Source organism: Aythya fuligula, chromosome 17 (assembly GCF_009819795.1).
Source record: "Aythya fuligula isolate bAytFul2 chromosome 17, bAytFul2.pri, whole genome shotgun sequence".
Lineage (NCBI taxonomy): Eukaryota > Metazoa > Chordata > Aves > Anseriformes > Anatidae > Aythya > Aythya fuligula.
The window spans coordinates 10,202,275-10,274,363 of NC_045575.1; the positions used below are offsets into that span (position 1 = coordinate 10,202,275).

The following is a 72,089-nucleotide window of genomic DNA, read 5'->3' on the forward strand; positions in this document are numbered from 1 at the left end:
CCCTGTTGGCTGTTAAGTCAGCTTAGTTGCCTCTGTATAATTTTAATTTCATCTGTGTTCATAGTGAAGTAGTCTGATCTTTGCATGCCTGCAACACCAAGAGCATAGAAAGTACCAGGTCAGCTAGGAAGATAAGAGACTAGAGCAACTGTTCTGTTATTGGCGTAGCCCACTATTGGATGGGTAAGAAGAAAATCCTGTTACTTGCATGCTATTACATAGGAGTACTTGAGCTTTTTTCAGGTAAGAGTAGCTCTCACCGTGGATACAGGACTTGAGAAGTATTCTTGTCTCTATTTTCTTGTTCCTGCAGACTGTCTGTGCTTTCAAACATTTGCACTGTTTGGTGGGAGGGGGAAAGCTTTCTAAGTTTCTTCAGTGCTTCATTTCTCTCTCTTTCCTACGCTAGTTGACTGAACAGACAGGCTGCAGCATACCGCGTGGCTAACCAGCCTCTCAGCCAGTGTACCTCTTCAGTGTCTGCTCTATATAACAACCTCAGTCCTTTGCTTGTTTAGTGGTAAGTTAGACTTCTGTAACTACTCCTGCTGACATAAAAACGTGTCCTTATCAGTATTAAAGTAGTCTAAGAGCAGAACTGTTGCTTTAGGCACATTTCTTGCCACTGTGTTGGCTAATGAACCTTGAATGAAAGTAAGAATGGCCAGTGACTTTGAAGTAGGAGCTGTTAGCCAAGTGTTGTAGAACTGTAGTCTTTATTTATTTTGTATGTTAATCTGCACTTGTGACTCTGAGCAGAAAAGCTGCAACACAGCAGGTTTTATAAGCTGTGGCTTAACCAGTTTCTAGTATCTTAAAAGTCTTATTTAAACTGACTGGTTCTGCTCACAGCTCAGAAACCTGTTGTCATTGATCATTACATGCTATGCATATTGTATGTTCATTTATATGGATTATTCTAATAGTGCTTGAGTGTATTATCCTACATTACCATATTATATATATATATGTATGTATGTATTGCATGAGGTTTAATTTTTTTTGTATTGTCACTTTTGTATTCACACGGTGCCTCATGTATCTATTTGCATATTGCAAGAAATTGTTTCAAAGCAGTGATTGGAAACAAGTGGGGATAAGAATTCTTCACTGTGGGATCTGATGTTTCCGAAGTATTAATAAAGCATAGTGATTTGAAGTGTTGTTCGTTTCTTTTCTTCAATGTATTTATCATTTTAATCCTTCAAGTACCTGGATCCATTGCATTACCTTTGAGGGGGTTCCCTGTCATACTCACAAATGTCACTAAATCCTCCTTTCTTCCATAGGGTCTTTCTGTGAGGAGAGACCAGTGGAAATACTAGAAGGAAACAATCCTTGGGATTACAGAGCATGCTTACTTGAAAAGGTGGTGTTGCTAAAGCCATGTTAGAAAGCCTGTGTATCTTGAATTCATCGATCTGAGCTAAGTTTTCTTTCATCCTTCTTACCAGCTACCAACAATAATAATGCAGGGTAAGTTATGGGGTAATGATCAGAAAATCCCTGTTTCAGAAGAGGTGGTGAAAACTTGTTTACTTGTGTATTTGTTAAAGAAAGGGTCTGGAAGCACATAGGGTTAATTTACTACAGAGCATAGAGAAAGTTTTGAGAAGGATGGTAACTTTCAAAATATAATGATGGACTTGGAAGCTAAGCTGATCTGTGGTGGTTTCTGAAGTGCTGGTATTCATTTGCTCAAGAAAGGAAGCTGTAAAAACAGCACGACAGAGATAACAGTTAACAAAACACAAGGGCTAACAGACTTGAGAATCTGAGATAGGCAGCTTGTCTAAATGCTGTTGCGTTTATCCTAGGGAAGAAGAAAAAAAAAAAAAGTCTAGTAAAACCAGGATGCTGTGTCAGAGGGAAGCAGGTAAGGTATTTCTTGAAATACAAAAAATAAGGATCAGGATATTTGAACATCAGACCAGATCTCAGATCTCCTGAAAATACCTTCCTTTTCATGGTTCTAAATGTTGTTGCTTTTTAAATTTTAATTTAACTTTTTAAATAAGAATGCCGGGGTGAAAATTCACTTGTAATAATTTCTAAAGAAGTAGTAAATTCTCAGGAAAGTGTAAGTTGGAGATTTGCTTGACTAGCTTTAGAAGCAGTTTCGTAACAGGTGATTTTCTTAGCTTACCAGGGAACATAAGCAACAGTTAACTGCTGCTGTTCTTTCATGGGTATGCAAAGCAACTATGGGAATCGATCATCCGGGTAGATCCACAATCCAAAGGCAGCTACAGCTATTCTTTACTGATAACACAGAGCTGAACTAAATCACTCCAGTGTGTTGTAGGCATACTTGGTACTTCCTGTAGATCTGAGGCTTGTTCCAACTGCAGTTAGGTGGTATTTGAAGAGAAAAAAAGTGAACATGACTGTTGTTTCTCCTTGCTGGTGTCCAACATCGGCTTTTCTGTCTCCTTTTGATTAGTAGAAGGTGAAAGCCAGACATTGCTGAATCTTTTTGGCTGTGCAATCTTACTTATATTTTCTTCCTCATCTAGCAAATCTCCAATACCATGTGCCCAAAATGGGGCTCAGCCAACCTTCTGCTCTGTGATGTCAGTCATCCGTAGTTCTCTGAAGCTGGTGGATTTGAGCAAGAAGCAGTTAATTAGCCCATGGAAGCAAATATAAAACTTTGATTTAAAACTACATGAGGCTGGAGTTGGATGCTGTTGATAAGGTTCAGTGTGTCCAAACATACAGTTAATGACAGAAGCATTATCTGCCTCAATCGTTTGACAAGCAATAACAAATCTTCATGTCCCGTTTAACTGCCTCCTTTTAATGTATGTTTCTTTGCAGACAACGTGCAGTAAAATCTGATGCCGCTCATTTCCCAGGCTGTAGAAAGTAATGAAGTAACAGTGGTGATGAGGTAGATGTTTCTGCTTCAGCCTGAATTAGTGATTGTTGCAACACAAATGAAGACTATTTAATTCTCATAGAGCTGCTGCTCAGTTGGCCTTAGCTAGTGTTTGCTGTTTTCCTCCACGTTCTCTAGGAAACTTTACTGAGGGTTGTTAATCAATTCTTCAAGTCTGTCAGATTGGTGTGGGACAGGCATTTCCACACACCTGGGAAACAGTGAGCAGCAGTGCTTCATCGGAGACTGGAAGAACTTTAAGAAATACGGGTTTTCTTGTAGGAATGCAGGGGATTTCAGAGGTCTATACTCACTGGCGAGGGACAGACATGGCAATTTCTACATCTAGATCAAGATCATTATTCAACTAGCACTGATACAAATTACAGGCTTTCATGTTAATCGTTTTTTTTTCCTAAGAAATCAAGTGTAAGCTTGAATTTGCCATGCGGAAAGTCACTTGTAAATTGTGTAGAGACTGTAGAAGGTATTAACCACTTCTTTCAACATAGTGATAGTGCAGTTTTATATATATACAACCAATGTCTTATGGTGGACATCCCTTATATAATCTGTTTTTTCAATGTGTTAAGCTGTTCTTGAACTTTTCTGTTTTGGATATCTTACAAAATCTATTATCTTTTGCACTATAGCTAATTCCTGATGTTTTTGTTAGATGCCAATACTTTTTTATGCCAGTTAAAAAAAAAAAATAGTGTTTTGAAGTTTGGATTTGCCACATTCTTATGTTGTTATGTTGAGCTGTTTGGAAAGAATCTTAAGTTCTCATTAGAATGAGAAAATATTTAAATGTTTAAGTGGTGCAGCTGTTATCAAGCCTTGAGATATAAGTAGCTCTTGGAAGGAAATATTTTGAACATGCCTTGACAAATGTAAACCTGCTCACTTTATGCAAGAGTTCACCATATGCTTGAGGCAAATTATAAGGCAAAAACAAGTCCTTTGCATAGCCTAAAAGAAAAATTCTAGCTATGCTGTGGTGGGCCAGAGTAGCTATAGTACAGTACTTGAGTCTGCAGTTTGGTGATGTTCTGTCTTCTCTGAAAAAGATTGCACAAACAGTAGAGAAAGACTTGCTTTCCCACGTCATGTTCTAGGCTGTAAAGTAAGCATTCCAGGAGCCAGCTTGTGACCTTCTCCTACTCGACCTGACTTTTCTGTGTAGATCTACGTCTCTCAGTCCTTGCAAGTGACAGGGAATTGCTCCTACCTCGAGGTAAGGCAGGAGGGGCTCGCTATGGAAAAAGCCGGCTGCTCCGCTGGTGCCTGAATGCTTTCAGGTCTCTTTGTTTCTGCCCCTAGAGGGCTCCCTCCTTCCTTTGGCCAAAGCAAAACGAGGGCGATAGGAAAAGATACCCGATGTTGCCTTTACCACAAGCTGTTCCTAAGAGCCCTCTGTGTGCTGTGTCATTCCTGTAATATTTTTATCTTGCAGTTAACCACTGGAAAGCTGAGTCAGAAAAATTTATTTGCATGGTAATACCTTCTTTCCTACCCCATATCTTTTAAGAAGTTGCAATGATTCTGACACTAATACTGTGTTTTGTTTTCTTACTGGCTAAATTTCAGCTAGTTGGTTCAGGATGGGATGCAGCTTGTCCAACAACAGAGCTCTGATAACGGCCAACAGCAGGATACTGGAGCGAGTGCAAGAAGCCTTTTACATAGGAGGCAGGAGAGTGGTAATTCATAACGAGTGGGACTAAGATGTTACAGGTTAGAAGTAACTTTCCTTTTAGCACCTCTTAGAATAATAATAAAAATGTGAAGTCTTGTTTCTCTTCACATAAGATGTAAAATATATTTTTCTGTGTGTGTTTATCAGTGTACCCAAGAGACCTCACTTTTAGTCTAGAGCACAGCTCCTTTGCAGAATTAAATTCTGGTGTCAGTGTGGGGAAAGGAGGAAAAAAAAAAAAAAAAAAAAAACAACACCAAAACCAACAATGGAACAGAAGACACTTCAAGTTTTCTGTATAATTAATTATAGTCATTTAAAAATCTTGTGCGCAGTCTTTGCTTGAAGAAGTTCTAAGTTATAATTAAGCCAAGCTGCTAACGATGGATCTAATTGTTGGGTTACAGACAGGCGCAGGTAATGCGAGTTGGGCCACTGACATCAGATATTTCACCCAATTGCTTTCTGTTGATGCAGCTAATTCCACACAACTGTTCCAGCAGCTGGAATGATTGGCATGAGGTGAAGCCTGGATGCCTGTCAAGAGTTTTCCCTGGCAGACTTAACTGGCCAAATGTCATTGGTCTTTAAAGGTACTGTGTCCTTGGTATTGGCTCTGCAAAGATATCTGGGAGCAAAGCTGCTTTAGCAATGCTCCTCTGAAGTCCCCGATATCGAAGGACTTAAAATGGGAGAATGAATTAGATGCTGAAATGGCTCTGCAAACTCTCCCTTTTTTATTGTATCAGTCACGTGAAGTCGCATGTGTTTCTGAAGAAACATGGAGTTGCGGCAAAGGTCAAGTTCAACAGTGTAGTCAGATACTGCTGTGGCATTGGTAAGTCGGCTTTTAATAATAAAAAGAAATCCTTGCCTCCATCTTTCTGTCCCATCCTTCAATGGATTTTCACCTCCAAGATATAGAGAATGTCACATCATACATGGAAAGACCTTTCTTTTACTGCAGAACTACAGCTGTGTGCCTGTATTGGTAATTGACGAGAATACTGCGTAAACATCCAATGTGGACATCCACTATTAAGGTTACATTTAAAGCCTAAATACAGGGTGCTTGGAAGTTACCCGCTGAACCATTGAGACAACCTTCCTGCTATGCACTGTAGTGCATATTTATTAGGGTATTTTGGAGAAAGTGTTTCACATTCTTATTTTTCAGCTGACATTAAAACCTGTGAAAAATATTTTCATCTAAATTTATTTTCCCATTATGTTCTTTCTCACAACAATGTTTAAAAGGCTGTGTTTTTTTTGCCTTAATTGTGGCATCTCAATTTGTTTTGGTTTTGTCTGCTGTCTAAAGTAAAAGAATTATGGATCTGTATTCTTAATGTTAAACCCCTTTGTAACTGCTGGCTGTTACTTATTTAATCATTTATTTGATAGTGTTAGAAAGAAATTAGGAAACGGCTAGCTTCTGCAGGGTAAAAAAGGGAGGGTATCCAAGCAATTTAGTATCTTTTAAGTAGTTTAAGAAAAAGCTAATTAATAAATTGTAATCGAAATACTAATGCAAACCGTTCATTTCTTCCCCCTACTAATAATCACCTTTTGTAATGGGAAGATGCGTTGAAAAGGCCTGCCCTTACCCTCGGAAAACTGTCTTCTAATATTTTCTTGTTAATGAAATTTTAAGTCAATGAGCTGTTCCCAAATAGTAATAGGCCAAGCCAGGATGTGCATTAGCAGGCTAATGGCAGGCATCCTGCCTTGCTGAAGGCACTGCGGCTCACAGCAATCCTCTAGGAGTTGGCTGCACCACTTGGAGCACTTAATCCTGGCTCTGCTAAAGCACTTCTTGTCCTCCCATTGTCTCCTTTGGGAGACTGCTCCATTGACTAATAGATCTCACTGTCAGGATGTCTTTCCTCTTCTTCAGTCTTACTGATCTCAGTTCCAATGCATAGAACTGTAACTTCTTTGACTACTCTTTAATGAAATCTTAATAAAGACAAAAAGCCATCACATTTATATTCATATCAAAAATGGAAACTAATCTGGTTTTCAGTCTTCACTGTAATAAAACTTGTAGAACTAACTGTTCTACAGATTTTAGTTAAATGCTGCCTGCATACGTTTCAGGCTGATGGCAGCGGGATCTGGAAATCAGCTAGCATAAATCCACTCATAAATAAAAGTACTGGGATTTGGAATCTGTCAGTGACCGATGTGTGCCTGTGACATGTAGAAAAGCTGGCAGCTAATGAAATCAGAGCTGAGCTGCTCAGTACTCAAGGGAAGATTGTGAAGTTTGAACACGCTAGTTGAGATGTCACAGGGAAGCCAAGGGCTGGGGGTGTCGAACAATGACCACCGGGGTTGCATTTTGCAAGAAAAATGGTGTCAGTGTGACAGCAGCCTGCAAAGCTCTCTGGCTTGTGCAGTGTGAGCTGCTTGCAGTCATTGCTGGCTGCTGAGAGGGGCTGGTGTGCAGGAAGTAGCCGGGGAGAGGTTTTCACAAGGACCTGTTGTTTGGTTGCTCAGATTATATCAGTGTTCTGGCTATTGAGAGGGATTTGGCCTTTTTGCTTGCAGCTTTATTTATTTTTTGCCTGTTCTCAATTCTCTTTGTGAATACCAATATTCTGAGTCACCCAGAACGATTTCTGCCTTCATTAGAGATTCCTTCCAGCTCCCCTTCAACTGCCTGTAGGCTGCTGCCTGCCCCTGCCTCCCCCTGTGCACTTTGCTGCACAGATTTAGCTCTCAGTATTCCATCACTCATCCATTCGTGCAGCTCTGGCAGTTGAATACCTTCATCCATATTAAACTGGATTGTACCTTTGGTTCTTTGCACAACTTGCTTTCTCCACCTGACCCCTTCTGTACTGTCCCTGCTACTACTGATGTGTGTTTTCAAGCATTTGAGATGTGGAATATGGCCATAGTTTATCCCTGGCCTACAGCAGCTGTGCTTAGAGCCAATCAAGTGCAATGGTTAGACCAGGGACCTGGGCATCCAAACCCTGGAGTAAAACAGCATGTTTGCTTCTTTGATAAACTTTGGTGTTTAAATCGCCTACCATATCTACACCACGCAAACAGGATTGTGTTTCTGGAAACCTAAATTAAAAGATCCAGTATAAATTAGAAGCAATTGTATAGTTCTTTAATGGATATTCCACATGAGTTGCTGACCTCTGTGGTACTCAAAAGCTTGAGTATAAGAAATCTACAAATCAATAAGGAAAATAACCTGGAATGGAGGATGGGTCTCATTACAGCGCTAAGTGTCGATACAGTAGATGTCTTAATGCTAGTTAATGACTGTCCCTAATGGTATTCAAACAATGTACATTTGCTTTAGCTTTTTTCAAAGTCCAGATAAGCTGCTCTGAGCTCTCTTAATGATGCGAATTATTTAACGCTCATTTGTATGCAGTATGCTCCTGCTTTGAAAGTACTTCACAGAATTCAAGCCAAATTCAGCCTTGCAGCTCCACTGAAGTCAGTGCTTGTCTGTGCATCTTCTGGTAGTTTTTGCTTGAAGAGTTAACTTCTTGTTGCACTGATTTTATTTTATTTTTAAAGTTAGTATCTGCAAAGGGTTTTTAGTCACCCTTCTCCCCTCCCTGGTAGAGTAGCTGTAAGTACAAATGCTGTTCTGTTGATTCTCTCATCTCCCTCTTAAGCCCTGCAGAATGAGGACATGCTAAGCAGAAAATACTTTTCTGTATTCTTTCCTTTCCACTACTTTGCGCTTCCTAAGCACAGTTCTGCTGATATATGGCACTTCTAAAAAATCATCCTGCGAAGAATCTCTGCCTGCCATCAGATGTATGCAAGAAGCTGAGTTCCTGTCTGTGGCCCGTTTTTGGGTTAACACAACGTGAACTGATGGAGGCCAAGTCACGTACAATTCTGCAGGTTAGTTCTGCTCAGTATAGCAACGTAAGGATGCGCTTTCTTGTGGCTGATAGCAGTATGGTGTGGGAGCCTGAGCTGATATTTTGAATAAAAGTAGCTGCTGGAAGGTGGAACAGGTATTCTTAGTTCAGACATATATTTTCGTGTTTGACATTATAACTGCAATATTCTTTTAATGTAATTTTTAACTCAGCCCCACTATGTTTTTAGCATGCACATTAAAAGAAAAAAAAATCATCTGCAATCATATCATTCACTCCCCCTGGGTAATGGGTAGGGGTGTGATTTTGAGCTTACAGCACAGACCTACAACTCTACTGCCTGCACAGAGTAAGTAGGAGTAATGGAAAAGCATCCTTTCTAAATGTACGTGTCACTAGAATGGGCAGAGATGTTTCTTGTCAGCTGTTAAGATATTTGCTGGCAGCACAGGGATGAGTGTTGAGATGTGGGAATAATGGGTTCATTTCCAAGTTCTACAGCGGATGAATCTAGATGTCCTGCTGCCTTATTCTGTATAACGTTATCACAGTGTATGACTGCTTCCTCTCTCCCTGTCCTGTAGCACAGCTTCCAGCTCCTGGCCTGTGTTCATCTTGATCTCCACAGCATGGTTCCTTACCCCCCAGCTCCTCCCTCCTTGCTGCTTGCCCATCCCTTTTGGCCTGCATCTCTCTTCCCTCTCTCCTGCTGGGGATGGCTGTAATCCCCAGAGGAATGTGGCCCACAGGCCTCTGCAGGACCTGGGCGTGTGACTCCAGAGAGCCTGTGATGGGGAATGCAAAGCAGGAAAAAGCAATCTCGTGTCACCTGGCAGCACAGGGAGGGGAGAGCTGGGGATCTGCGGGCTGCTCAGTGTGCTTGGCTCTCCGGTTGTCCCATCAGACAGAAAAATAGAGGCTAGACTTTTCGGCTGCATGTGTTATTTCCCTATTCATTGTGTCTGGGTGATGTATTCTCTGCCTGTGGTTTTAATAAATGTCTTTCTAAGCTACTTTCTGCTTCAGTCCCCCTTGGGATAGCTCTTTCCAACTCAGCTGCATCAGTATGCTGAAGATGTTAAGTTGAACGTGTGGAACGGGAAAAAGGAGAACTTCCCATAGAGCATCTAAGGAAGCTTTAACTTTAATAATATCACTATGAAGCTGCTGTATGTTACAAACCTCACCTGAATTTTAAGTTGCACAAAGCTCTCTCAATCATATTAACTCCTCCTCCCTCTCCTTTTTTTTTTTTTTATGTATATGTCCACAGAGCACTCAAAAGCATTTGCAAGGAGAATCCCAAACTGCTGTTAGGACGCAAACTTGTGCTGGGTTCTAATAATACCTTGCAGGTAGGATGTTGCTGTGTTTTAGAGCATCCTGAACATTTCAACAGGGATATGGGGGGGGGGGGGGGGGGGAGAAATCATTGTTCTGTGTTTGGAAACTAAGCTTAGTTCCATGTAGTAAGCACCCATCTTAACCCTGCTAGAGCAGAACAACACCCCTTTTCTAGCAGAAACCAGAGTTGTTGTTAATTAATGTCTTGCTGAAAACTAAGTCTTTGCCATCTGTTCCGCCCCCTCACTACGAATGCCACTCTCATTATGTTGATTATGTAATTAAAAATGAAAATATATTTTGGTAGAGTGCTGCATAGGCATCTGTGCTGATTCTTCTGTTCCTATTCGCTGCCCCCTGCCCCCCAGCCCATACAAAAAGGAAAAGACAACAATTGTTTGGCTCGCCAGGAGCTTTATGCTGAAGCTGTGGCACTGGCTGCCAGACTGGTGCACGTCATGGGAGCAGCCACTTGAACCCTGCTGTGTTTGAGCTGCGAATCCTTCGGAAACCCTGGTTATTAGGTTCATGAGAAATCCGTGGCAGGAAGCTGCCCCTTAAACTGAAGCAGCTTTTAGTTCTTGTGATGGGTTAACTTGAATCCAGATCAAGAAAAGTGAAAAGAAAAGAGGCCTGGCTACTTTATAAGTGATAGCGTGACCTCTGAGATCAGCAAGGCTGCTCGTGTTACAAATATGGCCTGTGTCTATCTAAGGGTGGAGGAAGAGAAAAAGAGGAGGGGTAGCTTTCCTGTAAGTGGGTTAGAGCAATTACTGAGGTCTCTTACAGCAAATGAAGTTGTCAGTGTGAGTCACATTCCCTTTTTTTCCTCTCCCTGCCAAGTTTTAAGCAGTAACCAGACAGGGAGGAAAAAAAAGGGAAAAGTAACAATGGAGAAAAGTTGAACTGAAACAACCCTTCATTCAGGGTATTGTTTGACATTTTAGTTCTGATTGTACATAGAGATAAAGGGTCTATAAATATCCTGTCTGCTGAAATTCCTTATCACAACATCGCCTGTCAGCTGAACAAATAGGTTAGGTTCTCCGAATACTACCTAATTACGTATGTAAATACAAAATTACTGATTATATCCCTGCACCACGTGGAGTGAAGGCCTGATCACTGGAAGGGACATTAACCTTGTCTGTTTTACGGAGAGATGCCCCAGTCTCAGGAGAGCAAGCGCCATGTACAGCTGTTGCTGCTGAATTGGTGCAAGCTCCAAGACCAGACTAAACGAAGCAACAAGATATTTATCTGGCTAACGAGACTAGATGAAAGCATATTCTGATGCTTTTGAAAGTATCTTAGCATTTAGTTCTGTTTAACAAATGGCTGGAAGCTTTTCTACTCTGCTTTAGAGCTTTTAATGAAGCATTGTGATTCCCATTGTGGTTGATTGTTTGACACTTTTATTATTACTGGTATGCATAGCGTTTTTTAATGTTTGACAGCTGGAGAAAGAAGTATTTTGTGCATTCAAACTTTTAGTACAAAGCTGCTGTTTTCCATTCTGCCTTTGTCTTTTATTCTTGCTGATGCAAATCAACGAAAGACAGAACTGATGAAATTACGTTTGTTTACTTTTTACTTGATAATAAGACACAGCCAGCCTTTTATAAAAGACAGAAATAGGGGATGTGAATGTTTCTACAGTATTTCTAGAAAGGGTTTTTTTCTTACAATATAAAGGCATTTATTTGTTTTATATGTCTTGATTTATAAGATAATGTGCACTTCCTAATGCATGTGGAATAAGAATGGAGCAATGAATGACAGTTAGCAACGGATTCCATTTGGAAAGCTCATAGCTTGTTGTTTTTCTTAATTCAACAGTATAAATGATCATAGCACATCACAAGATAAACGCACCAAGATACCTCTGTCCTTCACAGTAGGACTGCCTCTGATCATTATTGCTTATTTGTATATAGCTATACAAAAAATCCACTCCATCAGCTTTGGCTTCATACACAGGTAATTGTTATTGGGTACTGGCTTTGATACATTGGTATGATATTGGAAAGAAACAATCACCGAGAGGCAGGGCTGCAGAAATTGGATACCCATGATTGTTTTGGTGAGTAATGCGCATGTCTTGTGGATTGTGTAATACTTTTTTTAAAAAAAAAAAAAATGCTTGTTCTGAGAAAGAAGGCTTGCATTTATCTATCTGGCTTGTGAGTGTGCATGCAAGCAAAAAGGTCCTGGATTTGGGAGTACATTTCTAGATGTCAGTAGCTGCAGCAGAAAGATTTTGGAAGGAGTAAAAGGCAGAAACAGGAGAGGAAGATAATGAATGGAAAGGAGGTAGCAAGAAAGGCACTATAAAACTGCTCTCATGATCACTGTTTCCTGCATTTTGGCCAGAAAGGACAAAAGGGCAACAAATGATGGCAAAGGCAACAGAGGTGTCTGAAGGCTTTCCAGTAGTGTAGCCAAATCTCCCTGTTCTGCAGACAAAACTAGACTGACAGAGTGATATCACATGGCAGCTGAGCCAGATCTAATGAATTGCTGGTATCAAAAAGGGCAGTTCTGCTCCCAGCCTTGCTGCTTTCTTTATACAGATCTGGTGCTTGTCTGGACCCTTTGAGTTTATGCAGCTCAATAAATGGTAAGAAAATGAATTCAGCAAAAATTAGTGAAGTACCAGCCCAGGAGGGAAGGAGGGTTAGACACTGTGAGAAGCAAAACTGGAACTGCAATGAGTGGGAGAAGCGTGGATGTCAGATTTTTGCTGCAGGTGTGGGGTGTTCAGGAGGATGCCTTGCTGCTACCCTACACCTAACTTCCCACTTCATCTCCTAGGTGGTGCCTCACTAAAAAGGGTATGAAATGAGCATGGACTGATCAAGAAAGATGCCTGGACAGGTGAAGGGAGGTAATCCAGCAGTGCCAGGCCACACGGCAGAGAAGGGAATGAATTGCTGCAGGACTGCAGGAGCCCAGGAGGGTGTTGTCATGGGTATGAGTAGTGGAAGAGGAATCAAGAAGGGAACAGGACGTGTTCAGAATGACTGCAGAATGCTGCTGCAACGAGCACTGAGAAAATGCTGGAATATGGGGCAATGGTCCCATCTTGCTTATCCAGCTCTCGAAGGCTTTTTCTCATGTATCCAGGTAGCAGGCCTGGAAAGGGGAGTCCTGTTTATTTCCATTATTTAGGTATACATTTCTCCAAATTGAGATTTGATAAGAGGACAGCTGCTGCATTTTTATTATTTGAGACAAGCGGCAGTAAAAGCTGTTCAGAGTTCACGATGGAAATGTATCCACATATTGGCATTTATCCAGCTGCACTTCACAAAGGTAAATGGGACGTGAGAGTGGTATGCTGCCCCCTTTTAATCCATTTTCTATAGAAGGGGGTACTTTGCTTCTCTACGGGAAAGGCCAACATAGCTACTGTGCTAATAAACGCTCGTTTCTCACTGCAGCATATGGGCTTCCCAGACTCATAAATCCAAGCAATTTGTAGTTGAATTACAATTAAATATCCACACACATTTCCATACCGTGGTCTGGTGCACAAGGCACAGGCCTAAGTGGCTGGACATCTGCTGTCTGCTTTCCCATACATAGTGTTTGGCAGAGCATATAATTGCTTAATCTTACCCTACCTCCATTACCTGTAAAATTGGACGTAGAGCATCATCCTACAGATGTTTTGGCATATTCTTCAAGAAGAGCAGCGTCTTCTTTCTTGCTCTTTTTTCTCCCCCCCCCCCTTTTTTTTTTTTTTAAAGCATCCCTTATTGTCAAATAATCAAAAATACTTTTCAGTGCTGTTGATCTTTCAGTCAAAGGATTTCCAGGGCAGGGGTTCAGTTTGGCTCTGTTAATGATGGTGGGAAATGAGACGTCGTATTAAAAAGCTGGTTGAGGTGCAGGACACTCAGAGATCCTCTCAACAATTTTGTGTCATTTGTACAAGACCCAGAGACTCAGTAATGCAATAAGATAAACGTGGTGCTTGATTACAATGGATGTATTGCACTTAAAAAGGCATTTTATTGTTAGGCTCTGCATATCTAAAGTAATAACCACTGTATGTCAGGCAAGACAATGGTAAAGTAAGCCAGATAATTTTCCCATTGTTAAAACTTTCAAAATCCAAAAAGCTATAAGTGTCTTAATTACATTCAATTTAGCTAGATCTAGTGCTGGTGGCTGGAGGGAACATCTTTCTGAGGTTCAGTCTTTCCTCTGGTCTAACTGATAACAGTGTAAGTGACAGGGTTTTAAATGTTACAGCTATTTAAAGAAGAATTATATGTAGTCATTACCCATCTAGAGTTTCCACGCAGCAGGGTTACTATATAAAACTGCAATTTAGTTGTTTTCATTTGTCCCAGAAAGCTTGAACAAAGATACACAGTCTGCCCTGAGCTCAACTAGCATCCTTCAGTGCTGAAGCTCCATGAGGCACAAGGGCTGTCTTCTGCACTGTTGTATAGTTACCTAACAAAATGCTTATTCCCTGTGGATTTGGTAGAAACTTTGAATTATGCCCCCCTTGACTCCAGCCCCATGTGCCTGTCTGCTTCAGATTAAGTTCTACCTATGATCACAAGAACATCCTAAATCAGTCTCAGTAGTTTGTATTTCCTTGCCAAAGATCATATCTGCTGTGGGTGCAAGTTGCACCATAAAGAGTGCTGGTGTTGAAAATTCTTCACTCTTCTGTTTCACAACTCTACCTTTTCAGGCTAGGTTAATTTATCTAGAAGAATTGAGACAAAGCTGTCAAGTGAGAAAGGCCACGCAGCAAGACAGCACTGTTCTGAGCATCTGCACAATTCAATTTGTATATTTGATTAGGTTCCTCAGCACTTGCAGATTATTGTTGGTAGAAGCAAATCCTACTTTTGCCATTTTTTTATAAGGCTCTGTGCTGCATCTCTGTGAATGTTCATTCTCTTATGTTCTTTACAAAAATGACAAATGCTGATAGTAAAAATTACATTTGCTCATTAAAACGTATCACTATTTATATATCACAGATATACATGTATATACGTGTGTGTGTGTGTGTGTGTATATATATATATGCATGCAGTGGTCCAATGACCTAATAAGAGATGTGGCATGGATTTCAGTGAGACATGAGCTCTGCCTTGAAATCTGCTTCTCACATGAGTAGTGAGAATATATATATGATATATATCATGAAAACCTTCTCTTGTTTATAATGACAGATGCCACAGGGGGTTGTATATTTGGAAATATGTATTTTTTTCTTAGTGTTTATTATTAAATGCTTGCAAGTTCTATGGTGTGGTAAAAACTCTCTCTCTGGATAAACAGGAAGCACTCAGAGGTATTGCATTAACCACGTAACGCAACACAGATTCCAACAGCCTGGCTCTTTTTTTCAACATGCTGTGACACCACTTCCTTCAGGAAATCTCGTCTGCAGAGCTCATTTCTGCTATAGATATGCAAAACTGCAAAAGAATTGGTTGTTTTAAAACTGCATGTTGATTTGCCAGTTTCAGACTGTGGAAACTGATGTCTAATTGATGTAACGTCTTTAAAAATATGCAATACAAACTCATTGGGCTCTTCGGTCAGTGGGTTGAACAAAGTGCAAGAAGTGACTGAACAAAGTGCAAGAAGTGACTGACACCATCCCTCCCACAGCACAGGTACAGCTTAGAGAGCAACGATGCAGATTTTCCCTGAAGGAACCCAAAATGTGTCTCAGCTGTAAATCTGGAAGTGCCTCTTCTGCAGTCCTGCCATGCAGTATCAGCAGGGCCTGGGTCTGCCCCGTACAGGAGGACCGGCAGTCCTGGTTCCAGTCAGGTCTTCTTATCTGCCAAGACTAGTAGCAGGAAAGCTAAGTATGTCTGTTTGTATGTGGAAACCTGTACTCAGAATAGCTGTGCCAAGGCAGTGTGATGTATCAGTTCAGGCTGAATTTTGAACCCCAGTGGCTTTTATGTGAAAATCTTAGAATGCCATAAGTGTACTGTTTCCTGCACCTTGTTTCTGTTCAGACAGTGCCCATCACTTAGACGAAGCGTAACAACAGCAGACAGTTGGAACTATACTTGTGCCACCACAAAATCATTAGATATGTGTTTGTGACAACAGCATCACTTTAAAGGAAGGCCTAGTAAGGTCTTGTTTGAGGGTTTAATATCATTTCCCAAACTGCTTCTCAGTGAAGGGACTTTTCTGTCTCCAAGTACTTCATTTGCACAAAGCCAGATGCAGTTGGGTGTAGATATCAGGACTGATGCTTTCTCCTCTGCCCTCAGCTATAAGCAAGAAATATTGAAAACAGAGTTGCTGCAACATCTAGACAACATAAAACCTCAGTGATCCTGTTTCTGCATTCTTTGACTTCTGCCTTTGTTGGAGGCATTGCTTGTCCTGCCAACAGCTGAACTGAGAACAAGTGGGGGAAACAGACTGCATATTTTAGTGTTTGTAAATCATGAGACTTCTGAGGTTTTCTAGTAATCTTGTCTCTTTTCTGTATTTTATTGTATTTGCCTAACAATCAATGATTTCAGAAATAGGTCAAGAGACTGATATTACACACTAGCTAAATCAAATTTGTAAAAACTTAAAAGCCTTTCAGTGCATAAAGCTTTGGCGCAAGAAAAACGTTAATGTAGCAGGATTTCAGCGACATCCTCACAAGTCACTCCAATATTCTATCTAAATATTGGCTGCCCATGTGTTTTGTTTTGCCAGTCCTGTAGAATAACTTTATCTTGTTCAGTTATTTTTTCATCTGTAGCTTGTTTACTGAATTTTAAGTCTTGGGCGAGATGAAGCAAGCTCATGAGGAGAAGTCGGTTTTCAAAAGATACAAGCTCCAGATAACTGAGGACAAGTAAAGCACACAGCAATATTGAAATCACTCAGTTTTATTGCAGCTGACTGAGACAGAGCGTGCTTTGAAGCTGGGAAATTTCCATTACTGAAGTGCAGGACAGTGCCTGGATACTGCTGCTACTGCAGTTGAGAAATAAAAGCAACTTAATTTTACTTAGCCGTAAAATGTCAGTATATTAGTTTAAATTGTTATAATTATATAATAAGCTTTTAAAGTTGCTGTAAAATGGATTCCTTCTAAAATATTTATAATATAGTTGTAAACTACTTGTACGAAACTAAAGAACACAAAAATGAGTTGAAATTGTACCTGAGCTTTCAAGCTGTATCGTATTTGTGAACAGCAAATCTAACAAGAACATGATAGATAATACATCCCCTACAGTGCTGACAGCGTGACAGTGACAGAATGATATCCAGTGCAAAATCAAGGCTGTTTCTGACAGAACAGTTCTGCGATTAATAATCCTTTGTGCTCCCCTTGTCACGTACAAAACAAACATAGCAATCTGTTTATTAATTTTAAGCCCATAAGGTATAAGCCACCATAAGTTTCCTGCAAATTCAGTCAGAATGCTAAATGGGGGAAAAAAGAAAATACCAGGGCAAAAAGAATTAAATTTGTTTTGTCATCAAGTTATCCAGCACTTTGGGCATGAAACTTTTAACTTCCCAACAGCATAAGATTACAGAGAGATTCTCATTTATGCTAAGGTCACTTCACACAGCCAAAGCAATGGCCAATATTTAAATGGAAATTAATCTGAAGGGATTTTGGCTGTATGTCACCAGTTAAATCAAGCCCAGGTAGATACTGCCTAGAAGTTATTAGCATCTGATGCTCTTTATGAATCTTAGGGTAGTTCCCAGTGGATCAGAGCTCATATCTAAGCAATTTAAGTTTGTGTCTCATACATCACCATGGTTCCTGAGTGCCTGAGAAGTTAAAATATATCTTTATGAAACATCTTACATGTCTTATTTCTCTTTTTTTTTTTTTTTTTTTCTCCCCCACACAGAGGCTTGAGGTCTCTTTAACTAGTGCTGGGAAAAATTGTTTTATATATGTAACACCTGTAATTTGTTTCAATGATGAGGGTGGCAGGTCAGGGTCATACTGAGGTACTCTGAAAGCAAATGCCATACTCCTGCAGCAAATGCTATAAAAGCTGCATCTTCAGTATCTCCACACAAATAATACAACTGTCACAGTGGTGATGATTTTAGGAGATGCAGCTTTAATTAAAAAATAAAAAAATAAAAAATGAACCCCCTTCCACCCCCAATAAAATATGACACTGTAGGGCAGTTGTGTGTTGTTTGTTCTTTGCCTAAACCTGATCATGCTGTTTCCAGGACTCATAGGGCCTTTCCTAGTATGACATTTGCTTTTCAAGAGACCTATTTACGGAACGCGAAGTTAACAGTTAAAGTAGATGTGTATAACTGTACAGAGAATTTGCGGACCCTGATTGTAGAATGAACTCATCCATGTGACTCCTGAACTTGATACGAAGATGGAGATGGTCCAAACCATGGCATATTTAAACTGACCTATTGTATGGCTTAGCTGTTTCCTAATATAGCTTTCAAACAGAAGGGACTGCATTTCTCTTTGGAGAAGCTCTTCTTAGCAGTGTTTTTGTTTCTGTTTGAGGCATGGAGACAGTTTTACCCCCTGCTTTTCATTATCTGCTGTAATTTTGTAGTATCACCTATCCCCACCAACATAACCCATTATTTTGATTGTCAAACTAATAATTTTCGTAAAACACATTTACATTCTTTTCAGAATTGAGGCTCTAATGTCACCTTGCTAAAGTGAAAGACCCAGACCCAACGTTGAAGTGCAGGTAATGGCAGTATATTTAAATAGGCTGAAAAGCAATTGATAACATTTCTACCCAGCCTGCCTGACTCGCTAACTGAAATATGTACGCTAAGTTCTGTCACAAGAGAAATTGTTGGCAAAGTACACCATAGCCTTTTGGTTGCCTATTTGGGTTTAGTTGGCTTGAACATATTTGAACACAGCATTCAAAGGTGCTGATGGTCTTTCCACAATTTCCTGGCCTGCCTGGCTGGTTTTCTTTTTGTTCTGATGCATCTTTGTGAAGGTAGAAAATAATGTAGATACACACCAGTTTTTAATTAAATTTTGCTATGACAGGTTGTGTTTAAACTAGATTCACTATAATCATTTGTTTTGCATTTGCTGATGACAGATTTATTTATGTAAGAAATCAGAACTGTAACCATAATTTCATTTTTGGAGTTGAGAACCTTTTAAATCTTACTTTACTTGTTTTCAGAAAATTTAAACATTTATTCACATTTACTGCTGTCTAAAATTTCTGAGAAAAATAATGCTGGGTTTCTAAAGTGCAGAACGCATCATGAAAAGGATGCAAGGAAAAATAAATGGAAAGCACTCTCCCCCTCAAATACACAACAAAAAAGCTGTGTAGCTCAATGTCTGTTAAATACATGGAGGAGTTTATTAGATTTTGTTGGCCATCCCTGACAGCTTTCACTCCATCAAACTGAAGCCCTGACCTGCGGGGCAGGGCTGCTTTAAGGGGAGACCTTGGGCTGCAGATGGCCAACCAGCTGCGCAATGAAACTGGTGAATTCCCTCGGCTTCTGGTCAAACAGAGCCTGATGCTTTGGGGGATGCTAATAAGTTGTAATTTGGAGAATGTACAGTATCTAGAACCAGCTACAGCAAATTGCAAGTGTTTGGTCAGGAGGTGATGCCTCAGGTGCCCTCTGGTAGCTGGGAGGAGGAGGGCGATGGCTGCACCCACAGGGGTGCCAGAAGGCAGAGAGGTGGGAGGTGGCAATGGGAGGAATGTCAGCAGAAAGGGACTGTGGTGTCAGAGCTGAGAGAAACGTTGAAAAAGAGGGCAAAGTACAAGCGGTGAGAACCTCAGAGGAGCTGGACCGTCAGCTAACAGCTGCTGGGCGAGCGCTGTCAGCGGGGAATGCAGAGCTGGTGCCTGGTTATGGGGCAAGGCAGCAGGGGGTGGGCGGGTGGGTCCGTGCTGGGCTCCTCAGGCAGGGTTTGGCCCTGGGGATGGTGCGTGTAGGTACAGGCACACCAAGAGGTGTCAAAGTATGTATTTGGGTGAATTTTGGAAGGAGTGGGAGAGAGCACAGCTCGAGCAGCACTGGTTAAATGAAGGAGCTGGGGGATTTCACATCGGGGCTGCTTTTTGGCTTAAAAATCACTGTAAGACGAGCTGGTTACGGAACTGCAGCGTGAAATCAGAGGAGTGAGCACCTCTGCGCGCAACTCTTGTCAACTCCCGGCCCAGGGGAAGGCTGCTGGGGGCGAGGCGAGCCGTGAGGGAGCAGACAGGCGGAGGTCGCGGCGCCTTCCCCGCCCTGCAAGGGCAGCCGGCAGCAGCGAGCGCAGCTCGGTGTGAGCACAGCGCTAAGCAGCGCCTGCACAGCCCCGAACCCAGGACAGGAGGCGCCGCGCTGAGCTCAGCCCCGCTGCCCCCGGGCCGGGCCGTGCCGGGCTCCATTTCCTGCCCTGCCGCCCCCTCACGCCTCTAATGGCGGCGGGCGGCCCGCAGCGCCGCCGCGCCCACCACGTGACCCGCCCGCCGCGCCCCCTCCCCAGCGGCTGCGGTTACCGCAGTCCTCGGCCCCGCCCCTCCGCCCCGCCCCGTCCCCACCCAACCCCGCCCCCATCGCCTCGAGTCCCCGCCCCCTCAGCGCGAGGCCCCGCCTCCCCTTCCCCCCCCACCCCCCCGCCCCGCTCGATGCGCGCGCGCGCGGCCGGCGGCGTCTCCTCAGAGCGGCCGCGGCGGGCACGGCGCTGACAGGGCCCGGGGCCCGGCGGGCGCTGCTGCGGAGCGGGCGACGCCTCTCGTCCTCCCGGCCGCCCTCCGCCTCCTCCCGCGCCTCCTCCCCCGCCGCCTCCCGTCCCCCCTCCCGCCTCTCTTCCTCCTCCTCCTCCTCCCGTCCCCCCCCCGCGCCCGGTGCCCGCGGTTCCCGGCGCGGACACAACATGGCGGCGGTGTCGGGGGCCGCGGCCGCGGGCGGCTCCGCCAACGCCGGGGGCCCGGAGATGGTGCGGGGCCAGGTGTTCGACGTGGGGCCGCGCTACACCAACCTCTCCTACATCGGCGAGGGGGCCTACGGCATGGTGTGGTGAGTGCCGGCGGCGCGGCCCGGCCCGGCGGGGCAGCGCCCGAGCCCTCCCCTCCCCTCCCCTCCCTTCCCTTCGCCTCCTTCCCTTCCCTTCCCTTCCTTTCCGTTCCCTTCCCGTCCCTCGCGGCCCGCCCTGGCTGCGGGGAGCGGCCCCGGGGCAGCCCCGCGGCCGTGCCCGGCCCCCCCCCGCCATCGCCCCGCCGCCTCCCCCCGCTCCCCGCCCGCCTCAGCGCGGCCGGGCCCGGCCCCAGCCCCAGCCCCGCGCTCCGGGGCTCGGCTCCGTGAGGAGGCCGTGGGGGTCCTGCACCTCGCCGTGTGCCCGCCCCCAAAAAAAAGCCTGAGCCCCCCCCCATAAAAAAAAAGGGGTCTGGGCGTGCTGCCCCTGTCGGGGCGCGGTGCGTGCTCCGCCCGGGCATTGTGTGCGGGCAGGTGGCACCGCGCCTCGGCCCCGCTGGGTGCCGGCAGGGCTGGTGCTGAGTCCCGCTAACGAGCAGCCGGGCGGTTGCTCCGGCTCACGGCAGCCTTAGGGAGCTAAAGGGATGAGCTGCCAAATTCTGAAGGACGGCAGTGAGATGGTGGCGGTGGTTTTTCCTTTTTTTTTTTTTTTTTTTTTTTTTTTTTTTTTTTTTAGTAGCCTAGATGTGCAGGGGTGAGCTGAGATGCTGCTGCAAGATAGCGTATCTACTGACTGGGTGATGCCTGGCGTGCGCGGTGATCTCGCCTCGGGTTCCTCGTTCCGTCCTCCTCAGTAGTTAAAGAAACTTAATTCTGCAATAACTGGAGGGATTCAGATGGAAAACTTTTTCTGATGTTGCTCTACCAACTTTGTTCCGACACTGCTGCTGTTCTTTCGGCACATTTTTTGAGGTGCTAAATGAGGTTTATGGGCCATGACTTCATGAAAGCTGTATCAGCATTAATTTCTCTCTCTGATGTTTAATCTTTTGTACACCAGTACACTTCTCAACAAAGGCTCTTCACAGCCTTCAGCTATATGTTGCAGATTTTTATAGCTATAGGTTTTTGTGTATAGTCGCCGAATTGTGCTGGCCTGTTGAGATGAAGTCATCCTGCCTTTCAGAATGGAAGCTTTCATCTAGGCCCGAGCTTAGCTGAGAGATAAGCCTCTGTTAGAAAGTTCTGAGACGTGGCCTTCACTTTTCTGCTGTGGGAACAACCTCCAAGGTATTAATCAAAAATGCTGTTAACTGGGTAAAAATAACTTTATTTTTGGTTTAGTGTTAGAAGTCACAACACCACATCCAGTCCAAAACTTGCGCTGATGAAGCTTGTGGTGCAAATGTTGTTATTGTGTGCTTTATCACCCGAGCTAGCACAACTAAGCCAGCGCAGATAACCTCGGCGCTAACTGCGCTGGTTTACACTTGCAGCCTGATTTAGGAAAGTACACGGGAGCTTTCAATATGTGTGCTGTGCACCGTCCCGTTCGTATCAACGGGGTGTTAGAAAGTGGTAACACACAGGCATCATGTGAAAGCTGAAGTATTTCACCACCGATCACAGATTGCAAGAAGCAGCACCACGGCGGTGGATGCCCTTTTTTGGCATCACTACGCTGGTGAGCAGATAGAGGGAAAACAGGGTCACTTTCTTCCCCTCCAAATCATATGTTGCTCTGGTACTGAAACCGTTTTTTCTCCCAAACTGCAGAAGGTTATCTGCTATTTAAAAACTTACTCCCATAAATCATGTCTGCTTTGGATGCTATATGTAGTTGCTTAAAAAAATACAAATCTCCAGTGTAATTGAAATACGCATTTGGCTCCTGCATTTTCTCCTCTTAAGATACTAATTGGAAATACGAAGCTTGTTATGCTGTGCTCTTGATTATTGATCTCTGCCTTGGGTGTGAAATGACAGGGAACAAAGTCTCAGTTTACGCTGTGTACTCGATAAGGAAAGTGTTGGATGCACATGTTCTAGCTAAATGCCATAGCAACTGTAACGTGCTGTAGTGCATAGCACACAAGCAACTATGATTAAGTAGCTTTACTTACAGATCAGCGGGGTATAGCTTGTGCAGATTAATGCTGCCTGTTTCTTACCTTGCTTTGATTGCTAATGCAGTGAGCATCTGCAGAAGCATCTCCCTTTGGGGTGGGGGGTGGTAGAGGGCAAGCTGTCAGGGTGCAGGTGGAGACATTTCCCGCTAGTGTAAAATCCATTTAAATCTGTACACTTAAGTGAAGGACAGCAAAGCAGGCCTTAATGGCTTTCTTTTAGACCTTCAGCTAATGCGTGTGACTGGGGAGATGCTCGTTACTTACAAGTGCATTGTGCTGTAAGGCACAGGGTGGAAAACAAGTGACTTAACTCTTCAAATCCTTCACTCTCTTTCTTGTTTTTCCTAATGTGCATATTTCTGGATTATTGAATTAGGGAGTTTATAACAAAAATATTTTAATTGTATTACTGCGAAAAGGGCAAATGAAGTATTCTTAGGATGCTGCTGTTACAGTCAGCCTTCCATTTTGATTTTGCAGTACTGAATAGTGTTTGACAAATACTGATCAAAACCTAAAATAACAGCACAGGAAACAGGGAAATGTTGACTGAATACACCGCACACGAGCATTCTCTTATCTTATTTGAAAACCCGTAAAGGTGTTCAAGGATTTCTCTCCATTTTCTCTATTGCATCGTCATTTTTAACCTAATTGGGTTTTCAGTTAGAGAATAAATAAAAAGCCTCAACAGAGCAATGTATTTACTGCTGTGCTGTGGTTGCACTGTGTCAGCAGAACAGCATATTACCAGGCAACCCCCCACCTTAGTGTCCTCCAGTGAAACTCTGCCAAAAATGTTCATCCTTTGGTGGAGGCTTGCATCTTACTCAGCACTTTTGCTGCTGGGCGTGAAGTGGTTAATTAGTGCACATCCATGCGAGCATCCCCTTCTGAACTGTTTTTTTTCGCTTTTGGTGTTTTTGCATGTGGAACTAGGGAATGAGCACAGTGCAAACCAAGCCTCAGCTGAAATCCTCAGCACTTTGTAGGACTGCAGGACATTCTTTGAGCAATTCTTTAGTCATACTGTCATGTTTGTTGCTCTAAATTAATTTATCCACATACATGCAAATGTGTTTGTTTTTTTTTTTCTTCTTTTCTTTTGCTTAAAAGTTACTTTCAGGGGTTTTGGTGTGAAGTTCTTGTGACGTTCCCTTTCTTCCAGTGGTAGGGGATTATCGACCTGAGAGTCAGCTAGAAATGACTTTCAGACTGAAAGTTTCAGAACGCGAACACAAACTGAAAGGTTTCTAAAGCTGCCATCTTCCTCCCCATTTTTTTCAAGGAGGCCTGTTAGCAGGCTGTATTTTAAACACATTGAAACAGTGATAAAAATGGGATTGGATTGAGCCTTGTACTTCCAGCGTATATTGTTCTTTGTCTGTTCGGTTGGTGCTATCTTGGCAAGATGACCACTTGATGGTTTAAAACAAGTCCTTTCTGGAAATAAATGGTTAATGGGAATGCAATAAGGATGTTCTGGTTTATGTTCTGGTTTTTGGAAGCCCTTTTTGTTATCAGGCTTATGTGAGCACAAAGTGTTATCGCTGCTGCAAATCCTGTACATAAATAATAAAAGTGAATGCAGACAGAAGAAAATTATCTTGAAGCTCAAATCTTGCCTTTTTCAACCTGAGTTTTACTGTGTTGTGAGATGTGTTTAATATTTTCTTTCAAGACTCCAAATTAGACGACAAGGTAGCATTTGCCATCCCTGACAAGGTAGCATTTGCCATCCCTCTGTGAGGGTCAGATTGGTGATTTGAGGGCGACTGCTTAGTGGCAAGGGGCAGCCTATAAATTCTTTTTCTGTTTATTAGTCCTTTGATCTGGAGAGGGTACACTGTAATGATGGAGCAAGGATGGCTTTGTGTCCTGTTTATAAGCACTTTCAGGGAGTGCAGGTTGCACATAGGTGTCGATACCTGTTAATTAGCGCGTTCTGGTCTGCTTGATAAGGCAGACAGAGCTGATACAAGTCCGCCAACCCTAATTCATCCTCGTTAGTGCAAGGATCAGAGTAGAGAATTAGGGAATGTAATTAGTGGCTGGTTATCAGGTTGTTCCCTCTGGGGAGAAGGCAGGTAAGCATTTCCCTTCAGTCACCCCAGCCTCCAGCGCTGGCTTAACCCAGAGACAAGGACAAGAAGGAGCACTGGAGCTGCTCTCCTTGCCCGCCCTGGTGGCACCACGGGCAGGCAGCGGGGCCAGGGCAGCAGCTGCTTGTTCTCTGCTCCTATCAGGGCTGTCGGGAAGGTTTATGGGGAGAGGCTGCAACTTCTCCTCTCTGCCCAAAGTAACGGGATACTGGCCTGAGTTGGGGAGTGCAGCTCAGGGACGCTTGCATTTCATAAATGAATTCACGTTTTCTTAACGTGGCGTGGTTCAGCCTGCAGAAGCAGATAACTTGTGGGTTTTTTAGCGTGATGTATTAAGGAAATAAGCCTTATGTGTTCGCAGTAGCTGCGTGTGGTTGCGTCAGTCTGTCTCCTGCACCCCTACATGTGGCTCTTAAACCTGCTGCCTGCCATCGAGTCTGACAGATGGTAGAGGTCTTCATCTTTCCAAGATGGAAAGGTTCTTCGTGTTTCTTAAACACTGGTATTTTGCTAGTGCTAAGAAATGCTACACGCTGCTCTGCTGGGGAAGAGACGAGGTCAGGAGGTCACACGTGAGAAGAGCCGTGCCAGATGCCCCGGTTTCAGAGATGGGTCTGTTGGTAGCTCTCATGGACAGAAACACGGCCCTGCAGGACAGCGGGGTGGCGGCCTGGTGGAAGGGCTGGTGCTGCCGGCCGAGGTGTGCAGCTCAGCCCAGCTGGAAACCAGTACTTGGCCAACACAGTGCTTTTTTTTAAAAATAATGCTTTGTCATAGCTTTCAGCTGTGATCTAGAAAGGAAATTAACTGATCAATTTGATGTTTAATAACATTTGGACATCTTGCTGAGGAATAGTTCACAGACTAGTGCAGGTTGGAGGGGACTTACTGATGTCGTTCAGTTCAACCTCCTGCTTAGAGTGGGGCCGACTTCAGAATCAGCTCAAGCTGCCCGCTCAGTATTTCCAAAATCTCCAGGGATGGGAATTCTGCAAGTTCTCTGGGCAACTCCCCGTGTTTAACCAACTGCCCGGTGAAACTTTTGCCCTTACAAACCTGAGAATTTCCCTTGCTGCACCTTGTGACTGTTCCTGCTTGTCCTTCTTGTCCTTTTTTACTTTCTAACCTCTGAGAAGACTCTGGATCAGTTTTTCTCTGCAGTTTCCCTCTGTGTAGCTTAAGACAGCCCGACAGCCCGCCACCTTCCCCCCCCTCTTTTTTTTTTTTTTTTTTTTTTTTTTTTGTCTTAAACCCAGTTTCCTCATTTTTCTCTTGTATGTCATGTCCTTCAGCCCCTTTGCATCCTAATGGTTTTCTGCTGGACTTGCTCCAGTACTGGGGGAGAGCGAAACGCAGTATTGCAGTTGTGGCCTCAGCAGCGACCGTGTTCCTTGACCCGACGGCTGCCTGCCCCACAGCAGCCCCGAACATAGTTAGCCTTGTGCTGAGCTGGAAGCTCATGCTGCTAACAGATGAAGCTGGATGTTGTCTTGCAAGAAAACACTTTTACTTGCACTTAAAGTGAAGTATTTCAGAAATTCTTCAAATAATATCTGAAAAAAAATTACTGGTTTTAATGATACTGCAGTTTAAATTTACCATGTTGCTCAAATGCAGCACATGGTGGCACGTGTGTATTTTAGAATTGTTTTCTTAGCGTGTTGCAAAATGAAATTAACAGTGCTGGTGAAATGGAGCAACACGTAGTTTGTTGTGGGTGATTTGTCTGTGTAAAAGCTAGATTCCCTTCATTGTTAGGTCAGTTATTAGAGTTTTCTGCTTCCGAACAAATCCCCTTTTCAGAGGGAGCTAATTTTGGAATCACCGCATGGTTTGGGTGGGAAGGGACCTTACCGCCCACCTTCCCCAGCCCCCTGCCATGGGCACGCCACCTCCCACCACACCGGGTGTCCCAAAGGCCTGTCCAGCCTGGCCTTGGGCTCTTCAGGGATGGGGCAGCCACAGCTTCTCTGGGCAGCCTGGTGCAGAGCCTCACCACCACTGAGTGAACAATTCCTTCCTTAATATCTAACCTAAACCCACCGTCTGCGTCTTTGTGGGGCTGGCAGGACGGCTGCAGCAGGAACGCGCCGCTGGGTTTGTGCAGAACCTCCCCGACAGTCCAGCTCTTGGCATGGCTGTATGCGTGTCTCGCCCAGCAGTGCCTGAACTGGGAACAACCCAACTCCTGTTACGGGAAAAGTGGCTTCTCTTGGAAGCTATTCTTTTGTATTTTAACCGAATTTTCATAAGGGTGAAGCACTCGGAGGTGATTAGAATGCAAATGAGAGTTTTTGTTACACGGCAGAAAGTGTTCGTCTCTGTTGTGGGTATGTTTTAACTACCAACAACTTGCAATTAGGCTCACAGTTTATAATATGTAATTACTTCATTTTGCAGTTTTCCTTAAAATCAGCAGCTGTCACTGCAGTACCTTCTTGTTTGTTTGGAGGGCGGGTGGTTCCCCTGCCGAGTATCGCCAGTGTGGGCTGAGCAAAATGGGAAGCCGTCCGAGCACCACGGATCGATACTGCCCAAACTGCCTCCGTCCCGAATTGGCCCAGTGGTGTTGGTATTTGGGTGGTGCAAAGTACCCCAAGCGACATTCAGGCTGACCTTTATATTGGATTTTTTCTGAGTGTTTCATGATTGTGAAATACCTTGGTTTTACTTACAGTATCCAAGACATCTTCCTGCAGATACACTCAACAAAACACAAAGCAATATGTTTGAGGGGTAAGGGTTTACAGCCTGAATGCTTTTTGAAAAAGATGGGGGGAAAAAAAAACATGCAAAAAATGCACAGTAAGGTGTGAAGGGAAGTAATTTCTGGTAGTAGTGACATGCACGCTCAGTGCTGGTGGTTTGGTTTTGTTTTGCAAATGGAGACTGAACTAACCATAGCAGGACAGCAAACATGAGCTTGCTTTATTTAGTGCTTTGTGATTCTTTCATTTCTACAGGTTTAGGAAAACCTGTGCTTCTAGGTATGCATGGATGATTTTGAGTGATTTAAAAACAAATAAAAAACCCAACATTTTTCTTGTTGCTTCTTTCTGAAATGAAGTATTGTGAATTCCTTTCTGAAATCCTATAACATGTGGAATCAAATAAGGTGACTTCTGAAAAATAATTGTGTGAATCTTGCATCGTTTTCCTTCTCCTCAAGCTGATTTTAGGGAGAGTGTTTGAGATCTAAGTCAAATTAGAACCTGGTTAGGCAAAAGAGTAAACCCCGTTGGGGAGTTTGTTGCTACTATCACCACTCCCAGCTGCTTGGTAGTGCCCTCCTTCTCCCTAGGAAGGAGGGGAAATATTTTCTGCAAATATTTATAGTGCCTGCTCTGCGCTGCCTTTGTTGTTGTTGTTCTGGAGGCTCTGGCCCTGTTATGTAACTGACCTGTCTTCTCTCCGTGGCTGCTTTTTGCTGCATCTCCCTGAAGCTGTAAGCACGGATGAGGAAGTCGGCGCCTCACTGGCTGGCATGTGGAGGCTGGGTTTTTATGACAGCCCTGGCTAGAAGCTGAAGCTGTGGTTTCCATGATTGACTTACGCTGATCTACGGCTGTGCTGCTTCTGAAGGGGCAGCCTTTCCTGCCCTGCCTCAGGTCATGGAATTCCTTCCTCCTCCCTTGTGCTGGTGCTTGCGCAGCTGCTGGGAGCAGTGTTCAAAACCTGATTTGGCTAAAAGTTACTTTAAAAACAACACCACCACACACACACACAAAAGCAGCAAGTTAATGTGACAAATGCAAAGCCACGTGAGTGACAGTGCTGACACAGGAAGGGAATAGAAATATGCTGGTAGAGGACTGCTTTGCTCTTCCTATTCTTAAGCTGCTTGGCTTTGAGGTGCTTCGGGTCTCTGATTTGGCACAAAGAAAGCTACCGGCCCTACTGAAACGGCAAGAAAGGGGCAGGATTGTCAGGCACGAAGAGAGGAGTGAACTGCAGTGGCTCCTTTTAATTCCCTTTGCCTTTAGGTTGTCTGAGATGCTGTCGAGCTCTAACAATTTTATCCAGAACTGATTCCCATGGAAATTGCGTTAACGTTATGTAAGGAGAATATTGGAACTAGGTACAGCGGTGGGGACTTTCAGGATGGGGGGTTTGTTTCAGGGATAGCCAAAAGGCCTTCGAACAGAACAGTGAGATTTGTGTAAATGTTAAATTTGGCATAGATGCTATCCAAAGCAATAATTGGTAGCAGAGAACCTTTACATCTAAAATGGGAGGATAAGCAGGAAGGCAAAAAGTAGACAAAATAGTAAGGCATGTGAGGCTGTTCAGTGCTTCCATTTTCTGAAGACCAACTTGAGCTAAAGTGATATAAAGCAGCATGGACACACATGGTGATTTGAAGTCTCATGGTACACAGCTAAATGCATAGAAAGAAAAATATGCACAGGGAGAAACAGGAAACTGAGAGAAGTGATGGGTTTCCTGGAGCAGCTAAGATTCATCAGAACACCATGAAGTTAAATGTCTGCTTTAATGAAACAGCACAGACAGAACCTTGGGTGAAATACAGCTGATATTTTTCTAATGCTAACGTTAAGGTGTAGTTCTAGAATTGCTGCTCTTCATAGTTTAGCTTAATAGGTGGTAACAAAACACAGATCGTCTGGTCTGCCACACCTGGGCTTACGAATTGACTGAGCTTCTGGCTAAAGTAATTTATTGAACAGACTCCATTTTGCAGGACCAGATACTTATTTTTGAGATCCTAGGAGTGAAATAAGGAATTAAGCTATCAAGTCATTATTATGTGCATAGTAAATAGTTTTAAATTATAATGCTTTGAAAGGTTCTGTCAGGTTTTACTTTTCAAATTCTGAAAAATAAATTTGTGCCTTTTTAGCTTAATGGAATTATTTGAATAGATGAATGAAAACAAACCTCTTCCGGGAGGTTACAGAAGTGCCTTAAGCATTTGTGAGGTGAAGGGCAATAACCTGTCCTAGGTCAGAAACTGCCAAAGAGTAAATAAAACCTCTCAAGTGTCATCAGTCATTTCTGTCATGGGCAGGGGTGGGGTGAGATGACATAATTGTGCCAGGAACCCCTAATGCTAGGGTTGCTACTGAAGGATGTAGGGAAGATCGCTGAAAAAGTAGGTGGTAAAACTGCAGGTAATGCAGTTATAGTGTAATCCAGCCAGCTGCAGAGGTTAACAAAAAGCATGACAGAGCAGTCTGTATTGATTGTGGGCACATCTCGTTATACACTCGTGCTAAAATAAAGGACTCTCTTAGAAATAAGATTCTTCTCTCCATCTTTGGCAAAGACAAGAGCAGTCAATGTTATGATAGATCTGAGTTAAAGTAGCTTGTTTAGGTTATCCTCTGGAATAAAACATAAAAAGTAGAACTTAGCCATTTTGTGATGAACAACGGATAAAAAAGGGGTAAGAACATGGATCTATTCATGAGGAGTTTATGAAGTATGACCTTGTGTTGCAAAGGAGTCATGCTAAAAGACTTAAATTTGTATTTTCTTAGCCCCAAGACGATAATCTATCCAGTGGCACTAGAATCCAGACAGATCAAAAGATGAGAAAACAAATTTTCTAGTAGCATGGCATTAGGAATGTCCAGGTAAGGCTGAGCTAACGCCAGTGGAAGTTGGGTCACATTTACTAAATAGTTCTTGTAGTGTTCTCTTGGTGCACAGTCTTGCTGTTCTGCCTTGTTCTGTACCATGCGATGTGAGAAAATGGGGAAAAATAGATGGTGACTTCCAGTGCCTGCTGACGGCTGCATGCTACAGCAGTGCGTGTTCTTTGGCTTTTCTTTCCTTGACAAAAAGATGACTTAAGATAAATCTGAGGTCATCCTGTAATTCATTACTTGAGGTAATTTGCTGACACTATAAATGGTGGAGAACTCGGTGATCAGGTACTTGTATAGCTGCATTTAGGAGGACCCACTGTACGTTTCTTCTGGCTTACTCTTGAAAACTGTGTGTCTATTTCATGCTGGTACGAAGGGTGAGAAAAGGTCTGTTTCTTAAACACTCAAATTTATGGCAATTCAGTGTATAATTCTTGTACCCAAACTTACTCTGAAGTAGCTCAGTTCTGAATTCAAGTTTTTGGCATCTTCTTTCTGTATAGGCTGCTAGTGCTCATGGGAGTTTCACAAAGACTGAGAAGACAGGTACAGCTGTTTTTTCATAATCAATGGGGGGTGCCTGTAGCATGCTGACAGATAATTCAGAAGTGCTGAATTCCAGCATATTTGACTTTTTTTTTTTCCCTCAGTATAGCATGAGAAAGTATGGGATGCTTGTGTTCTTAAAGTTGTATAATCTTTTTGTAGTTCGAAAAGCAGCTAGAGTGTCAAAGCTGGGATTTTTTTTTCCCCCAAGAATTTGATATTTAAGTAGTTCTCCATTTTCATGGCTCTGTTAAATTTCCTCCATGATAGGAATTAAGAGTCTGTCAAACAAAATCTTTAATGGAAGAAGGTAGAAGTATACTGAGATACCAGTGTTGCTGTAGTTCAACAGACTGATGCGTGGTGCAGAAGGAAAAAGTACTCTTTCCTCCCACCTTCATAGAAGAGGGATAATGACTCAAAATTAAAGTGGTTAATTCTGATAATGAGACATTTTATTTTTACTGTTCCTTTAAACATTCAAGATATATCACTGTCCATATTTCCCATGAGAATTGGTGGGAATTCGTAAGATGAATCTTAAGATAAAATTAAGGGAATTCTTAAGACAGAATCTGCAGAAACAGTTTTGAATCCTGGGTTCACTGAGTATCACCCATTTTTTATGTAATGGGAAATAATTATACTTTTTGAATTCACAACTGAGAAGCCTGGGAAATGCTGCATTATTAAGGTCATCTTTTAGAGAAAGCTAATAACTGAAGTGAAAACTCTGAGGATAACTTGGTTGTCTTTTCATAGACTGGTGTGTGCTGAAAGAAGGCAAATACACCTTGATGTACACGTGCATGTTTCTTTTAAAAGCAAGTGATGATTCTGTAAGGTAGTACTAAAAAAAGTTCTAATGAGAAACATGCTTATTTATTTTCAAAAATATTATGAATAAGTGGAACAAAGTGTCAAAGACATCTCTTTAACCCTGGGTGTTTACAACTGGGGACAAGAAGTGTATTCAGTGTTATAAAAATGACACATGCCTGGATGTCTGGAAACTTGGCTGCTTTTATCCTATTTCTAGTCTTTGCTTTTGGATAAAGAATAACGTACTGTGGCTGCTCCATGTATTTTTTCATCTGAAATAAGAAACTATTTATTCTGAAGAATCTGATTGTTTACAACAAAAAAAAAAAGCACAGAGCACCCAACCTGACAGCCCCCTCCAGAAATCTACACCTCGTAACGCTGCCTTCCCTTGCCCCTAGGAATCGTGGTGAGCAGCCTGTTACGGTACTGTTGGTTCTTCTCTACATCACAATATGGTGTTATTTTTCTCACAGCAGTCTTAAAAATAAGTTTAAGCTATTTGCATTGTAACTTGATAAATGTCAGCATGTTGTGGAAATATCTGCGATTGAGCTAAATGTAGACCGAATGAGAAGACTGAAGATCTTCACAGAGCAGTTTGTTTGGGAATTATTTTTTTTTTCCCTTCCCTCTCCTAGCTGCAAGCTACAAAATTCAGTATTTCAGAATGGTTCCTATCCCTGGGCATGCCCTTGGAATCTTGTTTCCACAGCAACACAAAGCTACTGATAAAACATCCTTTTTAAACTTCAAATCGGCCTTTCATTTAGGGCTGTAATTAGGGCGTTTGCCGGTAGCATTGTGTGCGTACGAACACAGAGCTGAGAGCAGCCTGCAGAACAGCCATAGGTGAACAAGCCTGGAAGTGCTGGAGGAGTAACCCTGGACGGGGTAAGCCTTCGGGCAGCATGGCAGGGATGTGTAATGAGGATGGAGGGAGCTGACGGAGTAGGCAGTTGTTTTCCAATGCTTGTGTGAAGAAACAGCCCTCTGTGGGATGCAGCTATTGCCAGGAGCTGGCTGCTTTCCTCCCGGCAGCTGCAGCATGCTCTCACTTGTTCCAGCGCTGCTCCGAAACGAGGCACGTGAAGGATAGAAATGGATGGGAGGGTACGCAGCAGCCAGTGCGGGTGCAAGGAGCTCGGCTTTGGCACTTGGCCTGTTCTGCCTGGTGAAAAGCTCTCCTCCCTTGAGAAGAAGCTAACGAGAGAGGGGCTGCGTGGCAGCCCTTGGTCTCGGCCTTCGCTTTGCCGCTCCCTGCCAGCGCCCCGGCTGCGGCCGCGCACGCCCAGGCCGTGCCTTTTGGAGGCTGCTCCGCCCTGGGCTCTGCGAGCAGGAAGCCGGAGTCCGAGTCGTAAAGCGATAAGTCGCTGGCGTTCACCCCGGGTGGCACAGCTTCCTGGCTTATACGTGCGCATCGTCCGGGCTGTGCAGCTGCGCAGGATGAGTCAAAACTTCGTTACGTATTTGCCAGATGCTTCTTACCAAGCACTAGGGCTTGTGTTGAGTTTTATAGGGTTTCTTATAAAAGTATTTAGATACTGGTGCGTTACTGAGGGTTGTCAACGGGGTAGTAGCCACAGCTTGAAATAGTAATAATGTGTATGCTAGAGTTGGGCAGTTGCAAAATCTGTATTTAAATTTATCACGTTACAGAGAAACAGCATCCACAGCTGTGGTTGCATCAGCTGGTGAAGCTGCACAGCACAGGGGGGATAAATCCTTCTTTTTGGATAGGTAGTGTTATTAACTAGATCCAGTATCATGTGAATAACCCAGGGACTGCTGAAGTCCCATGTGCAGTGACTGGTAGATGTTGTGAAGGATTATAAACCGAAAGCTATACAGCAGCACTTGGAAAGTTGTTAGCATGTGAACTGTTATTTTCACTTTACAGATCATCTCTGGAGAAAACTCTTGGTAACAGAAGGTTCGTGTCTTTCGAAGGCAGTGCCATTTAACTGTTTCAATGAAAATATAAACACTTGTGAGGTTCAGTAGAAGCTGAATGTTTACACAGCTAGGTTAGGCTGTGCACACTGGAACAGCACTTCCAGAATGCAGATGATCTAAATTTAGGACGTGCTTGGATGGGATGTGTATGTGAAGCTACTCCTTTTTGGACTGTAGGGGGAGCTCAGGCGATTATTTGTCATAAAATTAGATCCCTAATGCTAGCTAAGGCTAAGCAAGATGAATCCTATGCTAAGTGATAAGTAAGCTGTTTAATAAGCGCAGCAAGGTAGTGCACCAGGGTTTTGGATTTGTGTCGTTTAGAGTCGTTGTTCCATTTGCTAGCGCTGCAGAGGGACTGGGTGTGAGAGCAACGTGTTCCTGCAGCAGTGCTCTGGAGAGCAGCGGGTGCACCTGGTGGTGGTGGTAAAGGTCGGGTGCAGGTTGTGAGGAACAGGAAAAGCTTTGGGAGGTGGCTCAGTCTGACTTGCAGAGACTCGGTTTTATTAGTTTAGTGTTTCCTATGTAGCAAAATAGGTATTTGGCCTATGAAATTGTGTAACAATATGTCTGTAGCGTGTGTGTGACAGCAAGCATGACTCTCCGGTTCTACTGAAGTTCAGCCTAATCTATAGCACAGGTACCACGTCTTCCTTTTAAACGTCAGCAAATGTGGAAACTGTTAGTGGCCAAATTTTTTTCTTGAGTATTTTAGTGTCAGTATCTCCTGGATCTTGGAGCACGTGGCTCCTTGAAAGTGCGCTGGTTTTTAAAGGGTCACAGAGTTTACTCAGATGTATTTTCATTGAGAACTGTAACTGAGACTGAAATAATGCTGAATTTATAACATAGGTTTTCTATGTGCCTGTGTTTTTCATGCTATTTAAATAACTCTGCACAGGCAAATGCATGGTTAGCTTTTTGCTCACAGGAATTCAAGTCATGTTTCATATGTTTAATCAATTTACAAAAAATCTCATTTGAGAAAGTTAGCAGAAATAAATCCCTTTTAATGTTCAACTAGCTTTGGTTTTGCTCTCCTGAGCTGAGTGCAGTGGGAACAGTGATGCATGCCTAGCTACAGTAGTGCGGTGAGATCTTTTGATATGCACAGAAAAATGGCTGTATGCAGAATGTGCACTGGGGAGGAAATTGATTGCATCTTTACTGCAAATACTTTTTTTCCACACTGAATCATGAGTTTCATAGTTGAACCATCTGAAAGGAAAATTGCCCATCATTTTTTAAATAATAGCGTAAAGCTTTTGCTAAGAAAATACTTCAAGAACTGTAAGTGAAACTAAGCTACAAGAGAGCAATTCTTCACGTGTTTAATTGATAGATTCAGGTTCACTGCATCTGTGCAAGGAAAGATGCATGTTTTCATCAGTAACCAACCTTTACTTGAGAAGCAGTAACTTAGGCATTTATCCAATATTGCAAGACGTTAGAAGCTTTTATTTAAGCAGCATCAATTGGTGAATATTGGGCATTATGCTCTTCATAGCTGCTGCTGTCCAGTGCTTTAAAAGGAAGTGAGATTTTGCATTGTGGGATGAAAAATAGGCTTCAGTCAATACAAAGAAGAAGGTAGAAGGTTTGTTTGTTACAGCAAAATGATCTGTTAGATTTCTATTTTTCCCAGATATGGGCTACTCATGCTTAAAGAATTATTTCTATTTTTTTTTTTTCCAGTTTTTGACATACCTTGCTGGCATATTGTAAACACCTCAGGTGACTTGCAAATTAAGAACTAATGAGGAAGTACTCTTGAAGGCTACATTGCGTTTCATTTATGGCATTTTCTTATTATCTGTTTTGGGACTTGTGAACTGCTAATGTGTTATCTATACGTATGTAGTAACAGCAGTCATAATTAATACTTGCTTGGTGTGTGGAATTTCCAAGCACCCTCTGGAGCACTGGAGTTCGTTGTTTCCAGAGGCACATAAAATTTGCGTATAGACTTGAGTTAGGGATGCAGACAGGACAGTGATTCTGTAGTAAATCGATCAAAAAGGAAGTCACTGCGTAGATAATATTTACACAATGAAGAAAGTTACTGGCAGCACAAATCCTGTATTGCTTATAATAATGAAAATGAGAAATGTGAAGTGATTTTGCATACAGTGGTGGTAGTACTGTCTCAAAAACGTGTTACTGCACCCTAAACCTGCTTTGTGGTAGAAGAACCTTGAAGTGACTAGGCATCAGAATTCTTTTTAGTTGTCCATTTCTAACTGGATTTTCATATTTCATTCTGTTTTACCTGATCATCAGATACCTGGACATCTCAACAGAGTAAGACCAATTAAGAGGGTTTCAGAGAATGTTCTGGGATTTGACTGTAGAAAATCTGTAGAATGTAAAGCCTGTTTAGCTCGTGTGTTTATATTTTCATGTGAAATAGTTGAGGCTAACAGGAATGTCTAAATATAGGCTTGATTATTTTTTTAAATTTCTAAACAATGTAGTAGTGAATAAAAATAAATTTGAAAGGAGCAAGGGAGGCCTATGTATATTAAAAATCATATACATGCATTTAAATTCTAAATATATTAAAAGCCTATGGTAATTTAATTAGATAAGTGATAGTAATGAGATGCTTTGTGATTCATATAAACAAGACTGCAGAGAACATCCTAGAACATCCATTCATAACATTTTTAGGAAATAACTTAAGTCCACATTTTAGAAACATGTCCTTTACCAAGCCTCTTTCTTAGGCTCGGGCTGTGGTGTTCTTTATAAATGGGTAGGTGTTCTGGGCAGAACTGCTGAGGCTCCTTCGTTGGTGTAGCTCTGAATGCTGCTCTGAGCGGCTTAAGTCAGGGTACTGTTAACGTAGCCGTGGGTGTGTTCATTAATACAGGTCACAGTCCCCACCATACGTCAGTGCACTGCTCTTTGCTTTCGCTTCCTGTGAATATATATCCAGTATATTTCTTTTCTGGAGCTCTCTTATCTTTGGACTTGAACTTGGAGAGGTATTTTCACAAATTCTCCATCCCTTGGTTTGTTAGTGTCTGTTCTTCACAGAGATGCCAGAAATGTAGTTCAGTGGAGGAGTAAAAGGTGGGAGCAATTGGAATTACTCGCGGGAGTTTGGGTGTGGAATTCTGGTGCTTGAAAGATGATTTCTGAAAGCTCTCCTGTATTCCAAAGTGAATGGGTTAACCCAAGATGACTTCGTTGCAAATTTCTTCTTGATTACAGCATATAGGAAAAGACTCAAACTCGTTTATTCCACAGGGTGGTAAAGAAAATGAACGCTACTTTCATTGCTTAGGTACCTGAGCAGGCTTCAAGTTGATTGGAAAAGTTTGTAACTTGCAGATAGCCAAATAAGTTGAAGAACAGACAAAATATTGTTGCACTGTCAGCAAGTTAAAAGATATCTGTCACTGTTGCCTCTCTTCATTTGATAAAATAAACATAAAAACAAATGGATTCACACTCTTGCTTTCTGAACTGAATGAATTTGCTATATGTTCTAAAAATGTTATTCTCTTCTAGTTCTGCCTACGATAACGTCAACAAAGTTCGAGTTGCTATAAAGAAAATCAGTCCTTTTGAGCATCAGACGTACTGCCAGAGAACTCTGAGAGAGATTAAGATCTTACTGCGCTTCAGGCACGAGAATATTATTGGAATAAATGATATTATCAGAGCTCCAACTATTGAACAAATGAAAGATGTGTATCCTTTCTAAGTTTGTTATTCTACTTGGAGGTGGATGCCACCTTCTGTCTTGATTATACCCCCCTTTTCATCCTCTTCCTTACTAAATTCTGATAAAAGTTGGATTTCATTATTGTAAATTAAAATAAAAGTTCATAGTATTTGATAGGTTTAGATGTGCATCAATAGATTTGAACCTAGATAAAACACAAGTTTTTTGTTCTTTTTCAAGGAAAAAAAAGTTAATTTCTATTTTTCAAGACAACTCAACATTTTATAGGTGGATTTAGTTTAGTTGTTTAATCTTAAAACTACATTCCCTCTCAGTAGAGCCTCTTTTAGAACTGTTTGCTTTGAGGAGAAAATGAAAAGCCAGGCTGGCACAGTTGTCTAAAGTTTTCTTAAAGGATATATCTTGGCAAAAAGCAAATAAAGCAAAAGATCCCTCCACCCCCCACTCCAGTCTTGCAGTGCTTCCTGCATATGTGTAGTGTGAAACTACATGTGGGCTGGTAAACATGCTTGATTAATATATGCAAATATGGCATTTTCTTTATACTAATTTTTCTTTAATGGGAAACTTGTTTTCATGTAAATATCCCTTCATGTGGACATCTAACATATCAAAGCAGTCACAATTGGGAGATACCTGAGATACAAACCCTAGTTTGGAGGCAACCAGCTTTAATTTCCCGAAGTCTGTATACATTGTTTCCTATTAGCTTTCCAGGCTCTTTGCAGATGGCTGCCTAATAAAAACCATAAGGCAGAAATTGAATTGAATCTAGGTCAAATGTTTTCACTTAATAAAATAGCAATATAGTATTTGAGTTCACTCAGTCTTACCTGGGATCATGAGGTTGCATTTCTTTGGCCACTTTGGCTAAGTGCATGCTGCCTATAAAAAGATGTACTAATTGTGTGGACAAGTCAGCATCCAAAGGAGGCGATGGGAATGCCCAACTGGAGTGGTAGTTATGTTTTTTAGTGAAATCCTATTTTGGTCATGAAACTATAACCTAAAGGTTTTGGAGCCACATTGAATTAAGGGAGAGGAATTTTTTTTTTTTTTTTTTTTTTTACTGAACTCATTCCCGTCAAAGCAGGGTAGAGCCTTTTCAGTTCATTTCAGTCCTAGGAAAAAATTATCAGATGGAAAATATTAGAATTTAATTTGCTAGGTGAAGGGCTATTTATGTTCAATGTAGCTTGATTAAACATACAGTAAGAGAGAACACTTTTGAAGTGGAGAGGTGGCAGAGACTGATCAGAATTGATTGGATTTTCTACCTTCATGCTTTTATGTAACTGGAAGCAAGTATCTCAAAAGCCTATTACTCCTTAAACTAAAACAGTTTTTATTTCCTGGTAAGCATGTTAGGAACACAGTCATATTAAGATGCCAATAAAGATCAGGTTCTAATACAAAGAAATAGTTCGATTAATTTGAGAGGACCGTGTGCTGTGCCTCTTAATGCTGTAAAGGTCTGCATCATGTAACAGAATTGATTTGATTCAGAACTTGTAATACAAGAAACAACTACATGGTTCCATAATTGTCGTGAAGCAGACAAATAGTTACAGAAGTTTCATCTGGTACTGTATGTTGATACCTCATATGACACCAGGTTTGTTTTGCTGCCTTACATCTGATGCCGTACAGATACATTGTGCAAGATCTCATGGAGACAGATCTTTACAAGCTGTTAAAGACTCAACACCTCAGCAACGACCACATTTGCTACTTCCTTTACCAGATTCTGAGAGGGTTAAAATATATCCATTCAGCCAACGTGCTTCATCGCGACCTCAAACCTTCGAATTTGCTGCTTAACACCACTTGTGATCTCAAGGTTAGTGGAAATTTCTTAAAAATTTTGCTCCTGTGGTCTTCATAAACTACCTGCTGTAACTACAAACACAGGTTTGTTACTGGAGATTAATGTGATTATTTTTTTATCCTGGAAGGATTGCCAAAACATTATTAGTTTTGATAAAATAATTATTAATGTTTTAGAACGCTACACTCTGTTATGTTTCAACGAATGCATCACTGATTCCATCTGGAGGCTGGCTTTGAAACAGCCTTTTTGAAAGCTGGTGAAAATACTTAACCTTAAACAGAACTGTGTTCACCTGGGAAGTAAACTGGCAACTGTGTATTTCAAGTCTTGGATTCTTTGTGTTTAAACTGTTAATTTTTCAGTGTTAGAAGAAGACTTCATATTAGTGGACAACTAAAATAATGCATGAAACTCAGTGTTGATTAAATGCAGAGAAATCAGTTGGAGAGAGAACACTCCTAATTTACGTTTTCAGTCACAGGTTCTATATGAGTTAATACCACAGAAGGATGATCTTAGAGCTGTTATGATTCTTGAAAAATGTCAGCTTGATGCTTAGTGGCATTCAGTAAAACAAACCAAATGTGAAGAATTAGAACAGAAATAAAGAATAGAACAGAAAACATGCCATTCTATAACTTTATTTTTCATGAGTCTTAAGTACTGTGTTATCCTTAACCAGCACTTCTCCCCATGATAGTCTTTTAAAAGGAGATCAGGATTTCAGAGTACTTCTATAATATATGAGAAAGAACTGTTTAGCAGAGGTTTCCCCAGCAGGAAGATACTGTTTGAGGAAAAGAAAGAATATCATAGAAATGGATAAAAATCTTAATGGCCTAGGAGAGAGAAATAGAGATCAAGTGTTCACTGTCTTTACCCACTGAAAATAAATTAGGTGGAGGCAAATGAAAGGAGTAGGTGGCATGCTCAGACTAAGAGGACGTAGTAGTTAACTTGCAGCATTTTTAAGCTGGGGAAATTGGTACCACAGAGTAGGTATTAAGATAATGTGAATTAAAAAAATAAACACAGAGCAAGTTAGCAGAAGAAAAAACTTTTTAATGCTACCTCTGCTTTAGAGTCTCATGGTGGCAAATCCATAGAAGATGAGAGACTAGTCGAGAATAACTGGAGCATTTTCCTTTGTATACTTCAATATTTACTCTTGGCCACTGATGAAGTGAGATTACAGAGTTCATGTGACTTTGATCTGATGTGGTACAACTGTTAGTTACATGCTGTGTTGCACCTAATTATGCTGTTTTTTAAAGCGACTCTAGTGTTCTAATTTAAAACAAAAACAAACGATAAAATCCTCTTCAAAATATAAGCCTGTTGCTGGCCATACACATTTGTCACAATTTCAAAAAACAAAACAAACAAAAAAAAACCCTTGCTGTTCATATGCTGGTTCATTCTAAATACTGGCTGCACTATTAGATTGCTTTATATTCCCACTGCTACTTGCCAGCCTTTTCCAAGGCATAGAACTGCTGGACCAGCCACTCTGACTCTTGCTATGGGATTTCAGCAGCAGCTGTAACGTAGACCCCTCAGGGTCTTAACCCCTTTGTGAAAGAGATGGAGTAAAATCTACAACTGTGGTAGAAACAGGGAAGAGTTTGAGTGTAGTTCTGTGCATGTGCTGCAATTAAAGAAAAAAAAAAAAGTTGTTTAAGACAAGTAAGATGGTCATGAAAAGGAAAGTAAGCTCACTGGATGACAAAGTAATGGAATATGACCTCAGTAAGTACTGCTCCAATTTCTTTCCAAGATATTAAAAACAGCATGGCAGTGCGATGTGCGCTTTCCTAGTGCAGCATATGATAGTCTGTATGACAGCACATGCTTTTTCATAACCTGAAGGGGACTCTAGTGTTGTGTTAACACCACATCTGAAGTACAAATAACAGAATTGGTAAGAAAGTTAGGTCTTGTTGGATGGTTGCAGATTTTTTACTAACTTGTTTCTTTTAGGGCCATTCTGCCCATGTGTGTCTGGTATGTATATGTCCATGACTACAAAGTGATTATTGCACATAAATTCAAAACGTAGCGTACTGTGAAAATGGACAACTTTAAATCATGCTTTCAGAGGAACAAAAATAGAAAGTGTGTTCATTTTCAGTGGTTAGCTTCTTTCTTTAATGGTATTGTGAGACAGATCTGTTGATCTCTTCCGGAGCATAATGTCCTAGAAGTTGTAGTTAAGAGAACCTTCTTTCTTCTCCTTCAAATGTAATCTTGACCTCTCGAACATAGATTCAATTTCTAGGAAAGAAATGTATTCCTAAGTATCCATACACAGATGAACACAGTATTCAGCGATACAATCTGATATTTCAGTGTATTGGTTGCACTGTTGGATTTCATTTAGTGTGCTTAGTAAATGATCATATGTACACAAACCTCATAAATCTTCCCATCTGTTTGATACCTTCGTCCAATTCTAAGCCATATCTGTAAAAAAAATAAATTAATAAAATGCTTATGTAGTAAGTGACTACAAAAACATTGTTTTCAAGAATTGGAAGCTAAATATATTAATAGGATGTTGGGTGTTTAAAATTATTTAATGGAGGAATTACTCCTTCTCTCTTAGTAGCATCTGTTCTGTTTCTCCAAAGCACGAAGCACTGACTGGGTCTTTCATTATGTGCGCGTTTTTTATTCTCTTCTATGACTTAGTCAAAATGCCCTAAATGTTCTGCCTGTCATTATATTGCCTTCACACAATTTTTCTTGTTTTGTTTTGCTTCTGATTGAGAAGCCTATTTTCTTATTGTACATTGACTTTACCAATTAATAGTTGAATAGGCATAGTGGATTTGCAACTTTTTTTTTTTTTTTTTTGCCCTAAATAGGGTGGCTGGTCTGCTAAATACGCTTTGTTGCCACAGGGCAAGAACTGCCTGCCCTCGCTGGGCACAGTCGGTCTCTGTTCTTCCTCCCTTGCACTGAGGACTTCAGGCAGAATGCTGACCTCTCCGGCTTCTCTTTTATTTTGTCTGGTTAATACTCCTGGTTAGCTCTGCAGCTGGTGAAAACACTGCTAACAGCCAAAAGCCTTTCTTTCTTACAGCTTCAACCTTGGTGCCTTTCTCACTGATGGTGTTTCTTCTTTTCTGCTTAACCTGCTTCTGCTGTAGTCAGCATGGGCTTTTTGTCATTTTAATGAGCTCTCTTTGTTCATTAATCTTCCTTTCCATCCCATGTGCTACTTTCTTCTACTTGAGTTGAGAGATTCACAGACATCTTCTTAAATTCAGTTCTTTCTTCTCGCAGTGGACTGGATGGAGCCTTTCTTTTGCCTTAATAATAACAAATCATAGCAGTTTGCTTGTGTACTCCTTTAATTCTACGAAATCTGTAGTCTCGTTTGTTTGTTTGTTTGTTTTGGTGAGGCTAGGAGGAAGAGATTGCAAAAAGTTTGCCTGCCTAATTATTTTCTGAAGTCCATAAGGTTGTCCTCTACAGTCTCTTCACCTCTGTTTTTCCAGAAGGCTTTTCTGATTATTTGTGTCAGTTCTCTTTATGCAAACTGCTAATTGCGTACAAGGCAGTTTGCCCTGTCTGCATAGCCTTGGGAAAACCTTGACATGCTTAAAAGGGTTCTTGTTCTTTGTTGTTTTCTAAGGATGCTTTTTAAATTTTATTATTATATGTAGCTGGAGTCAAATATATGAGTCGTCCAATGCAGGCTGGCTTGTGAGTTTCATCACTGCCTTTTCATCAGTCCCTCTGTTTAACAGTCTCCTGCCAAATCTTATATTTCAGATGTAGCTTTTGCTCAGTTGAATCACTTCTTCCTTAACTGAACTATATAAGTTGTTTCGTAGGCTGTCTCTCGAGGAAAATAAAGGAGTAGGTTGTCAGGATGCAGTGAGGCTACTGCATTTTTGGTAGGGTTACCCAGTACATAAACTGTAACATATGATTTCACATTTTTAATACAGTCAGTGTGCACAATTAACTATCAAGTGGTAAACTATTATAAAATATGTTCATCAGAGGAACCTCTTAATTGTTTGCTACTCCTACATCTGATGCTTTGTTTTTCGAAGAGGGTATTTCAAGTAAATACACTTCATGTAGAAATTGGTCATTATCATAATTTGTTTTGTGACAGCAAAAGCATAAAAGTGTATCTGATTTGGCAGTCAACAAGTTTGCATTTACCTATTGGATGATAGAAAGAACAGCTGCCATACTCTAAAACACTATCTTCACATTTTCAGTTTTCTTATTTTCTTAATTTCTCTTTGGAGAGAGTATGGTAAATAGCTCTGAAAGCCATGCATCGTCCTTACCAGAGTATAGACGAAAGAAAGCTCTCCTTTTTGCTGAACTCACTAGTCTAAATCAGGGTGTGTTTTTTATTTTTTATTTTTTTATTTTATTTTTTTTCTGGTATAGAATCAAAACATGTTTTCTTCTGGGTTGCTGTATTTTTGTTAAGCTTGTGCTTTCTTCAGCAACCTGTATTTTCCAGCCTACCATTATCTCATGATGTTTCTATTGCAAAGATACACTGTTGGGATGGTAGCGGGGTTTTGGGCTATGTTTCAAACGTGTTGGTCATCAATTCTTGCATCTTAAACTCTTGTCATTTTCTGGTAAATGTCTACTAACAAGCTGGAGCAGTATACTTTGCCATCTACCTGTGAGAGAAGCTGTTAAATAAGCCCATAGTAGAACATAAACTGCGCACCAGAACTGTTTTTTCCTCTCAAGTTATTCAGGCTATTTATTCTCCTTGACCCCTGTATGAGGCCCTATCCAATTAATTCTTCATGTATTGCATCCAAAATACTTATCCTAATGTTTGTGCAATAATTTATTTCTAGAAATACAGGCTAGCATTACTGTCTTTAAGTGTTGCATCACAGATTGGGGAAAGGTGAATTAGTAATAATGTAGTACTGGAAGCTCTATGTCTAATATGCTTTTTTTTTTTCCTTTTTAATTTAAACCAGATTTGTGACTTTGGACTGGCTCGTGTTGCAGATCCAGACCATGATCACACAGGATTCCTGACAGAGTATGTGGCCACACGTTGGTACAGGGCTCCTGAAATCATGCTGAATTCTAAGGTAAGAACCATAGTGTGTTGCTGTGATGCTTCTGTTGCTGGTTATTCACTTCTAAGGATCAAATTCTTCTCTGCCCTCCTGTCCCTTCTGTGCTGTTTTTTTTGTTTTTATTTTTTTTAAGAATCAGAATGCATGCATAGTCTTGAGAAAACAGGATGATGGATTTACAGCATAACTACTCTTTTGTAATAAATTTGTGATTCCAGATACAATTATTGGATACTACAACTGAGTAAACATGTGCATGAGTTCCCATATGCCCAGTTCCTTGCTATTCATGAGACTTCTATCTGTCAGATGCTCTCTTTTATAGAGCAGGACAGAACTATTAGTAATGACAGCATTTTAGTGCTGTGTTCAACAACGCTTGCAATTGTTGCCTTGGTGTTATCTTGATGTCTTAACTTAGGTTTAGAATGCATAATGAGGGTGAGTCTGATTCTGAAGGCATGTGATCTTTGCTGTGTGTCAATCTTACTTGCATTCACATAATCTTAATCAAGTCATACTTTTTTTTTTTTCCTTTTACGTGGAGTTATTCTTACATTTACCTCTGTTAAGGTGAATCCAATTTCTGTATGGTGTGACTAATGGGTATCTTTCATAAACTTTGCATTAGTTTCTACAACCACATACTTGATAGTAAAATACCAATGTGACACCTGTGTCTGTATCTTATGTTCCCCAAAGACTTTGCCTCCATAGGGTAACTGGTAGTTGGGTTTGATTTCTTGTGGCAATAGTGTGTTTAATGCGCTTTTTAGAAAATAAATATCTGCTCAGTGGAGGGGTTTTTTAGGCTTCTTGTGTTTTAAACTTCCACTGAGGCCTTAAAAGTAAGGCAACTTAATCTTATTTCTGTATATTTGCATACATTTATCAGCAACTTTTACAAGAACATATTTTGTGTGTTTCTTAAGAGGTGGTCAGCTCATAACATTCCTTGTCTATAATGAGACTTTTCAGAATTAGTGCATTGAAAACACTGTTGAATGATCACACCATGAGGAGCTGGTGCTGAGTCAGCTGTGGATTCAGCAGTCACTAGCTTTTGTTGGAAGGTCCCTGCTACTGGGAAGGGATGTAGTGCACAGCAGGCTATGGGAGAATAGGGCAAGGGAGTTTATAGGGCCAAGGGTTCCTGAGGTAAAGTTGCCCTTGCGTTATTACCCGAGCAGTAGTGTAAATACACTTCTGAATCAGAGCCTTTCCTTATGTATAACATAGGTTATACACTTGAAAATAGTTCATTTAGTTTTTCTCAGCATAGTATTGTTTCCTGCAGTTGGCCTTCTCACATCATCTTTACTACTTCCTTACCTATTGTGTTTACAAGGTCTCCTTACCAAAAATCCATTTTGTCCTTTCACCTCTTTGATGCTGAAGGTTTCCTACTGACTTGTGTGGTGTTTAGATCCTGTACTATTAGGAAGTGTGGCTTTTTTCCCCATGTGTTTAGCATGCTGTTAGGAGCTATAGACTAAACAATACTCTAAAGGTTTCTGAACTTTTAAAGTTTCTTAAGTTAGTATAAGGCCCATTTCTGAAATTTGTTACTGTCAATTAGCTATAGAACTAGGGAGTCTCAGAAATTTGTGGATGGCAGTATGTACAGCTAAACTTACAGAATCCTTTTGGAAAAACATATCTTGCGTGTTTCGGTTCTTGCTACACCTTCAAAGCAGTGTTTTTGATACACAATACTGAATTATTTCATTCATGGAAAGGATTGTGAACTATTGGAACAGGCTGCCCAGGGAAGTACTGGAGTCACTATCCCTGGAGGTCTCCAGGAAAAGTGTAGTTGTAGAGCTTAGTGACATGGTTTAATGGTGGACTTGGCAGTGCTAGATTAAAGGTTGGAAGATATGATCGTAGAGGTCTTTTCCAACCTAGATGATTCTGTGATTCTGTACAAGAAAAATAAAACAGCATGAATGAGCATGACTCATCTAAAAAAAATTGCATCATTGTCCTTTCAAAATTTACTGAAGTATGAAGTATATTACATTACTGCAATTATGCAAAAATACATTTGAACAAAAATCTTGCTTTGCTTTACTTGCAGGGTTATACCAAGTCTATTGACATCTGGTCAGTAGGCTGTATTCTGGCAGAGATGCTCTCCAACAGACCTATCTTTCCAGGAAAACACTACCTTGACCAACTTAACCATATCCTTGGTAAGCTTTATATAATGAAGTGGCATTTCCATATCTGTCTCTCTCCATCTTTTCTACCACTACACTAGCTTTGGTCAGCCATTTCTCTTTCTCTTGGTTTTGTAGTTCCTTTAACCTATGCTACTATGTATGCATGAAGTATCTTCAAAAATATATAATGTATGGGTTTATAGCTGCATCTTCTGTTTCCTGTAGTTATTTCTGTAGTGATTTCCGTAGTAAATCATTGATTTGAGGGGCAGCAAGAGGATACTTATATATCAATAGATGCTTTTTTAAAAGGTAAAAAAGCTCAAATACACCAATAGGTCCAAGTTAATTTTTTAAAATTTCTATACATGAGCCACTTATACCAACTGGATCTTGTAAACTAAGTACTGATAATTGGAAAACTCAAATGCAGTTGTTTATTTATGAGAAAAATTATCTTAAATCTTTTCAGTAAAGGTAAGGTTTCTAAAAATACTAGAGCATTCTCTGCAGTTAAGACATTTAGTGTGGAATCTTCTTCCTAGCAGTTTTAATGTTGAGTTTTAGCAAGTATGACGTGACTGTTTTTAATGTACTTTTTCATTGAAATGCAGTAGTTTATTTCTTTATTTTTTTTTAATAGGCATACTTGGATCCCCTTCCCAAGAAGATTTGAATTGTATAATAAATTTAAAGGCCAGAAACTATTTGCTTTCCCTACCACACAAAAACAAGGTACCATGGAACAGGCTGTTTCCAAATGCTGACCCCAAAGGTATTTTATACTCTATTACATTGTAATAGATATTCAAAAGTGGAAATGAATACCAAAATAGAACATCCAGGTCCCTTAAAACAGCTGTATAAGTCAGGTGTAAAATCATAAATAAGCATGAAACTCTTCTACCAACTTATCTTTTAAAATAATTTTAAAAATATGTCTAAAATTATGTGGTATGGTGTTTGATCATTAACTTCTTTATAACAAAAAAAAAAAGGAAATCCCAGCTATTGTTGTCTTTGAAAGTGTAGTTCATTGAAGTACTGAATGTTGGCATTGGACGTTTGCTGGTTTTGTATGTAACTATTATTTCTTTCTAACATCTATGTATAATTTAAGGATTGCTGTATTCATGGTACAGCGCTCTTACTTGCTCTGACACAGTTCATGTCACATGAGTTTTTTGAGCTGATAGGATAGTTCACTTTTAGTGAACGTGAACAGGTACTGAACTGTCATGAAAAAGCTGATTTCTGCAGATGGAACTGTAGAGCTGATCATCCCCATCACTGGGAAAAACAGCTGTGATTTATTCTGCTTTTGTAGTGCTCATCAGTGTGAGAATTTTTTTCTGTGAGCTTCTGACAGCAAATTGCAGCCATGCCGACGTGCTCAGCTGCTAGGGGAACATGCAGTTAGCGTGACTTCCATAACACCTTTTCATCTAAATCTTCAGAGTAGCTTTGACAGCAGTCTTTCAAAAAGCTGTTTGCCATCATTTCAGTAAAAAGCAATCTGCACAACATGGAGCAAGCATGTGAGTTTCCAGTGTTGGGGAAACTGCATGAAAATATTTAATGCTGATTGTTATGCAAGCCTTGTAGCTTTTTAAAGCTGCTATTGAATGTGCTGTTAAATTTCTGTATGTTCTGCAGTGCTTTGTATCTGTCCAGGCATCTTAACCTGATACAAAGCTAGCACTGCCTCGATGCAGTGAGAAATTTGAGTTTTGCTGTAAATAATGTGACAAGGAGGAGAAACGGAATGTCTTTGGTCATCTTGCTTTTATAATCATTTTGTTTCCATTTCCAAGAAAAGAAAAATGTGTTACAGCCGAAGTAGCTGAACAATTGCAGTAACTCTGATTTGTAACATTCATCCAGAGTTTCATCAGACCTCATGCTCTGTCTTACAGGATCTTCAGGTTCTCTATGGGTTCTTTACAAGTTGTCTTCTACAGATTTTGCCTAAATCTCACAAATGTGAACATATTTGCATCTTTAGCTGGAGAGTGTATTCTGGGTTTCTTATAGTGTACTACGAAGATACAATATTCTTTAACTTCTGGATGACATTTTCATCATTAAATAGTTCAGTTTTCTTTTCAAAATGAGAATATACTTGTGATTGCTTCTTCATTTCAGACAAGGTCTATCTTGTTTTGGATTTCTATGCCAAAAATTCAAAGCATATTTTTGAGTGAAGAAAAAAATCAATTCGATTTCTGTTGTAGTTGAAAGCAGTTTGTGCCATAGAGGTCTGTGCAGTTCTTTCCCTTAACGTTATTTCTGACACTGTACAGCCTTCGAAAGGGTATATGTTCTGTAGGCTTGCTCCTAAAACCTACCAGATCGTGCCAAAGGCAGTTGTAACTTAGGAACACTGATAGGGTGAGCAGAGGAAAGGCATACTGACCAAGTCAAAGGAAGCATTCTGCTGTTTCTGTTGCAGCTGGTACAGCTGGGGAATTCCAGCTGTGAATTGAAATTAACACAAAACTTAGGGAAGCCTGTCTTTTCTATGTAGCCTGTCTTTAACATTGCTTGCGCTTTGCGGTTTGTAGTGAATATTAAACTCTTGCTTACTTTTGTTCTTCTTAGCACTTGATTTGTTGGATAAAATGTTGACCTTTAATCCTCATAAGCGAATTGAAGTGGAGCAAGCTTTAGCCCATCCATACCTGGAGCAGTATTATGATCCAAGTGATGAGGTAAAGACATTGTTAAAATGTAAATGTTGTTGATTAAATGATACGTTATTTTTTCATTAGATTAAGGACAATATACTGTCATAATGGAGTTGAAGAATTAATTTTGTCAGTTTACCAGAATGGTTAGAAATGTGTTCACATAGCATGTGTTTATGTACTTACCATAATTACACAAGACAAGTATTTGCATTCTGGTTCCCCATGGACATTTAGAATAGTGATTTGCATATTGATAGATTTCAGAAGAATATATTGCACCTGAAGTGTTACAACTTGAGATACAAATAGTATGCAGTTAAAGACTTGCAGGTGCTCTTTACATCACAAAATTATGTTATTTCTTTTTAGGCATCTCAAGAAATTTTACAGTGTTAATCTTCCATTGCAATATTTAAACTCTGCAACTCTTAAATGGTTTATTGCTCAGTTTACTCAGACATATCTATCAAAAAGGTAGCTATGCATTTGTTCTTTGGAAACCATAATTTATATTAATCAGGCCTTATAATATAGATATAGGAAAAAATAAACTTCAGTGTATCATTTAGTTGGGTGCCTACAAGTTAATTGTATTATTACCCTTCTAAGCAAACATATGTGTGTATTTTCCTTTGAACCATACAACTGCAAAAACAATGGAATTCCAAACATTTTTAAAACGATGAACAGTTGAACAGCGTAATTGCTAGGCTTTACTTGATGTCTGTTTTTTTGCATTCTGAATTTTCTTTGAGATTAAAAAGACTTGGTTGTGTGTAGAGATGTACAGTAGTAGTTTAAACATGCATCATTTAATAAAAAGAAAAATAAGGGAAGAAAATCAGTCTGCTTAACTTCACTCCTAACTTGAAATTGATGTTCTTCCTTTATTTTATATTTCTTATTTTAGTATTACATTTTAGAAACTCATCAAAAAATGAATAGATGCTAAGGGAGTACTCCCTGAAAATGGAACTTCTCAGTTCACTGTGGTTTTGTTTCATAATGGCCGATATAAAGTCAGGAGAATGAAATTTGCCATCAGTTTATACACTTAACAGCCCCCAAAACTGAACTTGCTGTAGTTCATATTATGCTGGTGGGATTTTTGGTTACTTCTGGTGAAGAAGGAGGGGAGGAAGAAATAAGGAGGGGGACAGTACAATATTTCAGATCATTTTTTCTTCAGGTAGTTACTAAGTTACTTTTTCAAATATTTTACCTTGTGTTTTAAATTTTGCTATTTATTCAATTTATGATTCAATTTGGTAAACTGAGCTAATAAAACACGTAAGGGACTAACAGAAGGAGTTGTTCGTTGAAGATGGCACAATATTAGACATTTCTGTGAAGCACATTATTTTCAGATTGTTTTCCCATACAGGGACTGCATGAAATTTAATAGACCAGTAATACTAAAAATAAATAAATAACAATGTCTCTCTATATTATTAAGCCTGTAGCTGAAGCACCCTTCAAGTTTGATATGGAGTTGGATGACTTGCCGAAGGAAAAGCTGAAAGAACTGATTTTTGAGGAAACTGCTAGATTCCAGCCAGGATATCCATCTTAAATAGTGCATAGGTAAAGTCACAGCAATAAGAAACCATTTGGGAAGGGGGAAAGAATTCTGGAACTCTCTGGTTACCACTAGGGAAATGTATAACCGACTGTTTCTATTGATATGCTAACAAGCTCCTGAAGTAAAAACTTTCTGCTTATTCCTTTGACATCAGTCCTATTCTGTTACTGAAGAAATGAGTTTATTTTACTTTGCAACACTGAAGTGTCTACAGGGAATCCAGGCAATTGTCTTGAGATGTTTACCTACTTTTTAGGTTACATTTAAGGAATAAGAATTACATTTAATTAGTGCTTCTCAGAATAAAAGCTATGTGAACGCTTTGAAATGCAAATCTTACTAAAAAAAAAAAAAAAAAAAAGCTAAAAAACTAAAAAACTTGTCAAAGGGACAGTGATCTTCCTTCAAGATACTAGAGTATTTTGTCATATGGCTTCAAATGCTTTTTAAAAAATTCTTCCTTAAATGTAATGTGCAGAGGAGAAGCCTTTTAAACTATTTAAAAACAAACAACAATCCCAGAACCGTAAAACTTCAGTGTAACTTCCAGTACTTCTGAAATAATTGTATGAGAAAATAGCTGTCTACCTTTTCTTAAATTAATTATGATTATACTTGCTAATATTTTGAAGATTTAAACTTTCTTAATTTAAAATGTACTGATATTTGCTGTCTCTGACACTTTTATTTTTTCAAATCAATAAACTTAACTGGTCTTCATATACCATGAGGCTTGCAGGTCTCACTAGTTTTGTACAAAATTTGTCAAATACTTACCTGAATAATATTTCTAACACTTGAGAAACTTCAGTGATACTGCTAGTGGTTTAAAGTATGTAAGCTTTGTGGCTAGACAAGAAAAACAACCCAAAGATGACAGCCTAATATGTGTTGCCTATTTTGTGGGCTTAAAAATGGATCCTGTGCTATTCTCTATGAACATTCTACAAGTATCATCTCTGCCTGGCAGTTCTAGCAGAAAGGTTAAGTTTAGCCTGTGAGTGTCTCCATTGCAGGAAATCTTAAGACCTTGACAGCCCTGTGTAGAAACTTCATTGCTTTGCTATAACCAGTAATTTTTCTGCACTAAAAATGGGATTTCAGTTTCTGTATTGCTTATTCCTCCAGTTTCTTTTATTTAATGTTGCACTGGTAGAAAGGAAAAAAAGTTGAAACTGTTGAAAATAGTTTTTACTTTAACAGGAATAACTTCTGTTGTCACTAGTTTGAATACTGAATATAATTGTGTTGAATAGCAAAGTTCACAACAGAAGTAATTTTGATTTTCAGAAAGTGTTTCATTTGTGAAGCTTACTAGCTAACATTCAAAGCTATGTTAATAATTAAAATTTAGATAAACCTGAGGTTCATACTCTTGGCTTTTATTATTAGTTGGGCATTACCAATAGAATTAGAACTGGGGTGCAAAAACATGGCTGGTACGTGTTCTGTGTTTTCTAAAGTGAATTCTGTACAAGAGCCACTAGGAGTACATGCACAAATTTGAAAGAAAATAACATAAATGGAGTAAGATGAAACCTGTTATTAAAAGGCCATAGAATCAAGGAGGGAGAACAAATAGCTAACATTGTAGCAAATCAGTTTATGATCTCTGCTCCTTTCCTCTTTGCCCAGACCACACTTACCTAGGTTGTATTAGGGATTAAGGGATAAAAGGATCAGGGATAAAGATACCTATTGGTGATCCAGTGCTAAGGGAAATTTCTTTGAGTGCTATTATGAAAAATTGATTTGGTTGATATGATGCTGAAAGTGAAGTATTTTACTTAACTTGATAATGATATGCTGGTAAATTGTACAAATCTGTGGTTAGAATTATTAGATATTCTGTTTCACAGCAGTTTAAATATAAGCAGCCCTCATAGTGAAAACCTGTCCTTAGCAGTTGGCTTGGACTGCACAGTAACAAGTCCCTTCCTGTGCACTTGTACTCTCCTCCCCAGCCCCACGCTTTATCAGCTAGCTCTGCTCAGTGTGTTATTTCCTGTCATAGTTTTTGATTGTAGTTTTTGGAATTAAGAAACAATGTGAAAATAAGCAATTATTCAAATAAATAACGAGTTCACTCATTTGGAGAAAGGTAGAAATATCTTCCTGTTTAATAGTCATGTTTCTATATCTTGTCACTTAGGAGTTTAAACGGATTTACACAGGGAACAGCCTGTGTTTGGAGGGTTATAACCCATGTGGATAATGAAGCTAACATTTTAAATAGCTGGTCTCCTGGCTACTTGCTAGGTTAAGGAGTTTCTCAGGGAAAGCTTTTTTAAAAATAATGTGCATTGATACTGCTGACTCATGTTTTTATACACTATGTTTTACCATAAATAGGAAAATGTATCTGTTTTGAAAGACAATGTTAAAACTTTCTTCACTTAAATGTGTCTCTGCTCTTTTTTGTAGGACAAGGACTTAAAGGACTGGGCATGCTCAAACGTTGCTGTTCCTCTTCCCAGTTCTTTATTGTTGGTCATGTCTTGTGGCCTCTCTCAGCTTATCCACTAACTCCTTTGAGCCATTCAGGAGGGCAGTTCCTGGTAGTTTTGGCTTTTCATGCTTTCAATGAATCTTTTAAGCCTGAAGAATTGTAATTGACACTCCTATGCGTAATGCCCATTGTTGACCTGTTGCAGTACTGTACTGTAAGTGCACCTACTGCTGGCCGTGTTTTAACTGCTTGCTTTCTGGTTTGAAAGATGCAGTGGTTCCTTTCACTCCTGGATCAATATCCAAGAAGATAATTCATTAACCGATAAGAAGTTTACACCATGAACTATGTTTTTCTGACTTTACTGAAGTCGCTGGCATTTTTTTTAGAAAAGCTACTATTCAGGGCACTTTAAGTCAGTGACATCCCAGATTTTTTTTGCACTTCCTTTTTAAATAGAAATGGTTAGCATCCAGTGGGGTTTATACCATTATGCTATGGATTACAGCATAAGTCGTGTTCATGTTAATCTTGCTTATGCACTTGTTTGGGTGTCCTGTGCTGTACATATAGGTATTCTATACAGCGTAATAGCCACATAGGAACCCATCTTAATTGAGTTCATCTAAGGAACATTTTTCCATGTATTGACGAAACTTTTACTTTTTCTCCCTGCCTTTTTTAAGAGATCATTTAAAGTTTAACCATGTTGGAGGCGTAGTACTTCCAAAGTTCATACCATATAGTAGTGTTTATAAGACTTGTGCAAAGAGAATGAGTGGCAGCTCGCCAACTTATATTTATTCACCGTGTGGTGGAAGATTAGCAAAGAACATAATGGCATGATGACCTACAGGTGAATGCTTTTCTTTGTGGAAGGCATCTGAATGTTGTGGTAAGCGAGAAACCAAAATATGATGTTAATAAACTCAGTCTACATACTGCATACCAATGAAATGCTTCAAATGAGGATTGATAGTTTTACATTTTAATCTAATCATTGACATTCAGAATTCTTGCAGAGAGGAACACTGCATCTTTAAATGAGAAAGTCTGAATTTACTTTTGCTCCTACAGCATGTCAGCATCTCAAGTTCATTTCTTGCAACCTACACTATGGTGATTTGTAATCAAGCCTCCATGAGCTCGTGACATGAAGTACTGTTCTGTTGTCAAGTACTATCAAACTTTTCTGATAATGCTGAGTTAGGACAACCAAACAAAGCTAGCACTAAATAATGTTTAAAATTGTATACCTTTTAATGATCTTTTCAAGTATTTGTTACTGAAATTGTATAATGTGGAGTTTACTAGGTGTTATGTTCCAGTGCAGTGCCTCCTTTTCTTTCCCCACTGCTCTCTGTGGTGAGAAATTTGCCTTGTTTAAAATAATTACTGTGCCCTCGCATGACTGTTAAAGCTTTCTGTGCAAAGATGATTGTCTAAGTGCCACATGCCTATGATTGAGAGAAAAAAAAATCTATTGTTACCTCTGAGTTGTGTTCAACTGAAATGCTATTCAACAAATAACTTAGGAAAAATAGTTCTATTTTTAGCTTTTCATATCTCTGCTGTCTTTTTCTCATTTTATTTTGGCAGCAGTGAAGAATGGATTGTATAGACTGCTTGCTAATATGAACAAAATGCACTTGTAATTCCTGGAAATAAATTTAAATCTTATATCTTCACATTAACATAAAGAATTAGTTTTTGGTTTCCTCTTGGGTAATGTGTTTGAATGGAAATCAGGTTCAATTGCTACTGTAGTATACAAGGATGCTTGCTGGTTAATAACACCAGGCTTCCTCATACCACTTAAGTCTGTTTTTCAAAGAAAAGAAAGCCATTAACTTAGATTTCAATAGATAAGGGTGCTTACAAGATTCCATTTCAAAATTTTCCTTTTCTTATAGTTTGAGTGTTAGTCTACCAAAACTAATTTTTAATAAGCAAGGGTTCATCTTAAAGGGCATTTTTGATTAGGAAGTTCCTGTGGTACACAAACCTCTGTTGCGTGGAACGTATTAGGAGCATTATCAGGACACTGCACAAGTAATCATTGAATTGTGGTATGGAACCTATGCTAAAAAACATTTCTCCAGAAGAAATATGCACTTGACTGTTGATACTAGTGTAGAAATTTCTTTTGACGTTTCTACACATCTTTACCAAAATGCTTTCCTCACTTGGTTTGGAGAAGCTGAAATATTTCTAGAATCTCTGCTACTTGTACCATTGTCATTACTACAGGAATCATGGTTGGAAAGATGACTGTTACTGAAATTAGTTTGTAACACCTCAGTTTTAATTTATTAAGGAAGAATTTTGGCAGCTTGTTTCATCATTGTTTCCCAGTAATATTTTAATATTTTCTTTAATTTTGGATTTTGGGGGCGCTGGAGATTTACTTTTGTAATCTGTCTCTCGGCATGAGAAGCCAAGGGTTTGCTTTACCTAACATCTGGTGCTTTCAGGCTTTCTTCCTTAGCTATCCTGCTGAATCAAATTGGCATCCATCAGTATCAGTAACTGCATTCATCTATCTTCTACTGAATTCAGTACACATTGTTAAGCAGAATTTGTTAAAGCATCAAGTGCAGAAGCATGATTTTTTTGTCAGATTTTGAAAACGGTTTAAAAGAAGGTGCCTAAAACACTGTTAGGTCAGCTATTTCATCATTTTACATTGATTTTTTTTCCTTTATCTACTTTTTGTATTTTTAGAGCAGAGAACTGAAACTCATAATTGAAGTTACATGTATTTCATGGTAAAGATGTTTTGGGAATAAGGAATGTAAACAGTTGATTGTCGAAACATTCCAACTTTATAGCTGAAGAAAAATATGCAAACATGAACTTCTTATGGATGCTTTGGCAAAGGAGCATCTTACTCTGCTATCCTGACTGTCACCAGAATCTTCCTCATCAATATTACATATATATATAGTCTGAAGTGTACAACACACTACATGGGCTGAGCGGTGTGGTGCACTATGAGCTTTCAGGAGTAGCAGGTGGTGACATAACTCAGCAGTGGCCAAATGAAACCCAAGGAGTTTAGCATGGTTTTCCTTACAGAATGGGAGAAAAAGAAAAACCTGTTGTTGCTGCCCACTGTAATACGCTATGTTATATTTATACCATGTCGAAGTTGTTTGCTGAGCAACTGTACTATAGATTTAAACTTTATTAATATATATTTGCTTATGTTAGTGTAGTTTATATAGTCCTTGGTTATTGATAAATTTATTGTGTTGTTACAGCACAGTGATATGGTATAAATATAGGTCTATACATACACACAACATACTCATGAATTTGGTCCCTTGCATAGTACTTTTATATTTGTACAGCAATGTCTTCAAGTAAACCCGGATTTTAGGGGAAGTATTTTTGTAAATGCAGTGGTTTAAACAGAAAATCCAAACAATCCTTTTACTAAGTTTTAAATTCATTTGTGGTTCAAAATGGTTTAGTTAACAATTGAAATCAAGACACTAAATTAGTGAAAAGTGCACATTAGTAAAGTGAAGCTTACAATGTTTTTTTTTTTTTTTTTTTGTAGCATGTGCTGTGATCAAACTAAGTGAAACATTGGAGGAATTGTAAAAGTTGGGCTACCTTTGTAAATCTAGAACAAATTTCTAAAGGTTGCAGCTGGATTACTTACTATTGTTGCCTTTTCCTGTGTTGTATCAGTGTAGAGCACTCTTAAAATACTCAAACTGCTTTGTCTTTGCTTTGTACTGTTGGTGCCTTCTTAGTCATGTACCCCACAAGTCATGCATAGCTAATTTAGTTAATGGTAAGTTTAAAATTTAAGAAAAAGGCAAAGGAAGATTTTATATAAAAAACTAAAAAAATAAATCATTTTCTGTATGTTCTTATTCATTGTAACAATTAAACGTTTATATTGTGACAGATTTGTGATTTGGTTAATCTGTATAGATCAATTGTAAGTAGCAAAGGTTTATATTTCGTCTTATTCTTTTAATGTTGTAAACGTTTGTGATTTTCTTTTTTAAATCAGGTAACTTAATGTTCTGTTTTGTTTTTGGCATCTGAATCTTGTAAAAACAAATGCAAAGAAAATCATTAAATTGTGTCCCTGTATTACCAAATCAGCATAGTACTGTGCATATATAAAAATGAATTGAATTTCGCTTTAACATGAGCTGTTTTATAAATTATACACTGTGTATTACATTAGCATGTCTAAAAAATGACTGTCACTTGAACAGTGTAGTAGCAAGTAGCCTACATGAATATTTTAAAATACACAATTGTGTTTGTTTTAGTGTATGACTATACCAGCTTGAAATTAAATTAGGGAAGCTGTCCAAAAAAATCACAGGTAAAGTTTACAGACGGGCAGAAGTGTTGTATCTTTGTGGCAAGAAAAGTCTTGAAAGCCATTGGTATTGAATTATTGAGCACAGATTGTTTTGGCTGTCTTGATATTAATATAGCTATAGCCCATTTCCCAGGAATTCTTGAAAAGAATGATTTGAGCAATCCTTATAGACCAACCAAATGTTTTCACTTAGCTATGAAAAAGGTTCTTCTCAGGCCAAGGTTTGAAACTTTCTGTGATGTCTGGGAGCAGTGCACTGTTACATCACTGTAATGGGCTTTATCTGGGTTTTATTTTTATTTTTGTATTTTTAAGCCTAAAATCAAGCTGTGCTAAAGAACTGAGGTCTTAAAAGATGTAATTGGATGATGGCAGCTAAAAACTTCTGTAATTAATATGAAAACAGAAAAAACGTGACCTGAAACTAACAAGTGTTTATCAGTAACTGACAGGTCTGTGACAACTCTGAAAACTGGCTCATTAAAATTCATCTCTCCGTCCCCTCTCTGGCTTTCACAGCAGCAAATGCCATTTCTTCCAGGATATTACAGAATTTAATTTGGCTATAGATAGGGTTATGCATGTTCTTTTTCACTGACTGAGCTGCCTTTGTCTTTTTGTTCCTGCCAGCAGTACATTGGATTGCAACATGCGTATTTCAGTGAGTTACTTCAAGATGTAACAAAACTGCAGCTTGTCATGCTGGAGGTTTTGACAAGCTGCTGATTAGCACTCTTGTAATGCTTGTTTAAGTGGGGTTAGTTAAAATACACATATTTTCTGTGTTCCACCAGAATCTGACGTTGATCCTTTGAGCCTTTTTATCCCTGAGCTTGAAGTGTAATGGGCAGTCTTACACTCCTGGGGTCAAAGACTGTATAGGTGGGTACTCAGGTCTGTTCTTGTGGGCTGGGCTGTTGTAGTTAGAGTGCCCTGGAAGCTGGGCCCCCAGAGCTGGGGGAGATGGTGCACTCAAATACAAAGGCATGTGAGGAACTGCTTTCAAGTATAAGCCATGTCTCTGATGCCAGTACTTTCTCTGCAGACCAAAGATGCGCGCTTCTGTGTTCTGTACATTTTATTTTGCTATTCTTGTTACTAATTTGCATATACATAACACTTGACAAGCTTAAAAAATGAGTGTAGGAGACTTAAAAACTTTCATAACATCGCTACATGCCATTTCTGTTGATGGTTATCTTGCTCTGTTGCACATGAAACTCAGCTTCAGAAGAGTTCTGCAGCTTGAACTCTGGTTTCTCAGAAGGCTTTGGTTACTCTGCAAAACTACATTCAGTCACTCGTACAAGTGCAAGAAGTGACCAGTGTTCAAATGTAGCTCTGCTCATGCTGTGTTCATGTGAATGCTAATCTTGGAAGTTAGATATGAGAATTGTTCTGTAAACCCTTTTATCTTTCAATTTTATGAATTACTCACACAGCTTCAGGTATCTTTCACAACTCTTTCACAACTTGTCCATTTTTTCAGTATGTCTTGCTATTTCACCAATTTACTTTTCTCTGTCATCTTCATTCAAAGTGAAGTGGAATTCTCAGTTGTTTGAAAAATCTGTGGGATTCATGAGGTTCTGGTGATAACAGCTTACTGGTTGTATTAATTAAACTGATGTAAATCCATTGAAGAGGTAAGCATAAAAACTGGAAGGTCTCCTGAGATTCTTCCTGTTGAAAGTATAGCATGTGACCTGGTAACTGTGTTGATTTCTGGGAAGGCAATATAAAAACATACAAGGAACAGAAAGGGATAATGCATTTATGTAAGATGTGATGTGAAACCCCATTCCACTGGGTTTCTTTATTGCTGTTAGGAACTTCAGCCTGAGATTCAACAGACTCTGGTTCAAATTTTTCCCTTTTTGACTCCAAAGTTTTTTTAATATCTTGTGAATACTAGAAACCTCTTGCTAGTTTTCTAAAATTGCCTCTCATTTTCCTTGTAACACACACGCTTACAAGTAGCTTATGTTTGTGAAGGAAAGCTGGTCAAAGGAATCTTAATTTTTTTCTCCGATTCTGTGGAAAAGAGCAAGAAATACCTTGACAGCATGTTGGGTTTCCAGCATTTTCTCATCTAAATTTTCTCATCTAAAAACACTGAGTTAAATACTCTTGTTTATCTTGTGAGTCTTCATTTGTATGACACTCAACTGTATTAGCTTGTCAACTGAAATACTACTACTCTGTTTCCTTCCATTGCTGCTTGGACTGAGCTGACCTTTAATCTTGCTGAGTTTTTACTGTCTTCCAGCAATGCTTCTCTTCCTCAGGGTTTATAGGTTCCATGATGCCATTTTTCTCCCAAGTACTTCAACCGCTACGACTTACGTTCTTTTCTTTCTTTTGCTGGCTGTAGTTTGCGTACAGTCTCACAACTCCACTTTTGTTTATTTTTTTTTTCTTTTCTGTAAAGCTGAGCCACAGACCCAGCTGTGCTTCATGGAGCTGGGCCCTGGGTACAGGCAGCTGACTTATGGCCTGTTGGTAACACACCAACCACTGGCTTTAGGGAGAAAACTTGCACAGCACAATGCAGTCCCCCTCCTGCGGTCACTGTAGTGCCTGGGGTAGCACCAGCGAAGGTGTTGCACAGTACAGTAATGTGTTAATTCCACCTTACAATTTTAATGCCAAACTTGAACACACAACCCAGAAAAAACAATGGAAAACTGTTTTAGTCTCTCTAATAGGATGCGTTCTTTCACACTTCTATTTCAAAATTTCTAGCAAAAAAATAGTAAAACCCAAAGCTGTAAGAGAATATCATACTTAAAATAATAATAATAATAATAAGCTATTACTGAAAAAGACTTAAGATGTACCTTCTACTTTTGTTCTTATATCTAAAACTAAATGGCTTCTTCCGAAGATGTTTTTCTGCCTTAAAACTGCAAATGCAAAAATGCTGAATGTTCAGAATTTTGGCTTGAGACTTAGTGAATTGATTATATCACAAGTGAGTGGAACAATTCAGGGGAAGGTTTTTTAGTCAAGCCTTTCTCCTAGCTCACCTTTAGTTTTAATAGCTAGCACTTGAGAGAAAATTTTGGCTAAAAAAAAAACCTTTCTATATTCCTAGAAGTGTTAAAACTCACAAATATTCTAGCTTTTAGTTGACACATCTTAGAGTCAAGTTCAAAACAGATTTTTTAACATGTTCTGTTTTTTTTTTAAAGCTTTGCTAGTTCTTGTATACACTTTTACAGGTTCATTGAATAGGTAGGCCTCAAATGTGGAGGGAACAAACTTTTGCAGGCCAGTTCACACATTCAAAAGTACGTACATGAATGTTGTTGGTGTCACTGTAGCTGTGTTTAATTCTGTTTGCTCTCATGTGCAGTGTATATGCAGTCCTCAGGACAAAGGTGGGGATTAAGGAAAAAACAAATGGTCATTTCTTAAGTATTCTTTTGTAGCTTAAGCTTAATTTATAAACTTGTTTTTGAGGGTGGTTTGGTATGCTGGGAGAACTGTATTAAGCTGTTTTTACAGCTGACTTGATGACATTTCTCTAACTATAATATGCTGTTATTCCAGCATGGCAAAGGTCTGCATAATTCATGCGTGCCCAGCGTAATCACTGGTTTTCTTCTTGTGACAATAAATGGCATTGTACCAAAAGCAATATATCCTGTGTGTAGTTAGTAGTGGAAATAATTATTACTGTGCAGCTTTTATTTCATTGTTTTTCCAGCAGTTGCCACTAGCATGGATTTTGTGCATTGACAGTTGCACCAGGCTATTAAAGATAGTTGGTTTTTTGTTTTGCTTTTTTTTGTGTGCGTTTTTGCTTTTTTTTTTTTTTTTTTTTTTGGGTGGGGTGGGGTGGGAGGTGGGTGGGGTTAGGGGGGCAGGGCAGGATGCATCCTGAATACCGTGTTTGCTTTCTGGAAAGTTTGCTGTACTTTGAAGCAGAAAAGGGTTGCATCTGATGCTGCAATAAGGTTATTTTCTTATCATCAGAATACATCTAGAACTAGAGAGTTTCTTCAGAAATTCTCCTCCACGTTTTTCCTCTTGAGAAAGGCCCAGGCTCAACACCAGCATCGTTAGAGCCAAGGATTATAAAGCAGCAGAAGGGCTTTTTTCTCTGCTCGATTTTGGGATTCTGCTAAGCTACGCTCAGCCTTATTAGATCATGGCACTGTAAAAAGACTTGTGGAATGCTGCAACTGGTTTTGTTCACCAACTACTTAACTCCAGACCAGATGAGAACTCACAGGCAATATGCAATGCATGGGAACTCTCTAGTCTTAAGTTCTGTCCCTCCTCACCCCTCAGTAGCGATTTTGCACTACTGGCTCTGCAAGTAAATCTGCCCTGGATAACTTTCCTTTAAAAGAGGGAAGGTTTGCTTTCCCTTTCTGGGTGCTCAAAAGGACAAGGTATTAAGATAGTTATCTCCCCACCACTTGCATCTGACTACTAGTGTGTAGTACTCATCATACTGAAGTATTGCTGTAAAAAAAAAATAAATAAATAATTGTAGAAATAACAGGGGTGAAGAACTTGCTCTTTTCAACATGTATATTCCTCCTTGCTTTCAGAGTCTGTAGAAAAATACCTACTTTCAGTCATAACTGAATAGCTTTTCTGCATTGTGTGCACATTTTTCTCTGCTGTCTCCTACTCTTTAGATGTGACTTATTTTACTGCTAATGGTGTTACAAAAACTGTAGTACTACAGGTGTCATGTGGTAACTTGTAAATAAAATTACTGTAAACACATGGTCAAGTTATTTGTGGTGCTGCTCTGTAAATGTGTGACGTTACCTTAGCTCTAAATCTTAACTGCACTTTCCTGAAGGACCTGCACATTGCACTTAAAGCAGTCTGGTTCTAGTAACAAGTTCCAGGAAACTATGGCATGACAACAATTATTTCTACACAGTAACTTTGCAACATAATTTTCTAGAAGACAATAAATCAACACTTATGTCAAGCTGATTGTCAGTGGAGCAATAATACATTTTAGGTAAATATCTCTAATAATTCACAAAGCAAGTGGAAAACAAAATTATTTATGGTTGGAAGCAGATAGGAAACTTGCTGTTGTAGGATTTTGTCCTTGGAGCTTATCAGCTCCAGTAAAGGACTCTTTTCCTATCCAACTGAGAGACTGGTGGAAAAAGTGGTAGCGTTCTGAGCTGTGTAGAGAAGACAAAGTGCTATGCTTTAGTTAAAAACATAAAAGATCTGCTCCCCTGCTGCATTTTGTTCATGTTTGGTATGCAACAGTCAGAAATGGAGCACCAAGTGCTGGGTGGCTGGGTCCAGAGGTTTGCAGGAAGGAGGAAAGGTATGGCAGGTGCTGCTAGGAGCCGATGGGGATGTGTTTATGAACAATATCCCCTTCTTCTAGAAAGCAGTCCTGAGGTGATCTAATCAGCAGTCAGATGTTAAGCATTTCCAAGCAATTTGCCTTCCTGTATGCATGTGTTGTGGATGGCCTGTCCTTAGTGCAGCAGTAGATAATATTTAAGGATTTTTGTGCCATTTCTTTGGGGGATGGATGTCAATCCTACAGCATGCCTTAGTCAATCCTACAGCATGCTTTAAGAAAATATTAAAATGGCTGAATTTCCTGGAGTACTGCAGAGGTAAGAGATTTGCTGTTCCCAAATACCTGAGGCTGCAGTCAGTTGTCTTTTACATATGCAGGTAAAAAGTGTCTTTCTAATCCTTACCAGGGAAATAGGCCTTTTTAGAAAGGTATACCTGAGTTGGAAGGGGAAGCAGAGGGATCAGCTCTTTGAAATACATGGTCCTTGAAGCTGTTCCTTCCATCACAGCATCCCTATGGAATCATCCCCTGCAGTTTTCTCTTCCATTTCCTTATTGCTTCATCCTTTTTTTTTTTTTCTTTTTTTCTTTTCCTGTCAGTGCAGACTGAATGCTGTTTCTTTGTCTGTGAGTAATTAGATTTTCCTCTCTGCCACTATTTGCATTCACCTGGAAGCAGTATTCACTCCAGCTTTGATTTTGTAATCAATTATTATTATTTTCCTCTGAGGACAGTCAATAGCTGATTTTCTTGTAAGGTAAAATGATGCTTCCTTGTGAGATGATACTAGCCAAGGTTTTTAGTACCTTTGGCTATGCAGGCTGTGTTTTGTACAATGGACTTGTCAGAGAGATATATCAAGAAGGGTTTTGCCTTCCTTGTGTATTGTGGTGATGGTCATTGAGTGTATTAATTTGAAAAAAAAAAAAAAGTTTTTTTTTAGCAAAATTAAGGTTTAGAAAATGTTTGGTGCATTCATTTTGAAAAAATAATTGTGCTAATGCTCTGCAGTGTAAGCACAGTTATTTGAAGGAATGGGCAACAGAGCTCCAGTGGCAATCATGCAGCACTTGCACAGCATGTAGTTTGGAGTTGTTTTGGAACTGCTCAGGAGGGGAAAAGCAGAAAAGAGTTGCAACTCTGGTGAGCCAAAAAACACAATGTGATGCTGTCTAATACTGTTAGCTATATTCAGAATGTAAATAGCACTAAGCATATGAGCAAAGAACAAGTAATTTCAAGATGTGGATATCCAATACTTTGGGCCAGACTTAAGACACTGCCAGCCATATTCTGTTGAAAGTGACTGTATTAATGCATTTATTTTAGACTATAGCTTCCCTTCATGTTTTTATTAAGTAATTAAGAATATTGCTTTCCTTTTACATCAGTCATTTAAAGTAGAGAGAAAGAAGTCACCTTTCAGTGTTGCTCATGTCTTCGAATGACTGGATATGCCAACGTTCCTGTTCCTTAGCTTTCTACTGCTCTTCACCTAATTCTTCACCTTATTCTTCCCTCTAAATATGCTTCTCTGCAGCTGTGACATACAGTCCTTGAGAGCCTGATTCTTTTTAAGGGATTTAGATTAATTAAGAGGCAAATACTTACCATGTGGAAACATTTCTCTGGAAACTGTTCCACTTAAGATAGATCAAACTGTTTCTCAAAGCAGGAGCTGTGACACTGTAGCTTGTGGCCTTTTACCTTAAGGGGCAATTGAGCCTATTTACAGCAAGCATATCAAACTAAATATTTAGTTCAGAGAATAAACATGCTCAAAATAAATGCAGTACTTCTCAGAATAAAATATTATGCCCATGACAGCTATTGAATGGAATCTCTGACACATAAAAAGCAACCAAACTACAAACAAACAGGTACTAGAAAACAGAAATGTCTTAGGAGTAATCCTCTTGATTGAATGAAGTCCTTGTGTGTAACGGAGTTTGTCTGAAGGTGCTGATTATAACCCAAGTGTTTTTGTGGGTAGAGGTGGGCAGCAACAATGAAGCTTGTGGCATTTCTTGTATAAACATTGCTATCTGCAAATTGCCACACACCTCCTCAAACAAAGATAGCAATTAATTAACCAAGAGAGGCTATTTCAGCTCTTAAATTGCTTATTCCAGATATTCTAGTATTACCGTGGCATTCATTTGCACTGAGAATGGATTCATGATGACATTTTTGTGTTAAAGCACTGAAATTTTGCATGTGTGTATTTTGTTTTTACTTAAATGTATGAATCACTTGAATGCCTAGTCATTTTCAATGTAGGAAAAAAAAAAAAAAAAAAAACACATTTCAGTGATCCTACATTGCTATTGTCTGCTAACCGTACTTGAATTTGGAGGAGGGAAAACCTTATTTGCTTTTCTCTTCAAGTGCACGCTTCTATGCCCTGGATTATTTTTAGAATCTTCAAGTAAACTAGTAATAATGACAAAATCACTATCTGGTCTGTTCAGGAATAATAAGTACATTTGTATACCCTTTGCAACTACTTGTGCAGTGAGGAGCTAGCTAATATCTAAAAAAAACCTGAAGAAAATGGATACATAAATCCAGCTTGTGCTCTCCTACAAACACAATCCCCATATCGTACTTGCAACTATACCACAGGCTGGCAGCTTCCAGAGATTGGTAGTTGGCAGATGTTATGATGCTATTGAGTGTTTTTTCTGATGCCATAGGGTTTTGTTAGGTCAGTCCAAAAATATGACTGCCCCAGTGCCCTGTCTCCCTCCCCAAGTAATAGGTGGTGCCAGAGGTGCTTTACCTGGTGTGCCCTTCCAGAGATTTTACCATTTTTCAATTTGTTGTCTCTTGTAATCCGTTGTTCTTCTTCAGTCCATCCTGTTGGGAAGGCTTAAACATTGTCCTGGAATTGGATTAATGCCTGGCCTTAGCTGAAGAATGGGCACTCCAAAGGGGACGTGGGCCAGCAGTGGGTGCCTAGGGAGAATGTAAGAACAAGGCGAGTGTATTTTGCCAGAATGCTTTCTTGAATGTGCAGAGTTTATGGCTCAGAAATGTTTTCCTATTTCATAGGTTTAATGAGCTGTCTACTTAGAATTTTATTTGTATTTCTAATGGCTTAGCCAGTAATTATTTTGAGATCTTTTTGTAATTCTTTGCAGTTATATGATAGCTTGTGTCAAATGTATGTCAGGCTAACACAGATAATCATTGAAAAAATCAGGTTGGAAGGAACTTCTGAAGGTTATCTGGTCCAACCCCTGATGATCACAGTGAAGATGTGGTGACCTGCCTGCCTCTGGACTGCACAAGGCTGAAGAAGACCTACTCAGAAAGAGGAGGATTTTGTAGATCTTTAGTTCTTACTTGCTTGTGTCTTACACTGCTGATTTTTGCAGGTCTTAAGAAATACAGCAGCTGTTAGAGTCAGAGACTTGGGCATGGAATTTACCATTTCACTTTTATTTTTACCCATACTTCAGTCATGTTCACCTGTATGCTATACAGGGTGTTGCTCCTCACAACATTCTTTTTCTGTTTTGACTGGAAGACAGTGTTAGCAAAGAATGTCACTTATGTTTGTACAGAGCCTTTAGCTACTGTGGAGATGCAAACAATAAGCCCCTCTGTGCTGTACAGGCTGCCCTTCCTGGCACCATCAAGGATGATCCTGGCTGGAGCACACAGGAGAAGGGTGCACCATCGTAGTTTGTGCTGTTCCTGCTCTTGGGCTAGCATACCATTCTTCTTGGGCTACCCATTTGCACTTTTCAAGCACTGGGCTTTACACATAGACACAATCTGTATTCTAGAAATTAAAAGCCATTTCATGTAACGTTCATTATTCATTTTGTCTGTAACAGGACTATAAGGTATCCAGAGAGCAAAAAAGAATGGAGATAAAATTGCCCTAGAAAAGACATAATAATATGTTTTATTCAGCCTCCCACTAGAAGCCTTGTCTCCATGAAAACCCTAATAAAAGCTGTTAAAGGAAAAGCATAACTATAGCTTAGACCTACGTACTTCAAAGCTCTCCTGCATATTCCAGGAATTGTAGAACTGTTGGACCTGTAATTGTGCCATCTTCTGGTGGAAAGTAGCTACGAATATAATTTATATAAATAACCTTGCTGAATGACTGTTAAACACGACTATTAAATAGCAAAAATTATGATGATAACACTTAAGGATGTTCTGAAAAAAAATTGTATAAATTCTGTAGAACTGTAGCTCCAATGGTTATCAAAGGCTAACCTAGCAACTGTTTAGGGTTCCATTCACTTCAAAACAGTGAGTGAATGATTTATGTTCTTGTGTGGTGGTTTGTTGATTTGTTTTTTTTTTTTTTTTTTTTTTTAAGCAGGCAGAGTCATAACGTGTGTGAAGTATGACTGGTCAAGGTAGTAAATATGAGGATTAAAAGAACATTTTGTGGGATGAGGACTGATTTGATCACCCCTCCCCCCCCCCCCCCCCCCCCCCCTTTTTCTAGTTTCTGGTATAGGTCTAAGCAATTCCAACCACCTACGAATAAAGTATAACACTCTGTTAGGGAATGAGGCACAGAAGCATGGTGAAACATTGGGTACTTTCTTAATATAAATATTAATGAATAGTATTATGCTAGTTATGACTGTCAAATTTTGTACAATCTGTTCTTCGTGTCTCCTTACCTTTCCACCCCTTTTCATACGTACTGACATAAGTATCAAAAGAGTAATTCAGGATAAAGGATAGCCATTTTTTTTGCAACTGAGAGAAAACAGGATTGGAGTTTGATTATATGAAAAATCACTAAGCTGTTGTTGTGGTTTAAAATCCCTGTTTACATGTGAGTCCGTCTCTCTTGTAATTATATCCAAGGAATTGCAAAATCTTATTTGTAGTCATGGAAAAGCATCTTGCAGGAAGTTTCTGGATACTAATGTTCAGGGTATCTTGTTGGTTCTAGCGGTGATTCTGAAGGCTTTGCAATGTTTGTTTATTCACTTTTTTGCACCCAGCTCAGAAAGGTACTCCACCTACTGTGTAATTCTCTGAGCTGACAAAAAAAATGCAGATACCACTTTTGTGATTAAATGTGAGTTACATTGACTTGTACTTGTGTGCTCCTGCCTGAGCAGCAGGTTTGGTCCTGTCTCGTGCCTCACTGAGCTGTGCAGAAGTCTTGAGTGACTTTTTTTAGAGCCCAAAGATTTGAGGTTCCCCAGAAATAAGGCACTGGAATGTGAGTATTTTTTAATTTCTTGCAAAAAGGATGGCTGAACAGTGATTTGATGAGGATACTTGGGAGCACAACAGCAGAATCCAGGATACAAAATGGATTTCAGTAATGAACACCTGCGTATCAACATCTCCAAAACTTACGTACCAATTCACATGGCATTGCAATATTTGCATTTCAACCCTGTATTACCAGCCAACCTCCTCCTACCCTGGCACACTGCAGAACATGAAGCAGCAGCATTCCCTCTGGTTTTATTTTAAGGAATTGTTATTGCACACTATGACATATGCCTGGCAGCTTTCATGTTTAGTGCTGGTTGCTGCTGTCTCAAGCAGATGTAAGATAGCCTTTTATAGTTTCCTCCCACCCTTGTTCCAGTCATTCAAAACACAAGCCATGCTGTGGCTTTAAAGGTTAGAGCCCCCTTTGCTACAGGCAGGTCTCCCCCTTCCCGTCCTTCCCCCTTCACTGTGCTGCCTCACTGTGCTAGAAGCTGAACCGGTGACTGTGCCAGGCTCAGAAAACATTTTGACAAACATGTAGCTACCAGAGCAGAACAAAATAAGTATTCAGTAGCTGTGTGGCACAGTACATAGCACAGCGTGTACTGTGTGCATAGCGCCTTCTGACCAAGCAACACACTTATTTAATGCAAATATTTTTTCTTGGTACAACATCTTGCAAGGATTTCTTCATATAAAACTGTACCGCAGCTGTAAGCAAATTTGATTTATGAAATGGATATGATGTACAGCAGAAGGAGTGAGACTTCAATACTATTAACTCACTATGTGCCAGCCTTGCCAACCTGCATATATTTTCAGATTTTTGAGCATGTCTATGGGAACATAAAATGGAAATCTAGATATAGAACGTGCTCTAGTTTGACACATATTAAAAGGTAAGTCTGCTTTGTTATTCACCTATGGATATCATGGATAGTCTACATGACTTATCAAGAGATTCTCCTTGCCAGGAATAATTTCCTGGGACCTGTGACTCCTTTGAAACAGGGACTTGCTTTGTTTCCACATCATATGGATCATGGATACATCTCTGATATTAAGATGGCCAAAATACATGCACAGCTAGTCCCATCCTGTCAAATACCTAGCAACTAACTGACTGGACCAGTTTCTGGAAACACAATTTGTGTGCTCTTGATCTCTGCAATCTTGCATCTCTGACAATATTTCTAAACAGAGATGAATGCAATTTCTCAGTTTCTCATGTGACCCTTAGAAGTGCTGTCCAATAATATACAAGGTGATATACAACAGAACAGCAAATCCAGCATACCCTGTCTGGTCACTGCCTTCCTGCTGCCAACGTTGAAGGCGCCAAAAGTGAACTACTCACTGAAGAAAATATGTAGTTGTGCTATACACTAAAATATGACCTTGTATAACCGAGTTATGAACAAGGGCCTACGATGTGGTCATTGACTTCAGATGTTGGCTACCTTCTGTAATTTCTGCTGTGTCTTTTTTCCTTTTCTATGCCAAGTTTGTGGTTCCTGTGGTCAAGCAGTCAAACCAGGGCAGTTACTGAACATACTTATTCAGGTTCAGGGATGGCAAGATAAGCTCTGCAGGCAAGAGACTGACTGAAAGGTGTCTGCTTTTTCTTCAGTATGGATGCTAGCATTTTATTTAATGGCAACCAGACAAAAAATATTTGCATTAGAGAAGCAAAAAAAAATGCTGCCAATTTAAACAACAGTAGATCTGTGGTTATGTTTTGGCAGAAAGTCTAGGCAGTTTTTAAAGCTTAGCTGCAGATTTTTTCACTGGCCATACCAAGTTCAATACTGAACAGCAATATTACTGCAGGTTGGGGTTCAAAAGTACTGACAGATACTTGCTCTCACTATGCCTTACCGAAGCTTCTGTAACGAGGAGGATGATCTGGATGAGGGGATTGAATGCACCCTCAGTAAGTTTGCAGATGACACCAAGTTAAGTGTGTGTGTCAACCTGCTCGAGGGTAGGAAGGCTCTGCAGGAGGATCTGGATAGGCTGCACCGATGGGCTGAGGCCAACTGCATGAATTTCAACAAGGCCAAGTGCCGGGTCCTGCACCTGGGGCGCAATAACCCCAAGCAGAACTACAGGCTGGGAGAGGAGTGGTTGGAAAGCTGCCTGGAAGAGAAGGACCTGGGAGTATTGGTTGATAGTTGGCTGAATATGAGCCAGCAGTGTGCTCAGGTGGCCAAGAAGGCCAACGGCATCCTGGCTTGTATAAGCAGCAGTGTGGCCAGCAGGGCTAGGGAGGTGATCATCCCCCTGTACTCGGCTCTGGTGAGGCTGCACCTTGAGTACTGTGTTCAGTTTTGGGCCCCTCACTACAGGAAGGACATGGAGGTGCTCGAGTGAGTCCAGAGAAGGGCGACGAAGCTGGTGAGGGGCCTGGAGAACAAGTCCTATGAGTGGCTGAGGTAGCTGGGCTTGTTCAGCCTGGAGAAAAGGAGGCTCAGGGGCGTCCTTATTGCTCTGTATAGGTACGTTAAAGGAGGCTGTAGTGAGGTGGGGGTTGGTCTGTTCTCCCACATGCCTGGTGACAGGACGAGGGGGAATGGGCTAAAGTTGCACCAGGGGTGTTTTAGGTTGGATATGAGGAAGAACTTCTTTACTGAGAGGGTTGTGAGGCATTGGGATGGGCTGCCCAGGGAAGTGGTGGAGTCACCATCCCTGGAGGTCTTTAAAAGACATTTAGATGTTGAACTTAGCAATATGGTTTAGTGGAGGACTTGTTAGTGTTAGGTCAGAGGTTGGGCTCGATGATCTTGAGGTCTCTTCCAACCTAGACAATTCTGTGATTCTGTAATCAAATACTGTGATTGACAGCATTATACTGGAAAAGAGGTGATGCATGTTGCCTCTCTCCATGCTACCCCAGCCTGAGAGACAACATCGATTGTCTGCCTGGACGTCTGCTCCCCGAGCAGGGACACCAGAGACGGACACACACGTGTCTAGCTCAAGTGCCAATTTATTGCTGCGTAGCATTGCTTCTTATACCCACACACGCGACCACCCCGGATACCTGTGATCCGTCGCTCCACCCACTGTCCCTCCCAGTTCTCCTCCCACAATGCATGCACTGATCTTGTCTTTAACTTGTCTCCCTATTTCTCTGTTATCAGAAACATTCACCCCGTTTGTTCTAAAAGTTATAAAGGAAGTTCACATATTTATCTATCAATAATTATGTAAGAGTGTTTTTAAGAAGTTGACTCAGACATCTATTAAAAAAATAAATACGAGATCGGCCACAAGGTGGAGCCAGTACAGTAGCAGGCGTATCTTCCCAGTTGAAGAAAACGTTATGTGTTACTTTGTCTCCCTCGGTACTTCAGTAGTATCAGCATCTTTAAGAGGATTGTTCACTTTTCACCGTTACTGAGAACGCATTGGAGAAAACCAAAACCAGGTAGTTAGGGTGAAGAATTCATATACAAAGTAATCCATCCAACAAATGAAACTCTTGCATCTAATCTGATCAAGAAAGCTATAAATCTTCGATGCTTTTTTCCTGACACTGGCCTAAGGTAGCCTTTGGACTCAGTTGCATTCTCCGTGGGTTTATAAAATTAAGTGACTTGAGGAAAAGAAAGAATGGGGGGGGGGGGGGGGGGGGGGGGGGGGGAAGGGGGACAGGGGAGAAAAGGGGCAGGGGGGTTCTTTTAAATAGGTCTGTGGGGTGGCCTAGCATTTTTATTAGGCTAATTACCATGTTATTTATTCACAGAAGTCCATTTTGTATATATTCTCTTAAAGGCAATGATTTTTCAAATCTAATTTGCATTTAAGCTACTCGAACAACTTTGCTGTAAGTTCCTAGTAAGTTATTGAA

The 72,089-nt window shown here is 40.2% G+C and overlaps 1 protein-coding gene and 1 long non-coding RNA gene across 2 annotated transcripts in view; both read left to right on the forward strand.

The window, feature by feature from the left end:
- Positions 1-20,584: 20,584 nt before the first annotated feature.
- MAPK1 (mitogen-activated protein kinase 1) lies at positions 20,585-57,535 on the forward strand. The gene is made up of 9 exons (XM_032198853.1): positions 20,585-20,809; positions 37,388-37,570; positions 39,216-39,405; positions 44,376-44,492; positions 46,561-46,675; positions 47,289-47,420; positions 49,247-49,356; positions 50,792-50,919; positions 53,342-57,535. The coding sequence occupies exons 1-8, from the start codon at positions 20,667-20,669 to the stop codon at positions 50,906-50,908; spliced, it is 1,107 nt and encodes a 368-aa protein (XP_032054744.1). The 5' UTR covers positions 20,585-20,666; the 3' UTR covers positions 50,909-50,919; positions 53,342-57,535.
- A 14,067-nt stretch (positions 57,536-71,602) lies between these two features.
- LOC116495985 overlaps positions 71,603-72,089 on the forward strand; it is a 5,204-nt gene continuing 4,717 nt past the window's right edge. Inside the window, exon 1 of the long non-coding RNA XR_004253981.1 lies at positions 71,603-71,784. This is a non-coding gene — a long non-coding RNA (uncharacterized LOC116495985). The remainder of the gene's footprint in view (positions 71,785-72,089) is intronic.

Bases quoted from the DNA above. Each gene is read 5' to 3' on its own strand.
- MAPK1 (XM_032198853.1), top strand. From the start codon at position 20,667: ATGGCGGCGGTGTCGGGGGCCGCGGCCGCGGGCGGCTCCGCCAACGCC. The intron at 20,810-37,387 runs GTGAGTGCCGGC...ATTCTCTTCTAG, and splicing joins GGGGCCTACGGCATGGTGTG to TTCTGCCTACGATAACGTCA. The intron at 47,421-49,246 runs GTATTTTATACT...TGTTCTTCTTAG, and splicing joins TCCAAATGCTGACCCCAAAG to CACTTGATTTGTTGGATAAA.